Source organism: Oryctolagus cuniculus, chromosome X, assembly GCF_964237555.1.
Source record: "Oryctolagus cuniculus chromosome X, mOryCun1.1, whole genome shotgun sequence".
In the NCBI taxonomy this organism is placed as follows: Eukaryota; Metazoa; Chordata; class Mammalia; order Lagomorpha; family Leporidae; genus Oryctolagus; species Oryctolagus cuniculus.
Window position 1 is genome coordinate 90,211,870 of NC_091453.1, and position 71,643 is coordinate 90,283,512.

The 71,643-nt window shown below is 41.5% G+C and overlaps 3 protein-coding genes across 7 annotated transcripts; 2 read left to right on the forward strand and 1 right to left on the reverse strand.

Annotated features, from left to right (window-relative positions):
• The first annotated feature begins 8,839 nt into the window (after positions 1-8,839).
• Positions 8,840-30,442, forward strand: NXF3 (nuclear RNA export factor 3). Of its 2 annotated transcripts, XM_051827431.2 has the most exons (22): positions 8,840-8,932; positions 9,033-9,109; positions 10,933-11,107; positions 11,329-11,479; positions 12,079-12,162; positions 12,269-12,373; positions 12,499-12,579; positions 12,700-12,769; positions 12,927-13,015; positions 13,121-13,228; positions 13,390-13,499; positions 15,280-15,316; positions 15,674-15,739; positions 15,824-15,879; positions 16,024-16,131; positions 16,251-16,309; positions 16,418-16,533; positions 16,630-16,672; positions 17,234-17,306; positions 27,862-28,044; positions 28,915-28,975; positions 29,083-30,442. In XM_051827431.2, exons 2-22 carry the CDS (start codon positions 9,106-9,108, stop codon positions 29,134-29,136), a joined length of 1,833 nt encoding a protein of 610 aa, XP_051683391.1. In that variant the 5' UTR covers positions 8,840-8,932; positions 9,033-9,105; the 3' UTR covers positions 29,137-30,442. The 2 variants fall into 2 exon arrangements, with proteins under 2 accessions (XP_051683391.1, XP_008271340.1); XM_008273118.3 differs by lacking the exon at positions 8,840-8,932 and having other exon boundaries at positions 8,941-9,109.
• A 9,573-nt stretch (positions 30,443-40,015) lies between these two features.
• Positions 40,016-40,798, reverse strand: LOC138847556 (proline-rich protein 36-like). Its single transcript, XM_070066692.1, has one exon. The coding sequence runs from the start codon at positions 40,796-40,798 to the stop codon at positions 40,016-40,018; it is 783 nt and encodes a 260-aa protein (XP_069922793.1).
• BEX1 (brain expressed X-linked 1) lies at positions 40,169-41,749 on the forward strand. Of its 4 annotated transcripts, none has more exons than XM_008273115.4 (3): positions 40,169-40,307; positions 40,673-40,758; positions 41,128-41,749. In XM_008273115.4, the coding sequence occupies exon 3, from the start codon at positions 41,133-41,135 to the stop codon at positions 41,502-41,504; it is 372 nt and encodes a 123-aa protein (XP_008271337.1). In that variant the 5' UTR covers positions 40,169-40,307; positions 40,673-40,758; positions 41,128-41,132; the 3' UTR covers positions 41,505-41,749. The 4 variants fall into 4 exon arrangements, with proteins under 4 accessions (XP_008271337.1, XP_069922541.1, XP_008271338.1 ...); XM_008273116.4 differs by lacking the exon at positions 40,169-40,307 and adding an exon at positions 40,310-40,497; XM_008273117.4 differs by lacking the exon at positions 40,169-40,307 and adding an exon at positions 40,425-40,561.
• Positions 41,750-71,643: the final 29,894 nt, after the last annotated feature.

Consider the following 71,643-nt stretch of genomic DNA (forward strand, 5'->3'; position numbering starts at 1 on the left):
AACATATTCCTAACCAAGTTACATGAGCATGTAGAAGACCAAAAAGTTTGATGTACCCCCCTATACACAAAGATAATATAACAGAGGATGGAAGCCTTACTGACTGGAGTTGTCAGAGCTCAAAATGTACCCAATCATTTACTGATCTTCAAACTAAATAGAACCAAAGGATACCCTTAATAACACAGCTCTATAAACAGAATCAAGAACAAAACTGAGAAAACACATACACAAGTACACACAGGTGAACAAAACATCATCTGCTGTAGATGAGAAAAGAAAGTTCCGTTTTAGCCAAGCATATTACTAAACAAATGAAAAATCTGACATCAATTACAACCTTTGTAGAAAAAATTTATAAGCCAGAGTGCAAAGACAGATTATCCAAAATGTCTAGTTCTCAATGAAATATAACAAGATCTATAAAATAGGAATAGTAACTATAAGACTATTAGTCATCTAGGGCAGTCAGAACAAAATACCGTCTCACTGTGTGCTCATGTGATTTCGTTTTCTGCAGTCACGTCGAATTCTCTAGTGTCTTTTCTTAGAAGAGTACTAATTTTGAGACCCCCATCTTCATGACCACATCTAGCCTTAATTACCTCCCAAAGGCCCCATTTCTAAATATAATAAACTTAAGGGTTACAGCTTCAACATATGAATTTTGAGGGAACACAATCACTCATTTTTTTCTTTTTTTAATGCTCACTTTAAAAAGTAAGTTTAAAAATTGTCTTTGACCATCATAAATATTGGACAGAAAGTTCTCTGTCTTTAGAATTTTTCAGTAGCTCATAAGAGCTAAGCAGACCCAAATCCAATTTCCCACATTGGGGACTAGCATTGTGGTGCAGCAGGTTAAGTTGCCATCTGCACCATCAGCATCCCATATGAGCATTTGGTTAGAGCCCTGGCTGCTCCACTTCCAATCCAGGTCCTTGCTAATGCTCCTGGGAAATCAGTGGGAGATGGCCCAAGTATTTGGGCCCCTGCCACCTATGCAGGAGACTCAGATGGAGTTCCAGGCCCTGAGCTTCAGCTGAGTTCATCCCCAGCCACTGTGGCCATTTGTAGAGTGAACTAGCAGATGGAAGATTCTCACTCTCTTTCAAATAAATTTTTCCAAAGATTTATTTACTTATTTGAAAGTCAGAGTTCTACAGATAGAAGGAGAGGCAAAGAGAGAGAGAGGTCTTCCATTCACTGGTTCACTCCCCAAATGGCCGCAAAGGCCGGAGCTGTGCTGATCCGAAGCCAGCAGCCAGGAGCTTTTTCTGGGTCTCCCGCTTGGGTGCAGGGGCCCAAGGAGTTGGGCCATCTTCCACTGCTTTCCCGGGCCATAGCAGAGAGCTGGATCGGAAGTGGGACAGCTGGGACTAGAACCGGAGCACATTTGGGATGCTGGCACCAAAGGCAGAGGCTTTACCCACTAAGCTACAACACTAGCCCCTTAAAATAATTTTTAAAAGTTCCCTATACTGGAAAAGCAGATGTGCTGGTCAACTCCCTTGGTGTGCTCTTTGATAGTTGGCACCAGTGGAGCAATTCATTGTGTTTGTCTAACCCTTCTTCTTTAACTACTCAGTATGTTAATTTATCTATGAGAAAACTCTGAACCAGTGCTGGCATACTCACATCATTCACTATCTAGCCACATCATATCAGAATTTTCAGCCATCTGCTGGCTCCCTGTGAAGGAAATAGCCAAGAAATACTATCATTTCATTGACACTATCATCCATTCTTTGATTAACTAGTAATTAAATATATATTGAGCTCAAAACCTCTACTATCACACCATAGGTGTATCATTATCTCTAAAGTAGTAATAACAGAGTGAGAAGGGAAAAGAATATATGAGCAAATTCAAGGGAGATGAGATAACTTCATGATAATTCTTCAACCTACTTAACTTTCAAGAAATTGAGGAATTAAAAGAAATTCCTCCTTTAAGTCTGTCTTTTTACTGTGGTTTTCTCTTTTATTTCTCTCTCCATCCTTCTCCCCTCAAAAACACAATTTCAAAAAATGATTTCTATGTTTCTGTTAACACTGACTCTTTATTCCATGCCTCCTGTCCCCATGACTGCAATGAAATTGCTCTCACCAAGGCAATAAACTAACTTTTGTTGTTAGATGCAGCTATTTTGTATAATTATATTAACATACTGAGAATTAGTTTTGTGATCCTCCAAAACATGGATGTTTGTGCAGATCGTTCCCTTGACAGGTTTGCAAGTTCTGCAGCATGATGTCCAGAGGACAAATCCAAGGTGTCCCATGCCCTAACTGTGCCATCTTGAGAAAAGGTCCTTTTTATCTCTGTCCTTGGATTTTTTCACCTATAAAATGGGAATAATACCATATTTACCTCAGAATGGCACTGTATTAAATCAATCAGTATATAAAAATGATTAGCAACTAAGAAATTTTTAGTTGTATTTCTTTTCATTCATCTTTATTCCTTTTTTTTTTTTTTTTTTTTTTTGGACAGGCAGAGTGGACAGTGAGAGAGAGACAGACAGAAAGGTCTTCCTTTTCCGTTGGTTCACCCTCCAATGGCTGCTAAGGCTGTTGCGCTGTGGCCGGCGCACCGCGCTGATCTGAAACCAGGAGCCAGGTACTTCTCCTGGTCTCCCATGGGGTGCAGGGCCCAAGCACTTGGGCCATCCTCCACTGCACTCCCAGGCCATAACCGAGAGTTGTACTGGAAGAAGGGCAACCGGGGCAGAATCCGGTGCCCCGACTGGGACTAGAACCCGGTGTGCTCGCACTGCAGGTGGAGGATTAGCCTAGTGAGCCACGGCTCTGGCCTTTCCATTCATCTTTATTAGCTTTACTATTCCCCTGCAGATTTGAAAGATTAGATACAGACTGATGTTTATTCATAATCAGTGACATTTTGAGCATGTTGTTGAGTGTGTTAGTTTCCTAGGGATGTTCCAAGAAATCACCCCAAACTTCAGGTTTAAAATATCAGAAATTTATTTTCTCAGGGTTCTAGAGAACAGCAGTCTGAAATCAAGATGTTAACAGTGCCTCACTTCCTCTGAAGGTCATAGAGGGAGAACACGTTCTTCCTCCTTCCAGCATCTGGAGGCTCCTGTTTTACTTGGTTTCTGGCAGTGTCACTCAAATCTCTGCCTCAGGGTCACATAGCCTTCTTCCAGTGTGTGTCAAATCTCCCTCTCCCTGATCTTAAAGGACAGAAGTCACTGGATTTGGGCATCAACCTGAATCCAGAAGGGTCTCATCTTGGTATCTTTAATTTCATCTGCAGGCAACTTATTTCCAAATAAATTCACATCCATAATTAAGGAATGTTGGGATTCAGAAATACCTTTTGGGTAGCAAAATTCAACCTACAACAGTACATGCAGGTTGCAAAACTACCTGTGATACGAGATACCGTCTTTTCTGTATAAATATATAAACATGTGTTATATAGAAGACTATATAACAGATGAAAACATTCGAATTTTTGAGTGCTTTGTTTGTGGTAGGTAGGCTATCTTATATAAAATAAAAAAGTAATGAAGAAATGATGTACTTTGATTCTTCATTTCCACCATCCTTAGATAGCTCATCCTTCAAAAAACATGGCCCCAAATCTTATCAAATGTGTGTGTGTGTGTGTGTATATATATATATATATATATATATGCCTCCTTTCCTGATGCTTCAAATTCAATTGATTTTTATAAGATGTTCATGTTCAAGTCATCTCTTTAGTGGGAAGTAGAACACACAGGAAGCTAAGCCTATTTATTTAAACATGAGGTTCACATATTTTCTATAGGTTTTCTTTTTTTTACACACAAGAACAGTGTGAAGTACTAATATGCTTCTTTAGCAGATGACTAATATTAAGCTCAAGAAGGACTCAGTACTCCCGGATTTCCTACATCTACTTAAAGGCATATGTGTGTGAATGTTCATGAAAGTGCATGAAATACACAAAACATGTTCTCGTTCACATATTCTTTTGCAAAATTGAGATATTAATCTATATATGTTTTCCAGCAAATCACCCTTTTCATTCAGCACGATAGCCTAGAGTATTAATTTGAATTTCTTCAGTTATTTTAGTTTGGTATGCCTTGAAACCTTAATAGGTATGTATATTATTTTACAAGAATTATTTCTTGATAGCATTTGCCTATTTATTGTTTAAGGATTTATTTACTTTAAATGCAGAGTTACAGAGAAAAGGGACAAAGAGAGAAATGGTGAGAAAGAGGGAGATCTTCCATCCTCTGGTTCATACTCCAAATGGTCTCATGGCCAGGGCTGGACCAGGCCTATTAAAGGACCCCATAACTCTCCCATATGGGTAGCACCACTGCTTTCCCAAATGCATTAACAAAGAGCTGGATCAGAAGTAGGATAAATAGGACTCAAACTGGTGTTCAAATGCAATGCTGGCATTGCAGGTTATGGCTTAACCTGCTGCACCACAACTTGGGCCTCACCTATTTCTTAACTCATGAGTAAGTGTTCATGTCACATCAAGAATATTAGGTAGAATATTGAGGAGTTAATATAAAAATAATTATTAGAAAAAAGTGATAACTTCTAAATAACAATAAAAAGAGGATAACTGAAAGAGACAAGCCTAGTGAAAGTCCTAGTGAAATTTTATATATATATGTGTGTATATTTAATATATATATATAACTTATATATGTGTAAAAGCTTTATAATAGTAGTTGATAATGCTTTATGATATTAATCACAATGATTATATGTTATTGATATTTATGTAAAAAATCATAGAAAAATGTTCATAAAACAAAAAATAATGGAGGTTCAAAGAGAAATAAGGAGAAATACACCATTAATCAATTATTTAAACACAAACTTCTGCAATCCAGAAATGATAAAATTGCTAAAAAAACTATTTATTATACAGAAGACCTCAACAACATAATGCAAAATGACTGAGTACTCAGAAGATTAGCAAACTAGGCAACTAGTCTCAGACAGAAATGAGAATTTATTGGAAATTAAAGGAAAGGACATTCTTGTTATGAAGTAACAAAGAATTTGGCAGAACTCGGTCCTGTCCAGAGTGCTTGCCCCACAGGCCTGGGGCTGTAGGCTGGCTCAAGGGGGAGGGACCTTGGTGGGAAGAGGAGGTGGGCTGCTTTTGAGGATGGTTTGGAGGTATGATTTCTATCCACTTTCCTAATAGCACCAGCATTACCTGGCACCCAGTGTTCCTTCCAGGGGCTATATTTGGCTCTGTGCCTCAGTTGCCAAGCAACAGCTTCTTCTGAGCTCAGAGCATGATTCAGGGGAACTGGTCTGGACAGTTGTGTCCATAGCAACCTGGAGAGGGATGGCAGGGGGTGGGGAGACAGTCTAGGAAGGGCTGCAGGAGTGGGGGCCTGGGGTTTTGGATGGCCTGCTCTGCACTGTGGACGTGTCAGCCGACACTGACAAGAGAACAGGAAGTGCAGAAAGTCAATGAAGACAATATAGGTGTACACTCAGCAGCAGGTGAAGCTCATGTTTAGTCTTTTAAGGTAAACAGGACTTTTCCAGAGTAGAGAAATACCTCCCTGAATTGTTTCAGGAGTCACACTGTAGAAAAGCATCTGTTTTCTCATTTGAAAATTGTGTGACTGGTATTAATAAAGGAGAACCAAAGGCAAAATAGAGAGAGATGTTGTAAGTCTGGTTGTATCCAGCATTATGGCTGTAGAAATCTCACATGGGGACCCAGCAAGAGTGGTCAGAAAGACAGGGATCTGAGCTTGATAGTATTTGACAAGGTCTTCTGGAATTTTCCACACATTGGATCCCTCTATTTCTGTCACTTTGGGCATCTCTAAGCCCCAAGATAGGAAGCCCATGTCCTCTCTGAAATGGAGAGAAAGCTGCTCTTGAGAATGTGAGTGTGTGAGAATTGTGTGTGTGAGTGTGTGTGTGATAGTGTGAGTGTGTGTGTGTGTGTGTGTGTTGGGGAGATGATAGAGTTTGAGATCCAGCAACACAGACACACACAAGGTTGTGTTTCAGCCACAGAAACACAGACATGCAATACAAGTGCACACACACACACATCTATGTCCAAACAACTATTTTATTTTTAAAAAAGATTTATTTTATTTTTTGAAAGGCAGAGTTACAGAGTGGCTGAAGCAGAGACAGAGACAGAGAGAGGTCTTCCATCCGCTGGTTCACTCTCCAAATGACTGTATCAGCCAGAACTACACCGATCCAAAGCCAGGAACCAGGACCTTACTCCGGGTCTCCCATGTGGGTGCAGGGGCCTAAAGACTTGGGCCATCCTCCATTGCTTTCCCAGGCCACAGCAGAGAACTGGATCAGAAGTGGAGCAGCCGGAACTTGAACTGGCACCAATATGGGATGTTGGCACTGCAGGCGGTGGCTTTACCCACTATGCCATGGTGCTGGCCCCAAGCAACTATTTTAATCTGCTCCCATCAACCCCAATCTCTGTATTTTGTACATATTTCAAATACTGTAAATATAAGTGTAGTTATATTATAGTATAACTATAGTATATAGTTTCCTTTTTGGGCCCTATCCTTGGTCTCCTGAAGCCATTCTTAAGGCAGATTCTTGCCGGCGCCGCAGCTCACTAGGCTAATCCTCCACCTTGCGGCACCGGCACACGGGGTTCTAGTCCTGGTCGGGACGCCGGATTCTGTCCCAGTTGCCCCTCTTCCAGGCCAGCTCTCTGCTGTGGCCAGGGAGTGCAGTGGAGGATGGCCCAAGTGCTTGGGCCCTGCACCCCATGGGAGACCAGGATAAGCACCTGGCTCCTGCCATCGGATCAGCGCGGTGCGCCAGCTGCAGTGCGCCGGCTGTGGCGGCCATTGGAGGGTGAACCAATGGCAAAGGAAGACCTTTCTGTCTGTCTCTCTCTCTCTCACTGTCCACTCTGCCTGTCAAAAAATAAAAAAAAAATTAAAAAAAGTAAAGACAGATTCTTGCTGAATCAACCACTCTCCCATTAATCATCCTTGACAACCGACCCAGTTCCTCAGCCCCCATCCATCATATCTGATCACCACTGCCCACCTTGAGCAAGACTGCTGTTAAGTCAGTTTAACAAGAATCCCTCCACCCTTGACATCTCCTCTTAGTAATTTTCCATCCACTGACACCCTCCGTCTGCTCCTTGGCTGAATTTCCACAGTTATCCTTGTTGTATTCAGAATTGAACTCTTTACCCTAGTAGCATAGCACTGAATGGAACCTGTCTTTCCTGCCTTTAACGCGTATCTGACTCTGTTTCTCTCTGACATGTGCCAATTTCTCAATCAATCCATTAACGATTTTTTTCTTCACATTATTATCTTGAAAATTTTTCTGATTTATATGACATTTCAAAGAATAAGGGATCATGTATTTATGAACTGAAATTATCTTGTAACTCCTCACTATCCTGATTCTCAATCTGAAGTAGAGGGGGCCTATGACTGTAGATTGGTAAATATTTTCCAAATCTGTTTATACATGGAGTATTAAGTTGGACTTATTCATTCACAAATGCATGTTTACATTCATACATTCCTCAAAATTGTAATTACATAATAATGCTAATATTTAGCCTGTTTTCTTGTTTAATATTATTCATATCAATTATTAATCATGTTTCATTTGAGTGAATTTCATAGTTTTAAAAGATTTATATGTTTGAAATGTAGAGTGACAGAAAAAAAGAGGAAATGCGGGAGGGGAGAAGGAAGAGGGAGAGAATCAATGCCCACAAAAACCAGTGCTAGAGCCGGTGCCGTGGCTCACTAGGCTAATCCTTCACCTTGCGGTGCTGGCACACCGGGTTCTAGTCCCGGTCGGGGCACCGGATTCTGTCCCGGTTGCCCCTCTTCTAGGCCAGCTCTCTGCTGTGGCCCGGGAGTGCAGTGGAGGATGGCCCAAGTACTTGGGCCCTGCACCCCATGGGAGACCAGGAGAAGCACCTGGCTCCTGCCATCGGATCAGCACGGTGCGGGGATCAGCACGGTGCACTGGTCACGGCGGCCATTGGAGGGTGAACCAACAGCAAAGGAAGACCTTTCTGTCTGTCTCTCTCTCTCACTGTCCACTCTGCCTGTCAAAAAATTAAAAAATAAAAAAAATAAAAAAAACAGTGCTAGGCCAATCTGAAACTACGAACTTGTTTCCTAGGTCTCTGACATACAGCTCAATCTAGGTGTCCGACATGGGTGATAGGAACTCAAGTATTTGTGGCATTCCCCCTGCTGCCTCCTAGGGGTGCATCAGCAAAAGTTCAAATCAGAAGAAGTGCTAAGACTTGAAGCCAGGCATTCAGAATTTTGTTTGCTATTTCCTTTACATTTTCCAGGTCTCCATTTTCTATTCTGTTTCTGGAATGGGTTAGAATTAATTTCATTTTTGGAACATTCTTCTACCTTGCCCTAAATTAAAAAAATTCCACTTATTGCAAGACTTTAGTAAAGTGTGCATGAGGAAATTGCCCACAGTCCATCATTCTCAGTTCTATTCTGTTTCTTCAGGTGGCATCTGATTGACTCCAGACAAGCTCTTGCACCCCTTTAGGCCTCAGAAACTTCAGAAGTTTGTTGATCCTGAGATTTGAGTCTCCCTGAGGAATATATGGAGAAAAAAATGTAACAAGTATTGTACCTGGACTACAGTAGAAACTCTGTGTTCTCTGGGCTGGCAGCATAAAGAAATACAATGTAATGTAACCAACACAGAGCCTGGGACACAGAGGTCCCTATATTGGTTGCAACAAGTATGTGGGTCCCAAGCTTTCTGACTCTAATTGGCTTCTTTTGCAGGTGTGGCTCAGTTGCAAAGGGATCTGTGATAGGATGGTAGCAAACTCGGACCAGTAAGAACAGAACGTTATGTTTTCTCTGCCCTGCCTGGGACTCTCCTCTCTATGCCCTTGGAGATGGAATTTCCTGTAAGGACTCCATCTTGTTTGTGTGGAACTGACAAAGTGGTTTGGCGCCTACACTCAGCAGTTCCTCAGCAGTGCTTCTCACTCTTCTCCAAACCTTTAGCTCCAGAGCACCCAGTCTCCTCAACAGAGCCTGTGGGGACATCAGTGACAGGTAACTGCCTTCAGGACATGCAATGGGTGAGTTGGTCAACAAGAGCCCTTAGTCTCAGGTCTCTATAGGACAGGTGGGATTTTGGGGTCTCCTATCCACAGGAAACACAGCTTACTTCTCTTTAGTGGGGGATGGCAAAGTCCCATTCTGATTGTTTTCCACTCTTTAGATGACAAAGGGAAAATGGACCTTGAGACTACTTGTCATGATTCCTTATGGAAAACCTCCCCTCTTATGGTATGGCTGAAGTGGAATTGTCCACCAGTTGAGGGGAAAGTTCTGGATCATGTGCTCTCCTCAGGCCCAGGGTTTGAGGTATGGGGAGGTTACCTGGGGCAAGGGTTGGTAGAAATTAACATTCTTATTCATAATTGAGATGAGAGAAGGACAGCAAAGCCACTAATATTCTTGAATCTTCATACCAGTCATTCAGGGTAGATTGTATTACCCTCACAGAAGTTCCTTGAGACATGCTTTATGACCCAGCAAATGACCTATTCTGGAATGTTCCGTGTGAAGTTTTCTGTGTCACTTAAGTAAATTTGTTACTCATGTGTTTGTCTCCTCCATGTAGCTGAATTTTTATTGTCAGTTTTACCTGTTACTCTGAATTGTGTTAATGTTTTCCACAGTGACTGTGAATTCATATATTTCTCCATTTATTTCAGTTTCTGTTTTGTATATTCTGACTTTATATTAAAGCATATATACTTTTCTTAATATCTTTATGAGTAAAACTTTTATCTTTATGAAATCTCCCTCTTTCCGCAAATATTTTTTTTTGACAGCCAGAGTGGACAGTGAGAGAGAGAGACAGAGAGAAAGGTCTTCCTTTGCCGTTGGTTCACCCTCCAATGGCCGCCAGGGCTGGCGTGCTGCGGCCAGCGCACCATGCTGATCCGATGGCAGGAGCCAGGTACTTCTCCTGGTCTCCCATGGTGTGCAGGGCCCTAGCACTTGGGCCATCCTCCACTGCCTTCCCAGGCCACAGCAGAGAGCTGGCCTGGAAGAGGGGCAACCGGGACAGAATCTGGCGCCCCGACCGGGAATAGAACCCGGTGTGCTGGCGCCGCAAGGTGGAGGATTAGCCTAGTGAGCCGCGGTGCCGGCCTCCGCAAATATTTTTAAAGTGTATTTTTTTTTCTCTTAATAATATGATTATACAAGCCATCAGTTAGTTATTATGTAAATAGTATATGTTTTGGTATTTCGTTTTAAAACATTTTAAAAAGATTTATTTATTTGAAAGGAAAAATTGTAGAGATGGGGGGTCAGAGAGATGGACATTCCATCTACTAGTTCACTCCCCCAGGTGGCTGCAACTGCCAGGGCTGGACCAGACCAAAACTAGGAGCAAGGAGCTTCTTCCAGGTCTCCCATCTGAATGGCAGGGGCTCAAGCACTTGAGTCATTTTCTGCTGCTTCTCTCAGGTCATTAGCAGGGAGCTGGATCAGATATGGAGCCTCTAGGATATGAACCAGCACCCATATGGGATACCAACTCCACAGGCTATGGCTTAACCCGCTACACCACAGCACCAGCCCCACATTTTAAAATATTTTTAACTGAAACATGATAATTGTAAATATTTGTGGGATTCCTGCTTTTTGATATTTTAGTACATGTATACAATGGGTAATGATCAGATTTGAGTTATTGTTATATTCATCACCTCTTTGTGCTGGAAATATTTAAAGTCCTCTCTCTTCTAGCTGTTTTGAAATATATAATTAGTTGTTGTCAATCATAGTTAACGCTACTGTGCCATAGAACAGTGGAAGTTACCTCTGCTATCCAACTGCACTCCTGCATCAATTGGTACTTGGTATATGTTGTTCTCAATTTAAGGACACAATCGCCAAATTAATTCCCAACGAAGAAGACCAGGATGCTTGCATTTTTACCACAGAAGATTGCTTAATTGCCCTGAGATGGTTCGTTCTGGCATGTATCTTTCATCCCAGCAGCAGCAAGAAGGAAATCCAGCAACAAGTGATGCCCAGGTGGATTCACAAATAAGATAGTAAGTGACCAGTCAACATGGTTGGAATGTACCAGTCAGTGAAATGGATAAACCTGTAGTTAAATATGTCATTCGTCTCTCCAACTTGGCAGAGTGTGGGCTGATGAGACCATATTAATGATTGAACACATTTTATTGTATCCCTGGTATCAGCGTGACACATGTGTATAAAAGACTTTCTGAGCATATATGACTACTTGCTTTTCTCCACTTTCCCACAGCGCTCCCTATGCCATTTCATCCTATCGTCGGAGAGGTAGTTTTCGTAAACAATACCAAACTCGTGGTAAGATGGAGAAAGAACAAAATCTTCCAGAGAGAAGAATGGAGGGGACACAGGGTGGGATTTCGAGCAACTGGTTCAAGATCACAGTGAGTGCACTGGCAAAATGGATCTAATATTCAGAAAAGGGAAAGCAGGAGGAGTTGTGTGAAACTTGGGTAGAAATACTAGGGGCATGCCTGGGTCCAGAGAAGTTGGTAATCTGTCATTTCATGATTATGAATTAACATCATACACATTTTGAGAGATGATTTAAAGGTAACAGGTGGACTACAGGGATAATGGAAGGAGATAATGCAGAGATAATGTAAAAGCAAAAGAGGATGCCTCATTTTTATTTAAACTGCGTGTATCTGTGTGTGGGGCGGAGATTGATTCTCTGGGGTCCTTATGAAAAGAACATGCCAGATCTCGCTTAGGTAAGATCTCTTGAGACTTTACAAAATAAATTCATGTTAAATATCTGAAGTTGATTATTTGAAGGAAGTTAATAGAGTGGAAAGAAAGGGTATTTAAGAACTATCCATGTGTGATATCATGAAAGTTAGAAATAATGAATGTTATCGGGGTTTTTTTTTATGTTGTCTTATCTTAGCATTTATCAAAAAGCCTGCAAACAGACTTTTGGGTCTCATTTTAAACTTTAATTCCATTATGTCAGTCTCCTATCCCATTCTTTTGCTCCTAGATTCCATTTGGCATAAAATATAATGAGCAGTGGCTATTGGACTTGATTCAGAGACAGTGCAGTATCCCATTCAGGCCGGTTGAGGTAAGAGAAGACAGTGAGGTAGATGAGAAGCAACAGGACAGAAGAAGGGCCAGATGAGCAAGGACTCTGGCCTCATGTTATATTTCTCTCATCCCTTTCTCTGTAGTTTCACTATGATAAAATGCAAGCCCACTTCTTTGTTGAGAATTCCTGTATTGCCTCTGCTTTGAAGAATATCAGTGGCAAGATTTGGGACGAGAATCACGAAGGGGTAATGTGGCAAGGGCATGAGCTGGGCTGGCTAAGGGCAAGAAGTCAGGGCTGGGGTCAGGCCTTGCTTGATCTTGAGGCTCAGAGTTCCTGGTGCACATTCAGCCCCTCATATTTTCTCTGCAGATATCAATCTTCGTCACTCCCTCTGAGGTACCCCGCTCTGTGCAGGAGGAGTTGAAATTGGAAAAAGTGGAACAGATTAAGGTAATGAGGATTCAAGACAAGTTATACACACACAACCAGACCCGTCTGTCCCTTCTCCTCCTAGTATCCCTGTCACCACTTCACTCTCAGAGCTTCTGAATATCATTTCTACCTCTGCAGCTGACTACAAACATACAAGGTGATGCCTCCCAGCAACCTGCTGACATCAAGAACCTCAGCTCTGACCCAGGTATGGCTAACAGCAGTAGTTCCAGGTTAGATGAGCACAGAGTGGTCTGCTTAGGAGGGAGACATAGGGATTATAACTTAGACAGGGTTTGATGTCACCAGTGTACCATCTGGGCCCCTCTCAGTCTTTTGACTTTCTCTTCTTATCCTTCCTGGAGACTTGATGGCCCATAATATTGAAATGGCATCAAATCCTAGAATGTGCGAGGCTTCCTCCCTGCAAATCCATGAAGAGAACATGCCCAAGGTGAGGCCTTGGTTTGAGGGTGAGGTGGGAGAAATTAGCTGGAAGGCAGATTTGTCTTAGAAAACCTGTCTTGACGTCCTCTTTAAAACTCTTTATTCATCATAGGTTTTGACTTTGGACCCGAGTCACAATCCAACCTATCTGCTGGTTGGCCGGCCTGGCACTGCACAAAAGGCTACAAACATCAATAATGTGAATATCTCCAAAACTGAGGTGAGGTGTGATACTCATGTTGCTCTGTGAGCAGAAAGAAGGGCTCATCAGAGTGGTGGCAGGAGACAACAGGGAAATGGATTTGTAGGCAAGGGAGGGACCATGGATGTAGGTCCACTGCTTGTCTTTCCCACCCATGTTGTTCCTTCCCATAATTACAGGTGAAGTCTTTGGGGAAGACGGACAAGGAGAAAGGGCTGGATCCAGAAAAAATGCGTATGGACAGAAACCCCCAGGGTGCCACCTGCCCGGATAAGTCCAGCAACATAAAGTCAGTTGAACCCTCTGTCACCCCCTGGTTGTTTGAGCAGCCCCTGACAGTGCCACTTGCAGGAGGCAGGCCAGGTCCTCTGGGAAGACCATGAGTTAGTCTCTCTCTCTCTCTCTCTCTCTCTCTCTCTCTCTCTCTCTCTCCCCCCCTCCCTCCCTCCCTCCTCTTCTTCTGACCTGCTCTCCTTTCCATCTGGTCGGGTGTGTTTCTCCTGTCTGTACATCTGGCTGCCTCCAGCACACCCTCCCGTAGTTGTGTTCCGGGAAGCAGGGCTCCCTGTCCTCACCAGGGACAGAGATGCTGGAGACATGGACTCTGGTGGGTCCTCCAACCCAGGGCCTCGTGCTGACTCAGGCTTCCTGTCCTTGGACTGAGACGGGGCTGGCTTCCCTCCCCTGTCCTGAGAGGGGCCCTCCTTCCCCTGCTCCAGAGAGGTCCTCCCTGCCTGTTCCAGGCTGACACAGGAGCTTTCATGCCTGACACTAAAGGCTGAGGCTCCAGGTGGCTGGCAGCAGGACGTCTGTTCCTCTGGTGCAGTGCCGGAAACCGGGCTGTCCTTCAGGATGAACTCAGGTTCCTTGAGTCAAAGGGTCAGATGCTGGCCAGCTGCAGTAAGAAAGGACTTCTCAGGGCACAGGTTGGAGGTCAAGGGCAGTGGAGGGTGAAGTTGAGAAGGACAGGCCTGTCCAGAGCACCACTCCTCCCTTCTTCCTCACCACGTCCTCCAGGGGATCCCTAGGAGCCCATGATGGGTCCCCTTCCTAGGGTAAGGCACCAACGACTCAAGTACAGCTGCATGGGGATCTGGAGGAGAGAACACGGTGATCCTGAGAAGGTTCCAGGACCCTCTACCCTGTGCTGACCTGGGCCCTGACCCCTCACTGCTTGTGAGGAAGGTCTTCTGTGGCTACTCTATTAGCCACGCTCAGCTCAGACTGGCCTCATACAGGTGACAAAGGCTCAACCTGCCTCCAGGGCCTCCAGCCCAAAAGGTGCCTGTTTTCTTGCCTATCTTGGGCCTTCAGGTCCACCCAGCATTAGCTGAAGAGAAGGGCTACAGCAGGGAAGCCACTCTCTGCTCTCTTCCTCCCTGACCCCCACTACCATGGTCAAGTCTCTTCCTCTTCTCTTTGCTTCCTCTCCCTCCCTTGTCTCTACTCTCCTACATCTCCCCCACCTCTCCCTGGCCTACCTTCCTTCCCTCCCTTTCTCTGATCGTCCCTATGCCTTCCTCTTCCTGCCACCAGAGCCCTGCCTCACTCCCTTCCCTGACCCAGCCGCCTCCTGGGCCATCCCTGGGGGATGAGCTGGTCTTGTCCAGTCCATGCTTGACAGAATGGTGGACACTCTGAGAAGTAGCAGAGACCTGGGCTCTCATTCCATTTTCTGCTCCCTGTGGAGCTTCCCAAAGTGACTTGGCAGAAAGTAAGAGAGGCTGGAGAAGGAGGAAGTCTGAGCTCCTAATGGGGCTTCTTGTGGACTGGAAGAAGGGGGTCAAGGCAGCATATGTGGGAGCTACCCAGGGGATAGGAAAGGGAGGAGAAGGAAAGGGAGAGGCAGAGGGGAGAGAGGGAGAGACAAAATGAATGAATGAATGAATGAATGAGGGGGGAACATCTCTTTCAGTCCACAGGGGAGTGGCCCAGGGCCTTGAAGGGGTGGAGTCAGTGGAGTATAGGTGAGACACTGGATTGTGTCTCTGGTATAGGTGTGCTTGCTACTACGAGGCAGGGCAGCTCTACAGTTTTTCTTTTGTCTGTTTTATTTTGGTTTCTGGCAGCTCTATCCTAGAATTGTTCCCCAAGTTATTAAGCCTGGTAAGTGTGTTCCTTGATTATTGACACCCCTAATTGGCACTGACACTGCCTCCAATTGCCCACAAAACCTTTAGCTCCAGCCACAATTAAGTTTCTGGATCTGATCTTTAAACCTGAAGGGAGTGGTGGGCGGGAGCAGGAATAAAGACTCATATGCAAACTTGACAAAGGCTGTAGTGTTTCTTCACACACGGAATCTGCATGACAACCCTGACTGAAGTCTTGCCCATGTAATTTCCAGCTCCTGTTCACCTCTGCCCTCTGATATCACCCTCTACTGGGTTCCTCATCCTTTTATCTAACCACCCAGAACCATCTCCCTGCTCTGCTTTGTTGACTTCCTCTTGCTTTCCCCAGGATGGCCCAAAGTCACCTGGAACCCTCTGTGGCACGGAAGCAAACAAGATGTTACCAACTAGCAAGGTGAGGGGGAAGGATAAGTGGGGTTTTAGGTAGTGAAAGAGGAAGGGTGAGACCTCTTGGTCCTGAGCACTCTTTTGATTCCAGGGAAGCTTCTTCGGATCTGAGATACTGAAGAACGTGATCCTGCAGTTTCTGCAGCAGTAAGTACTCCTGGTATCATGAGGAGGGGGAGGCCTGGGACAGGCTGGGCCACTCAAGGCCAGGTCTGTTTTATGCCATTTTTTTTCATATTTCATTTGAGGTCTGACCACAGAGGTAGCTTGTGCTCATTGCCCCCCCCACAGGTATTACTTGTTCTATGACTATGGAGATCGCTGTAGTCTTCTTGGTGCTTACCATGATGAGGCCTGCTTCTCCCTGACCGTTCCCTTCAACTCCATGGATCTGATCCCGTGAGTGCTGCAGTTTAGACTTCATCTGGGGCCATGTAGCTGCCAGGAAGGCACAGGTCAGCTCCTGCAAACAGCAACACTGCCTAGATCACTGCTTAGTGTTCCTTGTCACCCCCTAGGAGCAGTCTGTGTGAGTATTTGAAGAACAGCAGGAATATCAAGAATGTCACGGACCGCCGTAAGTGTGTGATAGGGGACATTGGGTAAGAGGGTATAGAGGGGACAGTTGCAGGTTCCCAGAGACAGAGTGTGGCAGTTAACGACCTTCTCTTCTCCTTGTACACAGACCTGCGAAGGCAACTGCTGCAACACACAAACCATGCCATTGTGGATGTCCTCCGTGTGTTACCCAAAACTCAGCATGACTTCAGCTCCTTCTTGGTGGACATGTGGTTCCAGACGGTGAGCATCTGCTTCCTCCATCAAGAGGGCCCCAGGAAGCTGGAGCTGGATGAGAGGTAAAGGGGGATCCTGAGTGTCCGAATTCTTCTCTTTCAGGAAACTATGCTCTGCTTTTCTGTCAACGGGGTGTTCAAGGAAGGTGAGTGTAGAGTCACCTCAGAGGCCCCACCACTCCCTTCTTCCAACTGGCCTGCCCCTCAGAACTCACCCAGCCTCCCACAATCTGTTCCCTTTCTTCCTGTTCTGTGTGTGTGTGTGTGTGTGTGTTTGTGTGTGTATTCTCCTGCCTGCATTCTGCTCAAAAGCCATCCTAGTCCACACTATGTCCATGCCTTACTTCCCTGCACAGCTCGAGCATCAGGGACACAGGCTGTGGAGCTTGATGACACCATGTCAGGTGCTTACACTGTGACCTTGGGCCAGTTCTCTCACCCCTCGTTTCTTCATATGCAAAATGGGGCTGTACTAGCCATTTCTTGGAATCAAGTGACATTGTCAGGTGGTTTGTCACACGGGCGCCCTATCCCCAGGAGTGCATTTTTCCTGTTGCCCTCCCTGTTCCTGCCATGCTGTCCTGACCCCAAGTGAGCAACTGTCTCAGGCTGAACCCTTTCAGCATAAGACCCTGACTGGGAATGCTATGTGAGCAGACAGAGCAGGTGCAACCCTACAGCGGTATTTTTGTTTGTTGTCTTTGAAGTGGAAGGAGATTCTCAGGGATGTGTTTGGGCTTTCACTCGGACCTTCATCACTATCCCTACCAGCAATTCCAGGTAAGTGCTGTGTTGTGGATGCTACATAGGAACGTCCTTTCTTGCCGGGACCTATCAATGTGGGAATGTGGCAGTGAAGTCCTAAGAGTATCCCCAATATAGTCAGAAACCAACAGTGTAGGCTAGTGGTTATTGACAGAAATAATCAGGCTCTATAAAAAGGTTAACATAAGGTTTATTCAGTGCAGAATATGAATGACCTAGGCCTAGGAGACACAAACTTATTCACTTTCAAGGAATCTTGGAAAGTGTTCCAAAGTTGTCAAACCTAAGTGAAATTTTATGTATTCCATGACAGTAAATTTTCCTTAATCATTATAGAGGGAACATACAGTGGGATGTAGGTAGGTGGGGAAAAATTTCTTATAGTTTGGTGATAACTATTTTTAGCATATAATTGGTTGCAAACAGCTTTAGAGACAGGGTATGTTGTAAGAAAGCTACTCCTTGATTTTAAAAAGGACATTTCTGGGAATAGATACAAAAGAAATGTATAGATAAAGAACAAAAGATTGTGCAATGTTGTTCCAGATAGTTAGCTTGAAAACAGACCCCATGATGTACATTACTTAAATCAAATTGACCTGGTCAACAAGATTAACAACTGAAAAGACACTCCTCAGATAAGTGTCAGCAGATGTTTCTCTTTAATAGCTTGTAAAATTCTTTTCTTCAAGGGGCAATCTGTTCTCATTTTCTCATAATGCTTACATATCTGTAGTTTGTGCATATCTTTACCAACAACAATGTGTTTGAATTCTTTATCTATCGTCATTTGGAACTTGTGATAGACCTTATTAAAGATTTCTAGTACTGTTATTAAGTCTTGATTCTGTAATTTTCATTTTTCTTATGCCCAAGCCATTTTCATTGGAATAACATCATGGGGAGAATGCAACTTTAGTCCAACGAGGGTCTGGTCTATTATATCTAAGTTGTTATAGTACTTATTGGAATAGGGTGTTTCTAATTTTCCAAATATCATATTATTACACCAACTACTGGTTTTATTGTGAATACATGAAGTTTTTGTTGTGAACAAAATCAGAAAGGTTGGCAGTATCATTTTGAAGTCTTTCCCATCACAAATGGTCCTTTCCCATGTGTCAAATACTATTATTGATTTGTTGATAATAAAGATCACGTCTGTGAAAAGTCTAGATTCCAATTAGTCTGGGGGAATTACCAATTGTTTTCTCTTTTTCACACACACACACACACACACACACAGAGAGAGAGAGAGAGAGAGAGAGTCAAAGAATCTTGTTTTGTAATATAGCCCTTTGGTTACCCATAAAAAGTATCCTGGTATTATTTATTATAGCTCCTATACCAGGTAACTGGACAATGGAGTATTATGTGGCATTACTTAGTATGAAAATATGAATCTTTACAATGTCTTGTATTACATTTTCTGTCTAAAATTTTCCATAAATTAGGGCTCCATATTTTTCTTAAGTTGCTGAAATGTGCTTCAGCACTAGACCATTGCCTCATTATTGCTGATTGCATTTGTAATAACATGGGTAAAAGTCTGTTGGAACAGCATGCAGGCTCATTCTCAAAACTGAATTTGTGACACGGTTTCTATACTTTGTTGATTCTTCCCTATACATTTAATTAGAGCAGTAGTATCCTTAAGTAACTTTCCATTCTTATTCACCTCCCTAAAAGAGCATTCCTTCTATTTGCCTTATTACTGACAGGGAGAGTTTTTCTAATGAGTATCTGTCTTCATTGACTGAAAGTTCAACTTCTTTAAGTATCTCTAGTTCTGTGCCTATCTACACCAAAATGGTCCCTCTTCACCTTTTAAAGGGGAAGTTCTGGTTTATCCATCAGGAGTGTTGTTTTCATGGTGTAATACCAGCATTTGTGTGATTTTAGTAAGTTATCTCCATCCAGAATCTTCGAGATCACAAATCAGGGTCAAATGAGTAGCTTTAACTCCAAGATATGCAATAGTTTGCATGGCCCATAAGGCTTCCCAAACTCTCCCTGATCTGAAATCTTAATTAATTAATCTTAATTAATTCTCATAAATTGATCTGCGAGAGAGGTTTCAATATTTTTGCAGTTAAAGAAGAGTACCCTTTCACATTTGCAAGAGAGGTCATTGTTGCTATGATAATCTACACATGAGGCAGCTTTCTCCCATCATATACCAGTAACTTTTGGAGTTTTTCATCATCAACATAATTGCTAACACAATGTTCTAGTTGATTTTATCTTTCTAAAATTTCTCCTGTTGGTTGTTGAGCAATCAATCTTATAAAATGTTAAATCATAGAATGGATTTATGATAAAGACATCCTGGGAAAGAGTTTCCTCAGAATAAATTTGTAGTCTCTTGATTCCATCTGAAGGCTTTTATTGTATCTGCTTCTAAGTCAACCCAAATGACACAAGTCTCACCCACTGGAAAGTGGTTGAAGTCTGCAAATTCCTATTGATAATTGATAATGTGGAGTAAGATTGATGTATCTGGCAAGCAGAGTATTAGCCAAAGGGAATATTCTAAGCAGGAGTATATGCTAAAGTTTAAATACAATTCTAACCCTTATCATAAGCAAGTAAGGACATGTACCGAAGATAATGTTAAATATCCCAAGGGAGTTCTTCCACAGGTAAATTAAGATTTTCAAGGTCAGTGGAGATGTAATGTAACAATACATATGTCAAAAGCAAAGTGAATTCTGGAGTCATCAGTCTCCTTTGGTCATTTTAATATAATTGAGGATGAATATTGGTGACAACTTCAGAAGTCCACATTACATTGATTTAGGGATCAACAGGTGCATGCTTGAGGTGTGAAATGTGTATCCAACAGTTGACTTCTTTCAGTTTGGCAGCACAATAGTTATTAAGAAGTACTTGGTAGTATCCCTTCTCATGAGGCTATAGAGAGTACTTTAATTTTTGTGAGACTTATACCAGTTAATTATAATTATGTTCTTCCAACTACATATTTGGTTCAAATTAATGGTGAAATATAAAGATAAAACTTCATTTATTACAAAGTTATTTTTCTTTATAAAACATTAAATAAATATATGGACACAGCACAAGCTAACATTAAATTTTTTTCAGTTTGATCTGTAAACACTTACATTTATTACCTTAAGGGTGATGTCAAGACTTCCACTTCAAAGAACTATGGATTAATTGTGGTTATATTTATTCTTGTTCTTAAAGCAATTTATATCAGACAAAATATATTGAAAAATAATTTTCACATATGCATAATTATCTCTGAGAGATGAGAAACAAATGAAATAACTAATTACTCTAGTTTACAGCCTGAACAGAATTCCCAAGCCACAGTTCATGAAAGTAAGTTTCAGGCAGAGCTCAGTAGTCTCCCTAAGCTTAGAATATTCCAGATAAATATAAAATTAATACTTGTAGTTCTACAGAAGCAATAAATTTGTAAATTGAAAATTGGAAAACATAATTTGCAATCACATTAAGCATATGATATACTAAAGAATATGCATAATAGTATGTGGAAGGCCTGTAAACTTAAAAGTTACAAAATATGACTTGCAGAAATTAAAAATACCTAAACAAATGAAGAAATATCGTGTTCAAAGACTAGAATATGTAGTATTTTTAAGATACTAGTTCTATCCATTTTGAGCTACATTGTAAACACAATCCCATGGTTTTTATTTAATAATTCCAGTGTAATTCTAGCATCTAAATGGAAATGCAAAAAAATGCCTGTAGAATGTCTAAACCAAATTTGAAAAGGAAATACAAATGTGGAGGATTTAGACAACCAAATTTCAAGGTCAATTAGCATTTATAATTAAAACAAGATGGTACTGGCATAAAAGTGGAAAAAGAGATCTATGTAAATTATTTTAATGGTACCACTGGTTCATTCCACAAAGTGCAGAGGACTGGGGATGGTTTGCAAAATACAAATGTTGGATTATAGGAAAGATTATACATATATATTAAACAATTTCTCTGGTAAAGTGAATCCAACAATCATCATGGAGCTTGGAAGGGATTCCTCATATTGAAATTATTTTTCCCCTGTAAAAGTGAATTGGACACTATGAGAAACAATGACTTTATCAGCCCTTGTCCTGACTGTCGAGGAACAACTTACTATTTTATTCCTTTTAGTATTTTTTTTGTTCTACTTAATAGCATTGGTTGAACTCTTTAATTAACACACAATTATTATTAGGTGTTTAAATTTAACTTAAAAGTGATCCCTGTTAAATATAAGAGTGGGAATAAGAGAAGGAGGAGATGTACTGTTTGGCACATGCTCACTCAGACTTACCCCTAATGGTAGAGCTAGAAATGTGCCAGGAGATTCCAATTCAATCCCATCAAAGTGGCATGTACTAATGCCATCTCACTAGTCAAAGTGATCAATTTCAGTTCATAATTGATCATAATGATAGGATTAAGTGTCAAAGGGATCACATAAACAAGACTAGTGTCTGCTAATGCTAACTGATACAATTAAAAAGGAGAGAACGATCCAACATGGGAAGCGAGATACACAGCAGACTCATAGAATGGCAGATGTCCTAAACAGCACTCTGGCCTCAGAATCAGCCCTTAAGGCATTCAGATCCAGCTAAAAAGCCCATTAGAGTTTCTCAGGCATGGAAAGCCAAGACACGCTGGCAAAAAAAAAAAAAAAAAAAAAAAAAAAAAAAAAAAACACCTAAATGAAAGGTCTCTGTGAGTGAGATCCCAGCGGAAAGAACAGACCATCAAAGAAGGAGGTACCTTGCTCTGAAGGGAGGAGAGAACTTCCACTTTGACTATGGCCTTGCCTAAATAAGATCGGAGTTTGTGAACTCAAGAGGCTTCCATAGCCTTGGCAGCTCATGACAAGAGCCTCGGGTGATTACTGACGTCATAAATAAGATTGTCAATTGTTAAATCAACAATGGGAGTCACTGTGCATCTACTCCTCACGCAGGATCTTTGTCCTTAATGTGTTGTACTATGAGAATTAGCGGTAAAACTACTACTCAAACATTACTTTATACTTTGTGTATCTGTGTGGGTGCAAACTGTGGAAATCTTTACTTAGTATATACTGAGTTGATCTTCTGTATATAAAGATAATTGAAAATGATTCTTGATGAAGAATGGGATGGGAGAGGGAGTGGGAGATAGCATGGTTGCAGGTGGGAGGGAGGTTACTGGGGGGAAAAGCCACTATAATCCAAAATTTGTACTTTGGAAATTTATATTTATTAAATAAAAGTTGAAAAAAAAGGAATTATTTTTCCAACAAAATTTTGCTGTTAAAGCTATAGTCTTATGATAATGGAATGCAACCCTGCGTAGGTATTTGTGTAAAGTCCAATTGCAAAATCTGAAAACATACCATAGGTGAAGGGAAATTAACTTGAGATCCATGTAAGGGATTGCTAGGGTTATTTTTGTAGCACATTAAACATTTAAAATAAATTTTTTGAGCTGTGGGAAGAAGCAGTTTCCAAAGTATTTAATTGCCCAGGATATCATCTTATTGGGGGCCCATTGTGTCATATCATGAGTAAATTGTACTAGAAACATTTGTACTCCAAGAAGAAATATAGGTTTTCCATTTAGTCTCAGCTACAGGTTTTTATTATAATCTGTTGCCAGAACTGCTGTTCATAGGTGTGTGTGTGTGTGTGTGTGTGTGTGTGCAGGTGCACGCTAGTCTGTTGGTATTGTAAAAGAAAGAAGGAGTTTTATTAGTATGAAAAGAACATTCTCTTGAAACACAAGCCCCAAAGCAGCATTCTTGGCCACATAATCTGCAAAATTATTTCCTCAATGTTGGCTTTGGAATTTTCAGGAATTTTTATAACAGTGGACTGTTTTGGCATTTGTACTGCTTCTAACAATTCTGATACCTGTTGCACATTACATGTAGGTTGTCTTGAGGAAATAAGGAAACCTCAATGTTTTCATAACATGACATAGTCACGGGCTACCCCAAAGGCATATATGCTATCAGTATATGTATGGCAGTTTTGTCTTCAGCTAATTGGTGTGCTTTAGTTAACACCATTAGTTCAGCATATTTAGTTCTATCGATTTGGGCATTTTCTATAATATGTATTAGAGAGGTAGTGAAGTATTCAGACTGACAAGTCTCCCTTTCACACCCTAAATATGATCCACCGATAAATCATATCAGATTAGCATTTTTAATTTAAACATTTATTTATTTATTTGAGAGTTAGAGTTACAGAGAGAGAGGAGAGAGAGAGAGAGAGAGAGAGAGAGAGAGAGAGAGAGATCTTCCATATGCTGGTTAACTCTCCAAATGGCTGCAATAGCCAGAACTGGGCCAATCCGAAGCCAGGAGTCAGAAGCTTCTTCCTTGTCTCCCATGTGGGTGCAGGGGCCCAAGGACTTGCACCATCTTCCACTTCTTTCTCAGGCTCATTAGCAGGGAGCTGGATCAGAAGTGGAGAGGCTGGGACTCAAACAGTCACCCATATGGGATGTCAGCACTGCAGGTGGTGGCTTTACCCTCTATGCCACAACATTGGTCCCATCAAAACTGTAATTTATCCTTCTACATTTTATGTCCCTTTAAGGGCAATTGTAGCAAACATAAAGTGTCCTTTTGACAGGCTAAAATGGGTCTGAACAGAGTAGTAGATCATCCACATATAAAGCTGGATTTGTAAGGAAATTTTCTATCACATAAGTGTACCTTTAATATTTGAGAAAAGTAAGTAGAGCTTCAGTGTATCCTTGTGCCATGGCTGCCCAAATGTACTGGTGGTCTTTCCAAGTGAAATAAAATAAATAGTGACTATCTTGAGCAACAGGTATATTGAAGAATGTGCTGCAAGACTCAGTGATGGAGAACAGCATTCAGAGGGACATTGGAGTACTGTATGTGGTTTTGGGACCACTGGGTGTCTAAGGAGTCTGATTTCATTGATGACTCAGATTTTGTACAAATCTCCAGCTCTCCCCATGAGGTTTATTTTTCTTTATTATGAGATGAGAGAGAGAGAGAGAGAGAGAGAGAGAGAGAGAGACTCGTATCTACTTGTTTCCTTCACAAATGCCTGTAATGGCTGAAGCTGGAGCTGAAATTCAGGAAATGCAATCCAGGTATTCCATGGAGATGTCAGGAACCTAATTACCTGAGCCATCATTGCTGCCTCCCAGGGTCTGCATTGGTGGGAAACTGGCATTAGGAGCCAGAGCTGGAAATAAAAATTTGGCACCCTGATGTGTGATGCAGGTATCTTAACTGCTGGGCTAAATATCTTCTCCTTAACAAGAAGAATAAATGTGCTACATGGACTGGTGTTTGGTATAATGTTAACTTATTTATGTATTCTTGAATTATAGGTTTTATTCTTAATATAGCCTCAAGTCTAAGAGGATATTATCTGATGTTAAGAAAAACTTTGAGTTACCTATAGTCATCTCTATGAGTGTGGCAGATTTAATTTTGTCTATGTCTGTAATAGAAAGGGCCATACGGTGTGTAGTATGAGGGATCCTAGTATCATTTAAACTTAAGAACATTTCTCTTTTTATAAAATGAAATATAGGTTTCATGAATTTCTAAAACATCTCTATTTATTGGGTGAAGAGAGGACCTATCTAAGTTTATTGCAATCACTTTTTATGTTCTCAGGTTTTTAAAAATAGTGTTTCCAGTTTTAGATGTTTGAGTTGAAAGGTTTTATGATTTTCTCTCACCAGGGAACTTAGCTACTTTCATTACAAGCACATGATTTTGGAGAATTCCTTCCTTCCTTCCTTTCTTCCTTCCTTCCTCTCCCTGACTCTCTCTCTCTCTCTCTCTCTCTCTCTCTCTCTCTCTCTCTCCTTCTCTCTCGGATAATTTCTGAGCTAGAATTTATCAGTGGGAAGATATGCCCAGGGTACATTCTTTTTGTTAGGGTAGTTCATTCGACAACAAACTTTTCTGTGAAGCCAAAATTGAGAAGGGTGTCATTTCAGTGATTTTCAGGGGGAAGTTTCAGGTGTCATTTAAAGGTCATTTCAAAGCAAATTATAAGAATCAGGAATAGTTTCATTGGGATTTATCTTGCACTATTGTCTGTTAGACCAGTCTATGACTCAAGAACATGCTTTGAACAGCACTGTACATAATGGATCACCAAACTCCCTGCAAGCATTCCAGGCATCAACATCTATCTTCTCAAAATCATCTACTGATTTCTTCCAATATGTTGACTAAGCCATTCTTCAGATTTACTCCCTGACGTCAACAATTGAATTAACTGATATAGGTCAAGAGTACCCAGGGTCATAAGTTCTGAGAGTAATCTGAAATCCTTTGGCAAATCCTAGCAGGTCTTGTATTGGACTAGGGAACCTGAGACTAAGGCTTTTAATTCTGTTTTTGTCCAAGAAGCATGGATAGTACTTGGTTCCCCATGTCCATTGGGTTTGGTTCTAAAAGAAGTAATTACAGCATTTGTCACTTCATCTAGGTTTTCTTTATTTTAATTAATTGGCGGTGAGAGTTCAGATGGAGGAGAAAGAAGAAAGTAGGGATCCAGAGTATGAGGTAATTCCAAGAGAAGGATAGAGATGAGCTATAGGTTGATAAAGTGGGCATGAAAATTCAAAGGTGGTTGATTTTTGTGTTACAACTTCAGTTACCTTTTAGAGTTCTGAGACACTTTCCCAAATTTTTTATCCAGTTCTTACAATGAGGTTAATTTATGATTTCCTCTATTTGATGCCTCAAGATAACAGTCAAAACAACTTTCACATTTTTTATCTTTTGTTCAATATGTTAGTCTTTATAGCTCTGACCTAAGAAAGCCTAACTTTGAAATATCAAATGTTCCCCCATTTTAGAATGATCTTTTGTAAGACTGTCCCATTTACTGAAATACTTGCAGGTAAATGCACTATAGTTACTAAACATAAAGCCAGTTCATGTGCCAGAAGGAGGTTGACCTTCTTGTTTCTTGGTTTTTGAAATCTGATTGCCCAATTTTGGAGGAGAGTTACTGGACTCTCCTGAACTATTAATCATTTGTGGTGGATGAGAATGTGCTATTTGGGGTATTTTTCTTTACCTATCTCATGTGTCTCGGTTTTCTTCCCACAGAAGGCTCAAAATGCCTGGTGATTAGCCTCTATATTTGTTTCTTGGATGAGCGTATTTTAATTATCTGGTTGGAGTTCCCTGGAGGGCCACTGAAGATCATAGGAGGATAACCTGGAAACTCCGACTAGATCCTTTGTCATCCAGGGGTACTTTTTGTCTGGGAGGAGCTGATGAACTCAGCCTTTCAGTTTTTGCTGGAAAAGCTAGTAAAGTCCAATATTTCTTCTAGCTTAATTACAGTCAACTGAAAGGAACAAGAAGATACTTCTTTGATGCATGATTTAAGATTATGAGAAAAAAAGTTTCCTTACAATTTCTGAACAAAAAAAGACAAAAATAACCAAGAATCTAAGGGGAAATCAACCAAAGAAGAGAGGTCTGGAGGCCCAGAAGGACTTACCTATTCCTCCCAAGGGTGAAGTTCAGGATCAGTGTGGCATAAGGAACCTGAGCTGGCATAAAGTGCCAATTCAAGTGTGACTCCTCTGGTGGTCCCAGGTCTTCTCTAGGGCACCAACAATTGTCGATGGAAATAACAATAGGCTATGTAAAAAGGCTAACATAAGGTTATTCATGCAGATTATGAGTGACCTAGATCCAGGAGACACAAACAGAACAGCCTGTATGACGTCGTGGAAAGTGTTCCAAAGTGACCAGATTTTAGTTAGAATGTATGCATTTTATAACAGTAAATTTTCCTTTATCATTAAACAGTAAGCATAAGTTGAGTTGGTCTGCAAAGGTAGACTTAGGTAAGTGGAAGAAAATTTCTCATAGGTCAGAGGCTGTTGCTTTTGTAGCATGCTTTGTAACAAACATCTTTAGGGCATTGTGTGTTGAAACAAAGGCTACTGATTAATTTTAAGAAGGACATTTTGGGGAATAGATATGAAAAGGAATGTACAGATAAAGAAAGGATCTTAGTGTTCTAGATGGCTAAGATGAAAACAGACCCTTTACTCAACTCACATTGACCTAGTGGTAACTCCTCACATAGGTCTCTGTAGATGTTTCTCTTTAATGCTTTGCCAGTTTTTTTTTTAATGGGCAGTTTGTTCTCATGGTTAAGAGCATGAGCTCTGGAACTAGTATGGATTCTTTCCTGGTGTAGAATTCACTTGATGTTTGACTTTCGTCAAACATGCCTCCATATCTCAGGATCTTCCTCTGAAAATGATGACTACACTGTCCACTTTTTTTTGACTATTGTAAAGGGTGAATGTGAATGTAAATGCACCCCTGGGTTATGGGTGAATCTACAAATCTAGTGAAACATGTAGACAATCTTTCCAAAGGTGGGCTTTTGTTGGAGGGTTAGAGAGTACCCACGAAGGAATCTGGGAGGCAATCACAGTATTGATATGGAAAGAATCTGGTTACTGAGCAGTGGGGGCAGCATTGCTGGGGGTGTGGGAATGTCTATTTGTTCAGTTATCTGAGAGCTCATTTGTCTTCCAGCCTGTGCATCATGAATGACAAGCTGTTTATGCAGAACACCAGAACCCGAGAGCCTCAGAGTGCCTTCTCCATCTCAGTGCCCACACCCTGCTCCAGCTCCATGCCTACTCTCTCTCAGGCACAGCAAGAAATGGTGCAGGCTTTGTCCATTCAGTATGGAGTGAACCTCGAGTGGTCTCAGAAGTGAGTGTTAGGTGTGAACTGCCATAGATATGAGCTGAGAGGAATGGAGGAATGAATAATGGAACTTTGCAGCTAATTGGTTTTGCTTCTTTACCTCATTCATTACCACACTGAAAATTTCTCTTAGTACATATTGAACTACCTTGTTGTTTTGAACAAGTGTGTGTTACCTTCATGAATTCCATGGCCCAGTTCCTTTACTGGGAAACTGTCGCTCCCCCTCTTCGTGGAGGAACGACACAGGACCCTGCGCTGTTCTTTCGTCTGCTCGGCCCTCCCCGGGTTTGCTGCTGGTTCTTCCCGGGTTGGCTACTATCCCTTCCACCTCCGTGGAAGGGCAGTTCCCCCTGGCCACATTCCCCACTTCCGCAGGGGAGCGGCACACCGCCGGCCGGCTTTCTCGGGGGCTGCACAGGTGTTCCCCTTAGATGTTCCCCTTAGATGTTTCCGGTGCATGCCGTCTCTCTCCTCCTTTATAGTCCTCCTCTGCCAATCCCAACTCGGCTGCCCACATGCCGAGTACGCTGCTCTCCTCCAATCGGTAGCAAGTCCTACAGTTTATTGGTTGAACTGGAGGCAGCTGTGCGGAAGCTGTTTACTTCTCTCCCAGCGCCATATTGTGGGAGAGCAGATGCATAGAATAAGTCCCAATTCCAGTAACTTAGTCTAGTCCGAATTGCTCCCCACAGGAAACATTTGTTTTTCGGGATTTTTCTCTATAACACAGTGTGCCACAGGGTTCATTCTGCTGCATGTGTTGCAGTAAACAAGGAGGCATGTCAACATCACATAGATTAAGAAATGGTACTGTGTTGTCAGAGTATCTCCACTGGATTCTAATGGATGTCATGTGTCTTTTCTGCACTCCAGATGTCTTCATGACAACAACTGGGATTATGCCAGAGCTGCTCAGTTTCTCACTCTGCCCAAGGTGAGGTCTGGCAATTACAGTCAAGAGAGAAAAGTCAGGGTGGCCTGAGGATGGTGCCAAGGCCTTGGCTCTGTTAATTTTCCATCTCTCCTCTTTACTTCTTCCAGGTCAAGGGCAAGATGCCAGGGGAGCCTCTCAAACAGGCTGATCCAAGATCATGAGAGTAAAGCCCTGAGAAGTACCCAGTGTAATCATCATGGTCAGCAGCAGCAATAGCAGCATCTTCATCATCTTTGTTTTTTTTTTCTAGTATAAATATTTCCCCATGATTGAACTTAGAGGCCTCGAGGGGGCCAGGAAGTCAAAGTCTATCTTGTAGGGCTGAGCCACATCCATTCAAAGGGCCAGTTGTTTTGTGTATGTGGGTACTTTCAAAAAGTTTGTGAAAAAGTTCATGTTATGAAAAAATCATGCATGGATTTCAAGCTTTTTTTCACACCCAAACAAACATCTCTCTAAAAAAGATTTAGTTACTTATTTGAAAGGCAGAGTGACAGAGTGAGCAAACAAGCGAGCAAGTGAGCAAGAGGTCTTCCATCTGCTGATTCATTCTTCAAATACCTCCAACCACTTGGATTGGGCCAGGCCAACGTCAGAGCCCAGAACTCCCTCTGGGTCTCCCACATGGGTGGTAGGGGTCCAAGCACCTGGACCATCTTCCACTGTCTTCTGAAGGCACATTAGCAGGGAGGTGGATGGGAAGTGGAGCAGCTGGAACTCAAACCAGCACTCTGATATGGGAGACCAATATCACAAACCACAGCTAAACAATACCTATTCTGCTGCTAAACTTATATTTTAATTCCATATTTCTACATATTTTAAACTGCCTTCATATTTGTCCCTCCTCCCTAGGATATTTGTTTCTATTCATAATAAAGTGTGTTTTGCCTGTTATGTTAAGTCCCTGCAAAAAATCCATTGGATACAGGCTTTATCTCTGTTCTACAGAGGAAAAAAGACTGCTGGGAAACAGTGGAGTACAGACTCAAATCCAGTACAGGAAATAGTATTCTTTTCTTATCCACACAAATATATTAAATTTGAAAACAACCCACTTGGGGAAAAAAATAAGCAGTACTAAAGAACATATGGAAACCTGTGAAGAAAATATTGCCCATAAATGTGACTGACATATAATTAATATGATTAATATATAAAATGACATATAATTACATCTGAAATATATAAAATCAGTAGAGAGAAGGGAAATTGATATCAACTTAAGTTGTTATTAAAAGCAACAGTAATGCCTGGGAAGTGTATGAAAAGTTATTTAGCCATAAAAACTACTAACTTAACTACAAATGTGATAAAATGTTAATTTAGAAAAGAAAGCTAAAGCTTGCTAATTTTAGAAAAAATGCATTTAATTTATATCTTCCTGAACAGGTGTGTGCAAGTATGTGTCTCTATTTTGATGTATTAATTTCTTAAATCTGTCATAATAAAGTAACTCAAACTGGATGGCTTAAGGCTGCATAAGTTTATTTTCTCAAAGTTCTAGAAGTCAGAAATAAAAAATCAAGGAATATACAATGGAACCATGTTCCTTGCAAATCTCTGAGGGAGAATCCTCCTGGGCTTTTCCAGATTCTGGTGTTCTTTGCCTTGTGGCTGCATAGCTCATATTTCTGCCTCCCTTTTCACATCATCTTACATTCGCCTCTGCGTTTTTCCTTTTCTCATTCAAGGTCATCCTTTATCAGATGTAGCGCTCACTCTAGCTCACAGTGTCATCTCAAGATACTTACCTTACTACCTGAAAATACTTTATCCTAAATAAGATCATATTCTCCGGTTCCAGGAGGACATATATTTTGGAGACTGTTTTTCAGCTCCCTACTTTGTACCCCTGAAAATGTTCATCCATTGCATGTGAAAAATACACTCTCTCCATCCCACCAACTTCTGAAGTTAATGAATTCCAATATCAACTCTAAGTCAAATATACTATCTTAATATTTTCAACTAAAAAAAGTCTCAAATTGCATCATCTACATTATCTACATCAGTTATTGGTGAGACTATTGAGTATGATCCACGTGGGACCAAAACTTCTCTTCAGCTGAGGACTTTTAAAGCCACAACACCTCTACTTCCTAAATTATTAATGGGACAGGCATGGGATACACATTCCAATTATGAAAGGGAGAACATGAAAATATTAAAAGGGTCCCATGCAAGTTTAAAATGTAATCCATTAGATTTCGAGACCTGGTAATTATCTTCTGTGATTCAATGCCTTGTTCTCTGAGCCAATAGAAATGTCACTGCTCTCTCTGGTCTCTGTATCTCTGGTTCTGGTCTTTTAGTCATTCTTCCTTTCCCTTGAAGGATGACACATGTTAGCAGCCATATAGCTCTTTCATTCTTTTTACTGCAAGTAAAATTCCAGACATCTCACAGCCTTCCTTACTTTTGTCTTTCTTTTGTTGCCCTGAGGTCAAGCTGGCAGTGTTTTTGGTGGTGCCATCAGACAAGAGGGCTTTCCACATATCCCTCCTAGATAAACCCATCTCTGTTCTTGGATTCTGCTCCACATCCTCACCTGAATTTGGTGCTGTACATGTTCTAGATTTTGGCCATTCTAATAGGTGTATGGTAGTACCACATTGTTGTTTTAATTTGCATTTTCTTGATGACATATAAAGTGGAGTAGCTTTTCATGTGCTTACTTGCCATTGTGTATCATCTTTGGTGAGGTGTATATTTAGATTTTTGGTTCATTTTCAATGGGACTACTTCTTTCTTATTGTTGAGTTCCTTATATATTTTGGATAATAGTCCTCTACCAAATATGTCTTTTTCAAATATTTTCTCCCAGTATTTGGGTTTCCATTTCATGTTGTTGACTGACTTTCATATAACTGAAATTTTTAATTTTAATGAAGTCTAGCTTATCAACTCTTTCTTTCATATATCATGTCTTTGGTGTCACATCTAACAAAGTTAACATCACAGCCGAGGTCATCTAGATTGTACCCTAAGCTGTGTTCAAGTTTTGTAGTTTTTAAGTTAACATTTAGAGCTGTGTTCGGCCGGCGCCGCGGCTCACTAGGCTAATCCTCCGCCTAGCGGCGCCGGCACACCGGGTTCTAGTCCCGGTCGGGGCGCCGGATTCTGTCCCGGTTGCCCCTCTTCCAGGCCAGTCCTCTGCTGTGGCCAGGGAGTGCAGTGGAGGATGGCCCAGGTGCTTGGGCCCTGCACCCCATGGGAGACCAGGAAAAGCACCTGGCTCCTGGCTCCTGCCATCGGATCAGCGCGGTGCGCCGGCCGCAGCGCGCCAGCCGCGGCAGCCATTGGAGGGTGAACCAACGGCAAAAGGAAGACCTTTCTCTCTGTCTCTCTCTCTCACTGTCCACTCTGCCTGTCCAAAAAAAAAAAAAATAGAGCTGTGTTCAATTTTGAGTTCAGTTTTAGGAAGAATGTAAATCTTTAAAAATTCCTTCCTTCCTTCCTTCCTTCCTTCCTTCCTTCCTTCCTTCTTTCCTGTAGATATATGTTAGGTTCATTTTCTCTATAATGTCGATTACTCTGCTGTTTCCTTGCAGATTTTCTGTCTGGTTAATCTGTCTGTTGCTGAAAATGGCGTATTGAAATTCCCCCCATTACTATTGTATTTGAGTCTATGTCTCCCTTTAGATCCCTTAACATTTCTTTTAAAATGACAGATGCTCTATAATTAGGTGCATATACATTTATTATAGTTACATCTTCCTGTTGAATTGATCCGTTAATCATTACATAGTGCTCTTCTTTGTCTCTTTTAACAATTTTTGTGTTAAAGTCTATTTTGTCTGATATTAGGATGGCCACATTAGCTCTTTTTTGGTTTCTGTTAGCATGGAATATCTATTTTCATCCTTCTACTTTCAATCTACATGCATCTTTGTTGGTGAGATGTGTTTCTTGTAGGCGGCAAATAGATGGGTTTTGTTTTTTAATCTATTCAGCCAGTCTGTTTTTTTTTTTTTTTTTACTGGAGAGTTAAGGCCATTTACATTCAATGTACCTTGATAAGTAACGACTTTGCCCTGTCATTTTTCCATAAATATTCCTATTTTTTACTTTGTACTTTTACTTGGAGCTTTCCTTTCTTTACCTTCTTCCCTAGTGATGACCATGTTTCTGTGTTTCCGTGTGCAGCACGTCCTTAAGCATTTCCACAGGGCTGAACAGGTGGTGACAAATTCTTTCAGCTCCTATTTGTCATGGAAGGTCTTTATTTCACCTTCATTCATAAATGAGAGTTTTGCAGAGCACAGTATTCTGAGTTGACAATTTTTCTCTCTTAAGACTTGGACTATATCTCGCCATTCTCTCCTAGCCTGTAGGGTTTGTGATGAGATGTCCACTGTAAGTCTATTTGGAGATCCTCTGAAAGTAATCTGGTGTGTCTCTTGTGCACATTTTAGAATTTTTTCTTTACATTTTACTGTGAAGAGTTTGATTACAAAGTGTCATGGTGAAGATCTTTTCTGGTCATGTCTATTAAGAGTTCTAAGTGCTTTTTGTACTGGCTGTCCCTTTATTTCTCCAAATTAGGGATGTTTTCTGTTACTGTTTCACTAAAAAGGCCTTCTAATCCTTTCTCTCTTTCCATGCCTTCCGGAACTCCTAGAACCCGTATGTTGGGTCATTTAGTAGTATTCTATAGATTCCCAACAGTGTTTAATTTCTTCTTCTTGTTTTTTTTCTGACTATGTAATTTCCTGTGCTTTTTCTTCCAAGTCAGATGTTCTTTCTTTCTTCTGCTTCACTGATTCTGTTCTTAAGGCCCTCCACTGTATTTTTTTATTTGTTCTATTGGATTCTTAATTTCCAAGATTTCAATTTGATTTCTCTTTAAGAGAAATTTCGTGGGAGTTTTGTTTCATGTCATGTATGCATTTCATTAGTTCCTGAATTTGCTTCTTATACTTCTAAGTAATCCTATGATCAATTTTTTAATTCCATTTCCGGTATTTCTTCAATCTCATCTTCACAATCTAGCATTGAAGTATTGTGTTCCAGCTGGCGCCGCAGCTCACTAGGCTAATCCTCCACCTTGCGGCGCCGGCACATGGGTTTCTAGTCCTGGTCGGGGCGCCGGATTCTGTCCCGGTTGCCCCTCTTCCAGGCCAGCTGTCTGCTGTGGCCAGGGAGTGCAGTGGAGGATGGCCCAAGTGCTAGGGCCCTGCACCCCATGGGAGACCAGGAGAAGTACCTGGCTCCTGCCATTGGATCAGCACAGCTGCGGCAGTCATTGGAGGGTGAACCAACAGCAAAAGGAAGACCTTTCTCTCTGTCTCTCTCTCTCACTGTCCACTCTGCCTGTCAAAAAAAAAAAAAGTATTGTGTTCCTTTGGGAGTGTAATTTTGTCTTCCTTGCTCTTGTTTCTTGGATGGGTGTGTTTGTTATTTGGCATTTGTGGGGATACTCGTTAGTTTTTCTTTGATTTTTCCATATGGTGGATTTTATGTTTGGAATATGTCTGATCAGATTAGTGGAGTGTCTTCTTTCAGGAATACCTAGAGGCATGTGGTGGGAGTTGCCACGGAGCTCTGTTCAGTGCTCCAGTTTGAAGGGCATGTCTGAGGTGATACACCCAGGTTTGGCATGGTAAATCTTTTTTTTTTTTTTTTAATCAGAGGGGACGTTTCTTCTTGTCTGTTGGCATAGACTCAGCTGAGCTCCTCTCCTCAAAGGAGACCAGTGCCTGGATGCTTGCCCCATTGAGCATATTATTTGTCCACTCTGCCACAAGGATCACACAAAGGATTTATGCAGTCCTCAGTGTAAGCTCAGATTCCACAGCAATATCTCTTGCTATGTAACTAGGGAGCCCTGATCATGTGGAGCCTCCCACAGTAACTGGCCAATGTCCAAGCCACACACTGAGTCTTCCCACACAGCGCAGGGTTTTCACAGTCCCAGCACCTACCCTGTGGTGGAATGAGAAGGCCATGCCAAGAAGGCTGTTGGCAAGCGAGCATCAGTTACTCAGGAATGGCTTTGAAAACCACCTGGCAATGGAGCCTGCCTGGCAACAGGCTGTGATTGGATGGTTTTGGAAACCACATGGCAAACGGAGCTTGCCTGGCAGCAGGCTGTGATTGGTTAGGGCATAAACCGCCCCTTGACCGGATTGGCTGTCTTGGCTGTATAAGCTGTTGTACCAACTGAAATAAATGAGTCTGCAGCCTGCTCACCTCTGGCCTGCTTTTACCTGACTCCCGGGGTCTGTGTGGTGACTCCGCGCCTCTTGCCCCCACCACAATCCTCCACTCAGAAGAAATCCACCTCAACATCTGGCGCGCCAACGTGACTGAAAGAGAGAGAGCGTGTCAGACTCAGCGAGTTCCCTCCTGGATTTGGGCAAGTAGGCCCCTCGGTGTTTTGTGTGCTGTTCACTTCTGTGAGGGTGAGCACAGAACCCCCTCCTATGCCCCCTTCCTTGTCTTTGTACTTGGTCTAAGTGACCCCAGGTTAGGCACACACCGCCCAGAAGCGTACGCTGCTTCTCGGCTCCTCTTTTTACTTTCGGTTCGCCCAGTGAATTCACATGAGGGACTGATCATCCCAGAATTCGGAACCAAGTCATCTTCCCTCACTCAAGGGAGGTGACACTCCGGAGACACCATGTGGGCATACAACCTTGACCTAACGAATCAAGGAAGTCCCCCACTAAGCACAGGACATACTTATGATCTGATACACCACTGTCTGTTCATCTAAGGTAAGGAACCTCCTGCAGAATGCCATCAGCCTCTGAGGTGCTAGGAATTTGCTTTGTTATGGCAGCAGTGCTGTGGGTGTCTTTCCTTTGGCTAGAGTTGGCGTGGCACACCGCTCTTAAGTGCTCAGACACGGGAAAGATACCCGCCCCCTCAGAAACCCACGCAGATTACCAAACATAGTGAATCTGTGAGTGATCAGAGCCTGACACTCCAGGTCCCTGTCTCACAGACAACAACTTAGGGAGAGAGAGCTCTGACAGTGAAAATGACAATGTAGCAAACAAGGTAGCAAACAAAGTAGCAAACAATGTAACAAACAATGCAGCAAACAAGGTAACAAACAAGGTAGCAAACAAGGTAGCAATGCCTAGTCACCCCCCCCCCCCACACACACACACATGGGATGAACTTAGAGGACCTCGAGACAATAACTGATGCAAGGTAATCCCATCGGCACACAGTGAGGATCCCAACATTTGTGGCAGTCCTCGGGCATCCCAGGCTCTCAGGGCAGCTTCTAGACCCCATCCCACCCTCATGTTTGCCGTAAATGTAGGAGTGGACACAAAATTCAGGCCCTGGATTCCAACGCCTGTAAAAAACTTTCTGCTAACCAAGGGTCAAGGATATGCTTGTGTCTTTCCAGAGAATGCAGGACAGCCCATTTGGGTACCAGCCAGAAACATCAAGCCTGCAACTGACAGCCGACCAGAACCAGCTGAACAAGACTGAGAGTCCACCTTGTTAGTGGACGCACCTGCCCTATCATCCTACCCTGAGAAACTGCCCATAGCCACATCCATTACTGTTTTATACCCCACTAGCTCTGGTCAGCCACTCTAATGCCCCACAGCCTCTTTGCAGTCATGCCATTCCTGCTTACCATTGTTCCTCATTCCTATCCCATTTGAACAAGCACTTCTGTGGTCTCTCGTTTTGAGTGCTGGTTAGTCAACAAAGGGTAAGATACCCTGGGGAACAACCTAAGACAGTCATAGCTGCGTGCGGAGACCACATGGAAACGGGGTCAACAATGGTATGGCCAAGAATCATGCCTCCCGTTGCTCAAAAATAAATGAAAAGGGGGAAATGTGGTGGAATGAGAAGGCCATGCCAAGATGGCCACTGGCAAGCGAGCATCAGTTACTCAGGAATGGCTTTGAAACCCACCTGGCAATGGAGCCTGCCTGGCAACAGGCTGTGATTGGATGGTTTTGGAAACCACATGGCAAACGGAGCCTGCCTGGCAGCAGGCTGTGATTGGTTAGGGCATAAACCGCTCCTTGACCGGATTGGCTGTCTTGGCTAGTTAAGCTGTTGTACCAACTGAAATAAACGAGTCTGCGGGCTGCTTGCCTCCGGCCTGCTTTCACCCGACTCCCGGGGTCTGTGTGATGACTCCGCGCCTCTTGCCCCCACCACGATCCTCCTCTCAGAACCAATCCACAGCAACAGAGGGGAAGTTTCTTCTTGTCTGTTGGCATAGACTCAGCTGAGCTCCTCTTCTCAAAGGAGACCAGTGCCTGGATGCTTGCCCCATTGAGCATATTATTTGTCCACTCTGCCACAAGGATCACACAAAGGATCTATGCAGCCCTCAGTATAAGCTTAGATTCCACAGCAATATCTCTTGCTATGTAACTAGGGAGCCCTGATCATGTGGAGCCTCTCACAGCGACTGGCCAATGTCCCAGCCACATCCTGAGTCTTCCCACACAGCCTCAGTGTTTTCACAGTCCCAGCACCTACTCCCAGTCTATTCTCCCCACCAGACTCAGGAGTCTTCATTGACTGGTTGCTGGGCATGGACACAAGCTGGCACAGTTGTTAAATGGCACCTGCTCTCTGTCAGTTTGCTACAGGCTGCCTTTGCAGGATGATCAAGGAGAGAGAAAACATGTCCTCCCTTTGTTTTTTCTCCTCTGGTTTGGCGGGTCACTATCCCCCACTGGGCTCCAAGGTGGATTCCCTCCAGGCTCTTCCTGCAGCTTTTTGACCAGTGGCTTTGGCTGCTGCAGTCTGGTCTCAACTTGTTCTCCAATGCAGGTGCGAAGGCTTTCTGCTGGTGGGGTGCTAAGTTGTGCACATCTTTGTGCTCCATGTAGGTCCACTGTGTTCCTCCAATTTACATTATGTAGAGTTTCCTCTGCTGTTTTCTCCCTAATTCTTCCCTGAGACTGCTCTCTTTCCACTTTTTTTTAAACTACCTTCTGCTAGACTTGAGCAGCAAGCTTCCTCCGTACTCTGCCCTAAACTTTTTGAGTGAGTAAGGAATCACAGTCTATTTATTTATTTATTTAACAGAGTTAGACCATGAGAGAGAGACAGAGAGAAAGGTCTTCCTTTTCCCGTTGGTTCACCCCCAAAGTGGCCGCTACGGCCAGCACGTTGCGGCCGGCACACTGTGCCGATCCAAAGCCAGGAACCAGGTGCTTCTTCCTGGTCTCCCATGCGGGTGCAGGCGCCCAAGCATCTGGGCCATCCTCCACTGCCCTCCCAGGCCACAGCAGAGAGATGGACTGGAAGAGGATCAACTGGGACTAGAACCCGGTGCCCATATGGGATGCCAGTGGCACAGGTGGAGGATTAACCAAGTGAGCCACGGTGCCAGCCCCATGCATTTTTGGAGAATCTACAAAGAAGTCTGATCCCTCTCCCCACAAAAATGTAAATGTGCCACCACCTCAAATATAGATGGTTGATTTTCAGTAAGATCTGTGGAGTTCCACAGACTTCCAAGTTGAGAATGACAAGTTTACTCAGGAGGGTCAGTGGGGAGCATGTCTTGGGCTCTGGCATTAATGATGGGGTATCAGAATAGGTATGCACTGGCAGATAGTGACCCTGTAGCAAGATTAGGCTGTCCTTTGGTGATGGGGTCTAGGATGAAGATCCCAGCAGTCTGCACTTTCAAAGCTAGGTAAGTGATAAAAGAAGCATTCCAGAGAGGCATCTACCTGGGCTGGTTGAGCAAGAGGAGCAGGCAGGCAGGTTTGGCAGACTGTCTGCCCCAGCAATCACTTCTGTACTTTTCTTGGACTCTACCACCACAGGGGTGTACGAAGGTCCCATTCTGGTTTCCAGTATGATAACAGATCTCTCATCTCTGCTAGCAAGTGAGACACTACCTAGCAATTTGAGCAAGAAATAGATGGAAGGAAGCAAAGGCATTTACCGAGGTCACCATCTTGTTCACTTGTGTATCTATATTTTTGGAGCATGCAACAGAGTGAGGACCTGAGTGTAGAAAATGAAAAGCTCTAGAATATGGTGGTGTGAAATACTGTAACCTTCCCAACCTCTTGTCAGGGCAGGGATTATATGACTACCTCTGAATTATCAAACTGCCTCAGCCTTAGCTCTTCCCTTGGCTTAGGTCTGGAAAATCAAGAATAATAGTCATTAATTTTCTGTAGATAATGTCAGTTGTGAACAAATTCTTTTCCACATTTATTGAACGTTTATTAGAATAGAATAAAATAGAAATGTTTAACAGAAACTTGGACTTTGTTCCTGAAGGAAAAATGCTAGATTATTTACATAAAATGGCCAAGATCATACAAGTGTACTTCTCACTGAAGATTTACTTTGCAGATTATTTTGAAAATACCAACTGCATCCACAAAAATACCCTTTTTCAGAAGCCAGCGATGTGGTGCAGCAGGTTAAGCCACTGCGGTGCCAGCATCCCATACCAGAACACCTATTCCAGACACAGCTGCTCCACTTCCCAACTAGCTCCTTGCTAATGAGCCTGGAAAAGCAGAGGAGAATGGCCCAAGTGTTAGGTCCTTTGCCATACAGGCCGGAGACCTGGACGGAGTTCCTGTCTCCTGGCTTCCAACGGAGTTGGGGACATTTGGGGAGTGAAGCAGCTGATGTTAGGATCTTTGTCTCTTCTTCTATCACTCTGCCTTTCAAACAAAATTATTTTAAAAAATTTCTTTTCTCCCCCAATTTTCAAACAAGTTAGAATGTTCTAAAAATTATGTGTGTGCAGAGTCCAGAGAAAACGTTTTCTGCGTGGTGCAGGTGAACAGAAACAATGAATTTCTTTCATTTTTTTAAAATCTACTTTCTGAGATTGAAGCTGTTCTTTCAAAACCAAAATTTCACAATTTTCAATTTCTTGAAACATGCTGGTTTTTACAAATGAAATGAGGAGAAATTGTAAGCAAGCAGAGAAGACTAAAGCCAAGGCCAAGGAAGGTAGATGTGGACAGAGAGGAAAAGGGGGTGGTGGTGGTTTCAGACCTTCCCTAGTAACCGGAGCGAGGCACACTCCAACCGCAGGGCGGTGATGCCACTTGCGGGCCCTCAGATTGGAGAGGCCGGAGATGAGTGACAGGGCGGTGCGTGGCGCCGGGGCACAGAGCACCGAGGGACGGAAGGGGCGGCCGTGGGCGCGGAGGGGGGATCCTGTGGACCGCCCGCCGTCCGGCAGGGGGTAGCGAGGGGGGGCGAGCGCGGCGGTGACGCGCGGCCGTCACGTGACCCCGAGCTGCAGAGGGACGCAGCCTCGGGTGCAGTCGTCACTCGCGTCTGGCTACCAGCTCCCCGCTGCCCTGCGCTCGGCGGGCTGGCATCGGGCCCGGGCAGAGCGGAGCAGGTGAGGGCCCCGGCGGCCAGGGCGGCAGCGGCGGGCGAGGAGAACAGCGCAGCGGGCCCCGCCGCTTTCTGTTTATACAGTGGCCCCCAGGAGTAGGGGTGCAGGGGCGGCTGGGGTGCTGGAGGGGAGAGCAGCAGAGCAGGCAGGAGCCAGAGGAAGTCCCCCCGACCCGGGACGCTGCGGGAAAACGGTGAACACCGGAGGGGGCGGGGCGGCTCTGCGGAGGGACGCGGCCGCTGAGGGCCTGGACGGAGGTGCGGGGCCAGGGCGGCGGGAAGGGGCCGGCAGGGGGCGGGGAGGGGGGGCGTAGCGGTGCCGAGAGCTCGCCTGCAGCCGCCCCCTCTCCCCGACCCCGCCGTCTGCAGGTCTGCAGGTCTGAGGCGCTGAGTGTCGCGGCGGCGCGCCGGCGGCGAGAATCGGGAGGAGGAGGAGACCGCAAGGATAGGCCCAGGTCGGTGGGACAGACCGGGGTGGGGGCGGCGGGGGCCCATTCAGTCTGATACACCCCCCCCTCCAGCTCCCCTACCCCATCCCCTGTTCTCCATTTTGATGCCTGCAGAGTTCTGGAAATGCATCTGTAGGGAAAATGGTGGGCCTGAGGTGGGGGGCGGAGGAGAGGACCTAGAGGGAGGGTAGGGACTTAGAGTGGCAGCCCCCTAGAGGGCGCATGGTCTCTCAAGTGCGGAAAAACGAAATTACAAAAACAAAACCACGTTGATATTCAGGAATCTGGATAGTGAAGATTAAATATTAAGTTCTCTGTCCTCGGTGCTGAACCATCCACCCAAAATCCATTCCATTCTCGACTTTTGTCTCCTAGGAGCTATGGAGTCCAAAGAAGAGCAAACATTCACCAACATGGAGAATGCTCAGAAGGAAAAGGAAGAAAAGCGGCAAATTACTAATAAAGAGGAGCCCATGGCCCTCCCTTTGGAAGCTGAAGAATACTTGGTGCCTAGAGGAAACCGTAGACGGTTCCGCACTAGGCAGCCCATTGTGCATTACAGATGGGATATGATGCATAGGCTTGGAGAGCCACAGGCCAGGGTGAGAGAAGAAAATATGGAAAGGTTTGGGGAGGAGTTGAGACAGCTGATGCAGAAGCTGCAGGAAAAGCAGTTGAGTCACAGTTTGCGGGCTGTCAGTACTGACCCCCCTCACCATGACCACCATGATGAGTTCTGCCTTATGCCCTGAATCCTGATGCTTTCCCTCAAGTTCACAGAGAGCCCCTGATTCCCAAGTTTACACGTTTGTGATGTACTGTTGGTGTAAACCTTTTGATGTCACCCATTCTCTTTGGTCTCCTCTTATCAGCTTCTAATTGAATGTTGTATTTTTGATCCAGTTGGTAAGACTTTCGTTTGCAGAAGAATTTTGCCTATTGCATGGAAAGATGTTCATTATATATTGTGAAATTAATAAAGCAGTTTAAAAAGCTATCTCTGTCATTATTTTTTAAATCTTCTATTTAATATGTGAAAAGTGCTGAAATTAAACACAGGATGTGTCAAAAAAAACACAAAATATCAGTACAGGGACTTCTGTAAGATGGGCTGATGTGTTTTATGTAGTCTGAGAAAGACTGAAACACTTTTTAATGAACTTATGAAAGCAGTAGGGCCACTTAATAAATATTGACTGAATTTAGATAGCAGATGAACAAACTGAGGAATTTTTTTAAAAGATTTATTTATTTATTTGAAAGTCAGAGTTACACAGAGAGAGGAGAGGCAGAGAGAGAGAGGTGTTCCATCTGATGGTTCACTCCCCAGATGGCCACAACGGCCGGAGCTGCGCCGATTCAAAGCCAGGAGCCAGGAGCTTCTTCCGGGTCTCCCACGTGGGTGCAGGAGCCCAAGGACTTGGGCCACCTACTGCTTTCCCAGGCCATAGCAGAGAATTGGATCAGAAGTGGAGCAGCCGGGACTAGAACCGGAGCCCATATGGGATGCCAGCACTTCAGGCCAGGGCGTTAACCTGCTGCGCCACAGCGCCAGCCCCGTAACTGAGGAATTTTTATAAGTTGGGATGACATCTGCTTCACACAAGTGTATGATTATTATAAAATTATAATATATAATATTATAAAAATACCCCAATTATCAGATTTTTTCCTTCAAATATTTAGGAAAATTGGTTTCACCAGTCCAGCATAACTCTTAATCCCCTCAGGACTGCAATGTCTATCATGCTGTGGTTTCTGCCTGACCAGGGGCAGATCCTAACAAAAGTAAAAATTATGACTGAGTCAGGAACTCTGAGTTCTTGTCAGTTCAGTTCCTGAATAACTAAATAACCTTGAATATATATAACTTCACTTCCCTAGGAAAGATTACTTTCAATTCTTAAAGGAATCTTGGATTCATTTATTAATGTTTCTAAAGGTATGCAACTCTGCCACTTGTTTGAGAATTATTGGGGCCTTCCTTAAAGATGAAGATGTGGATTCCTGCATAGGTTGAGGATCTCATCTAAATCTGAATAGGGTTGCAGAAATTGAATTATTAGTGAGCTTTCATGGTTCTTCTGATGCACATTAATTTTTAAAGAGCTACTAGGATGTATTTACTATGATCTCAGTACTTAAACAGAAGCCATAATAACTAGAAGAAATAAAGGAGAATATCTGAATACAGTTAAAAGAAGCATTAAGGATGAGAACATTAAAAAGATTCTAAGGTTTATTGCACAAAATTTTAAAGTATGTACCCTAAAGAGTTAGCAATGGGTATTGCTTCTGGGATATTGAGTGATTTTTCTTATTTTTATTCAACCATATTTTTAGTAAAAAGCTTTTACTTAATAATTATACCTTTCATAAGTACAATTTTTGGATTATAGTGGTTCTTCCCCCCATATTCACCCTACCACCCCCAAACCATCCCACCTTCTACTCTCTCTCCCATCCCAGTCTTCATTAAGATTCATTTTTAATTATCTTTATATACAGAAGACCAACTCTATACTAAGTAAAGATTTCAACGGTTTGCACCCACACAGACACACAAAGTATAAAGTATTGTTTGAAGACTAGTTTTAAAGTTAATTCTCATAGTACAGTTCATTAAGGACAGAGGTCCTACATGGGGAGCAAGGGCACAGTGACTCCTGTTGTTGATTTAACAATGTCAGTGCTCACCCAAGGCTCTTGTCATGAGCTGCCAAAGCTATGAAAGCCTCTTGATTCTACAAACTCTGACATTATTTACATTGGGCCATAATCAAAGTAGAAGTTCTCTCTCCCTTCAGAGAAACCTACCTCCTTCTTTCCACCGGGATCTCATTCACAGAGATCTTTCATGTAGGTCATTTATTTGCCAGTGTCTTGGCTTTCCATGTCTGAAACAACCATATTTTTCTTAAAGAAATTGATTACTTGTGCAGAAACTAAATACAAGCCAACAGATTCAGATTTTAAAGAATCCTTCCATGAGCTTCTAAACGCAATGTAGGCACTTTAAAATGTTTAATGTAGGGGCAGGCGCTGTGGCACAGTGGGTTAGACTGCTGTCTGTGGTGCTGGCATCCCATATGGGCACTGGTTTTAGTCCTGGCTGCTCCACTTCCAATTCAGATCCCTGCTAATGCACCTGGGAAAGCAGCAGAAGATGGCCCAAGTGCTTGGACCCCTGCACCCATAGGAGGTGCAGCCTTGCCCAGTCCTGGCCATTGCGGCCATTTGGGGTGTGAACCAGCAGATGGAAGTTCTCTGTCTCCCCCCTTGCCCCGTATGTGTGTAACTCTGCCTTTCAAATAAATAAATCTTACAAAAAGTTCAATGCATTTCACGTTACCCTAGGATATGGCATTCAGACCCTGCTGTAATTACCTTCCTATAGAATAGGCAAAATCACTGAATCCTGTTTCTACTCAACACAATACAGCCGAAGTGATGGGATGCTGCAAAAAATTGTCACTTCCAACTCGCTAGCACACACACTTTCCCCTCCCTGTCACTGTTTTCTGCTAGCTTTGATGAAACTAGCTGCTGTGTTAGAGGCCCATAAAACAAGAAACTGAGAATGTCTTCCAGACAATAGCTAGTGGAATTAGGCCCTCAGTCCAATAGCTTTTGGGGGAACTGGTTCCTGAAAAAATCACAAAAGTGAGTTTGGAAAGATACTTCTCTGGTGTAGTTTCCAGATAAGACCGTGGCCCTGGCAAACATCTTGAGTGCAGTTTTGTAAAAGACCTTGAGGCCCAGATAAACCACACTCAGACTTCTGACTCAGTGAGTCTTTGGGGTAATAAGTGTGTATTGTTTCAAGCTGCTGAGTTTTGTGGTAATTTGTAACACAGCTATAGATAACTAATATAATATATATATATTTAAAAGATAATAACATTTTAAAAACATAACCACAGCACTGTTATCATACATTAAAATGGACATGTCCAGACAGTATTCAAATTCCCCTTAGTTTCATAATTTTAAACTCAAACTATATAAATGAATACAAAATAAATTAGGTGCCTGAGAAATACTACTAGCCTTGTTAGGTTGCAAATGACAGGAACAACTCAAAGCAAAACTGTATGCAAAGAAACTGACCAAAGTGTGCATGTTTTAAAAGAGAATTTCAGATACAACATAGGCCTGGGGCCACAAACTCTAAAAGCCTAGCACATTCTAAGAGAAAATGTAGTTTGTTCTATGCAATGAACATTGAGGGTAAGCTGAGGGTCAAGGAGGGGCATCACACTACAACTGAGTAACCCAAAACAGTCATTTGGTATTCTTATCCCTTCATTTTGCAGAACTCTCGGCAACACAATTATATTTAATCAGACTTGTCAAAATAGGCTGTTTAGAAGAAAAAAAAAACTAGAAAAAGTGGCTTCTAGGCTAACACATTTGGAAATGCAGGCATAAATCATAAGATTACCAATAATCCTTGTGGTTGAGTAAATACCTTCAATGAGCAGTTACATCATTTCTGGACCCTTAAAAGAACCATGGGACTGAGACAACAGGATGAACCATCTATCATAAGCAACCATGGCATTATACAGTTTCATTGAATAAGGCATGGAATATGTCACCAAGGAGCCACTTTTTTCAGAAGTGCAAAACTTAGGGGGTGAATAGAAATACCTCTGTGGGTTCTGAAGTTCTCAAATACTAGAAATATAAGAATTATAAATTGGAAAACCTGAGAGCCAATGGATATAATTTTCCATCTCTGTGAATAAGGCAAGAAATTCTCTGTGAATATGATACTGAAAAGGTTGAGAATATTCTAATAAACATCATACAGAAGTAAACTCATGGAGATAGGGCCATAAAGTGCTTCGGGAAAGAAAATGATAATAATATGCCCACAGAAGCAGAGTCTTAGAGATCCTTTAAGTGGCTTGAGGTTTAAACAGATGTAGAAATCCAGGAAAAAATTTTAAAATGTATTAGGGAAGGAAAAAGTGAGAGATAAGAAGTGGCATAACAGAGAAAGATGTGAAAACAGAACATAAAACAATGAGCTAAGGGCAATTCTTATCATCATATTCAGCTGTATTCAGAACAGATGTTAATGAGTGCATACTCAATGTACTAAAATAGATTTTGAAAAGAAGAATAAAGAGCAGTTTCAGTTGATGGGGAATTTATAGTAAGGTGTTCTAACAGAAATGGAAAATAAAATTGTCTTCTGATGTCAAAGTAGTAAAATCCACCACACATATTATAAATCATTTTAATCTGCTGGAGCCAGTGTAAAAGTCTGGGTTCTAATAAAATATTTATAGCACCAGAGGAAAAAGTGGATGACCAAATATAAAGATAAGTTTTTAAACACTTTACAACCATCCTCAAACAGAAATATCAGATGCTTTAACAGTGACAAAGGAAGCTGTATACTGATACATTTTTATATTATTTAACTTATTGGAAAGGCAGATAAAGAGAGTGCTCCCATCCACTGTTTCACTTCCCAAATGCCCAAAAACATCCAGGCTTGGGCCAGGCTGAAGCCAGGAGCCAAAGATTCAATCCAGGTCTTGCACATGGGTGGCAGAAACCCCAGTACCTGGCCGGCACAGTGGCTCACTTGGCTAATCCTCCACCTGCGGCGCCGGCACCCTAGGTTCTAGTCCCGGTTGTAGCGCCGGATTCTGTTCCGGTTGCTCCTCTTCCAGGCCAGCTCTCTGCTGTGGCCCAGGAAGGCAGTGGAGGATGGCCCAAGTGCTTGGGCCCTGCACCCACACGGGAGACCAGGAGGCCTGGCTCCTCGGTCGGTGCAGTGCGCCATAGCTGCCATAGGGAAGACCTTTCTCTCTGTCTCTCTCTCTCTCTCTCTCTCTCTAGAGAGAGAGTTATATACAAAGTATATGTACAGAGTTATATACATAACTCTGTCTGTCAGAAAGAATGAAAGAAAGAAAGAAAGAAAGAAAGAAAGAAAGAAAGAAAGAAAGAAAGAAAGAAAGAAACCCCAGTACTTGATCCATCACCTGCTGCTTGTCATTGTCTGCATTAGCAGGAAGCTGGATCAAAACTGGAGCTGGGACTCAAATCTAGGCATTCTAATATGGAATGTGGAATTCCCAAATGCCTTCCCTCCTGATAAATGTTTAACAGTTGAGTATTCAGTAAAGTACTTGCAGTGTTAGCCTATTTTCACTGTGTAGATACCCTTACTACACATGATTTCCAGCTACCAACATGATGCCATGTATTTCAGGGTTGAAAAGAGATGCAGGCAATTAGCTGTTGAGAGTCCATCACTGTGTTAAAGACTTCCCTCATGATGGTGATTAAACTAAGGACAGCACCATGCAAGAAAAATATAAAATAAAAGTAAGGAAAGGAAGCATTTGTTGCAAAGGAGATGTAGGATGAGTATAAAGGAGGATAAGATGAAAGAAAAAGAGTCCAAGGTGGACAGAGGCCCATTGTCTGCAGTACATTTATAAGTAAATGAGACTGGGAGGGGGGGGACTGGATGATTGTATAGACATGGATACTCCTAGGTGATTTAAAGCAGTGTTTGCAGAGGCACATGCTTTGTGGAGTAAGGCAGACCTTAATTCAAATATTAAGGTCTTGTAGCCTCCCTTAGCTCCATTTTTCTTCTCTATAAAATGTTATCAGGGGTTTAACAAGATCACTGTCATATACTAAACTCTCAGTAAATATTAGCTGTTTATATTATAAAGTATGTATAATGAGAAAAACATTTTGATTCAACATTAACAAAATTAACGAGTTTTTAAAAGCATTTCTTGATCCCAGAGGTAAAAACTTGGCATAAGAGGAATCACAGTTGGTAAGCTGCTCGATTTTTGAATCATTGATGAATGATTTAATCACTGGTAAGTTTGACAGGAAAATCCAGATTTTAGGTTTCCATGAAAAATCAGGAGATATGTCAACCTTAGGCTTGAAATTACTGATTGAAAGGAGTAAATGTGTGGTTTGATTATTTAGAAAGGCATATGTTTCAGTTTCCCTGTTTGTTTTTTACCCAGTTTTGCTTATTCACACCATCTAGTTACCGTCCTGGCCCTTATCAACTATATTCCACAAGTGGTTTGAAAAAAAAATGTTCAGAAACTGATTGGGATTCAGACCAAGCTGAGATTCAAACGTTTTTATGTTCTGAATCTGCAGTGTACAATGGGGTAACCATGACCATATGTAGTCACTGAGAACTTGAAATGTGACTAATAAAACTGGAGATGATCTAAAAGTGTAAAGCACACATGATTTCAAAGACATTTCACAGATAGAATGTGAAATATGCTATCAATAAGTTTGTATTGAATGAATATACTGTGTTAAACAGTTTATATTAAAATTAATTTCACTTTTTATACTTTAAAAAAGTGTTTACTACATATCTCAAAATTAGACTTATGGTTCATAATGTATTTATACTGAACATTACCATTGCAAATCATGTCTAAGTGATACCATGTTTTTAAATTTTTAAAAAAACATATTTTTAAAATTATGGTGATAAAAATGATACATATACATTTTAGAAAGCACAAAGAAGCCCTTTTTTTTTGACAGACAGAGTTAGTGAAAGAGAGAGAGAGAGAGAGAGAGAGAGAGAGAAAGGTCTTCCTTCCATTGGTTTACCCCCCAAATGGCCGCCATGGCCGGCGTGCTGTGCCCATCCGAAGCCGGGAGCCAGGTGCTTCTCCTGGTCTCCCATGCGGGTGCAGAGCCCAAGCACTTGGGCCATCCTCCACTGCCCTCCCAGGCCACAGCAGAGAGCTGGACTGGAAAAGGAGCAACCGGGACAGAATCCGGCACCCCGACTGGGACTAGAACCCTGGGGTGCCGGTGCTTCAGGCAGAGGATTAGCCTAGTAAGCCGCAGCACTGGCCAGCACAAAGAAGCTAAAAAGAATATTTAAATATTCCTGATCCTTCTAAACATTGTTAAATATTCCAGTTTCTTTTATTCTAGCTTTTTCTAAAGAAAATATTCACAAATAAAATCCTGTTCTATAAAAGTTAGATCTTTCTGTATATGCTATTTTGTATGCCCTTTTAATTTAATATTTTAAGATAAGCTTTTCCCAATATATTTAAGAATTATTTGAAATAAAGTTGTTAAATGGATTAACAAATTGAATACAATAATAACAGAACTGGTAGAAAACATAGATACTTTGTTCAAGCATGCTAAAGGCATTTTTTTTTTTGGACAGGCAGAGTGGACAGTGAGAGAGAGAGAGAGAGAGAGACAGAGAGAAAGGTCTTCCTTTTGCCATTGGTTCACCGCCCAATGGCCGCCGCGGCCGGCGCACCGCGCTGATCTGATGGCAGGAGCCAGGTACTTCTCCTGGTCTCCCATGCAGGTGCAGGGCCCAAGCACTTGGGCCATCCTCCACTGCACTCCCTGGCCACAGCAGAGAGCTGGCCTGGAAGAGGGGCAACCGGGACAGAATCTGGCGCCCGGACCGGGACTAGAACCCGGTGTGCCCGTGCCGCAAGGCTAAAGGCATTTTTTAAAGATTTATGTATTTGAAAGTCAGAGTTACACAGAGAGAGCAGAGAGAGAGAGAGAGAGAGGTCTTTCATCCATTGGTTCACTCCCCAGATGGCCACAACGGCCGGAGCTGTGCTTATCTGAAGCCAGGAGCCAGGAGATTCTTCCGGGTCTTCCACGTGGGTGCAGGGGCCCAAGGACTTGGGCCATCTTCTACTGTTTTCCCAGGCCAAAGCAGAGAGCTGGATCAGAAAAGGAGCAGCCGGGACTAGAACCGGCACCCATATGGGATGCCTGAGCTTCAGGCTAGGGCTTTAACCCACTGCGCCACAGCTCTGGCCCCTAAAGGCATTTCTTAGTATAGAACTCAAGGTGATAATAAAGCAAAACAATAATTAACCTTATTATATAAAAAATAAATTTTTATATAGTATAAGTACTATGTAAAAAGAGGTTAAGAGGTTAATAAAATACTAAAAATAATTTAGGAGAGATAAAAGTTTAATATAATATTTACATAGTGAATTGGTTTAAATCCAATAAAGGAGAATTCAGAAATACCAAAATGGACAAAAAAAGTAAAATGTGAAAAAATTAGTATTGACTAATAGACATGTGGAAAAAATGGTTAATTTCATAAGTGTCTTAACTTCACTTGCTAGACTGGGTGGTTTAAACCAGTTTATCCCAGTTCCAGAATATAGGAGTCAGGGTGCCAGTATGGGCAAGTTCTGGTGAGGGTTTTCTTACAGGTTTGCAGAAGGCTTCTTTCTTGTTCTATCTTCAAAAACAAGGAAAGAGAGCCCATATCTCCTCCCCGCACCCCCCCGTTTTTAAGAAAAGGATTTATTTATTTGAAAGGCAGAGTTAAAGAGAGAGAGAGAAAGAGAAAGAGAGAGAGAGAGAGAGAGAGAGAGAGAGAGAGAGAGAGAGAGAGATCCTCCACCTGATAGTTCACTTCCTACATGGCCGCAACAGCTAAGGCTGGGCCAGGCTGAAGCCAGGAGACTGGGACTCCATCTGGGTCTCTGACATGGGTGACAAGGCACAAGCACTTGGGCCATCTTCCACTACTTTCCCAAACACATTAGTAGGGAGCTGGATTGGAAGTGGAGCAGTTGGTACTTGAACTGGTGCTCATATGGGATGCTGGCATCACAGGCAGCAGCTTAACCTACTGTGCCACAACTCTATACCCCTCTTCCTCTTTTTATAAGGGCATTAATCCCACCACGAGGGCCCTACCCTCATGACCTAATCTAACCCTAATTCCAAAGGCCCTGCTTCCAAAATAGGGGATTGGGGTTTCAACATATGAATTTTGGGGAGGGGATCAGATACATATATCAATCTATCATCAGTAACCAAAGAAATGCAAATGAGAATAAAGACCGCTTTGAAGTATTCAAGTTTGCAAATAATTTAAATAATGACAACATTTATTGACCATTTATACCATTAGTACTTTATATGTCTTATCCATCTTCCCTAACAACATAATTTGCCTACAGATTCTATTATAAGGAGATTAAACCACACATGCAGACACATCACTATTAACTTCTGAAGCTGGAACTTGAACATGGACTGACTTCTGAATCCATGCCATGATTTAAGTCTACAGGTGAGGTTTCAGAAAAGTGGGCACCTTCATACACTACTTTTGAGGATATGAATGTTCTGGAAATAGCTTGGAAATATGAATGTTATGTTTTAAAGAAGCTCATAGAAAATGCATATTATAAAGAAAAACTATGCTTGGATCTCAAATATTTTGCACCAAGACAAATTTATTTAATTCCATTTCCACGAACTTTTTGAAGTATCTTTGTACATATTAAAAGCCTTAAAACAAAGCCTTTAACCTGGAAGATTTATGTCTAGCGTTATGAGTAGCAGATAAGTAGCCTGAGATTTTCAAACATGGGCTGTGAAAATATCCAAGTATGCAAGCATATAAAAAATGCAATAATAGGATGTTTACTTCAGCATTTTTGATATACCAAAAACTAGATGAGACTTTGATGTTCATAAATAAAAGGAAATACAAATATGAGGTGATTTTTAAAAGTCCACGGAAAATGGAATTAAACAATGTTTATTTTGTTGCAAAAATGATATCCATGCATAGTTTTTTGTAATATGCATTTTCATGAATTTTTGAAGATGCCTCATATGCATGAATTTCAAAACTATAAATAAATGTTTATTTATTTTCATCTACTTGAAAGGCTGAGGGAGAAAGATGGGGGGGGGGGGAAGAGACAGACCTTTCATTTGCTGGTTCACTCCCCAGATGCCTGCAACATCCAGGACCAGGCCAGCCCAAAGTAAGGAACTCAGTCCAGGGGCCGGCGCCGCCGTGGCGCACTAGGTTAATCCTCCGCCTGAGGCGCTGGCATCCCATATGGGCACCAGTTCTAGTCCCGGTTGCTCCTCTTCCAGTCCAGCTCTCGGCTGTGGCACCTGGGATAGCAGTGGAGGATGGCCCAAGTCCTTGGGCCCCTGCACCTGCATGGGAGACCAGGAGGAGGCTCCTGGCTCCTGGCTTCAGATCGGCGCAGCTCTGGCCATAGTGGCCATTTGGGGAGTGAACCAACGGAAGGAAGACCTTTCTCTCTGTTTCTCTCTCTCACTGTCTGTAACTCTACCTCTCAAATAAATAATAATTAAAAAAAGGAAACTCAGTCCAGTAATTCTACAGGGGTGGCAGGGATTCAAGTACTTGAATCATCATCTGCTGCTCTGGCATTAGCAGGAAGTTGGATAGGATGTGGAGCAGCCAGGACTTGAACTGGCACTCTGATATTGGATGTGGACATCCTAAGCAGTGGTTTAACCTGCTGTGCCACAACTCCTGTCCCTCAAAAATTTTGTACCAAAATAAAGTTATCTTTAAATTCCATTTTTCATGAATCTTTTTTAGTAGCTTTGTACATTAAGATGCATCAATACTTTGGGAAATTATGCAGCCATTATGAATAATAGAGTATTTCTGAACAAAATGAAATGGAAACTCTCTAGGAAATACTGCCTATCAGTTATATTAGATAGGGAGTCTTACATGTGTTTGAAGAATAATCTCTAAAACTGGCTTAAACATGAAAGGAGATTTTGATCTCACATAGCAAGAGGAGTAGACAGGTAGTATAGGCTTCAGATCTGATTCACTTAGCAGCTAAATGATGCCATCCAGGACCCAAGTCCCTTCCATCTGTGGTCAGCTTCTGCCCATGTCTAATGTCAACTTCATCCTAAGGCTGGGGGTTTCCCTAGTGAAAGCAACATAGAGTCTTATGGTGATTGAAGCTCCATTCCTCTTTGTTTTTGTCACTCAAAATAGAGGGGAAAGGTTTCTCAACTATGAAATAAGGAGGTCTGTGACAGAAACCTGGGGTGGGAAAACTCTCCATTCCAACAGGCACCAGAGACAGTGGAGGATTCAGCGGTTTATTATGCCAGCAGGTTCAGCTAGAATCATTTCCTGAGAACTGAGCAACAGTCCCAAGTTTCTTACAGAATTTATAGGTTCATCAGCATCATACTTTAGCTGTTACAGCATTGGTGGGTTTAAATTGCAGCCTACGTGACTTAGGACCACATTTCCAATGGTCGGTGGGCCCGGTATGTTTGTAAAAGTGATACCAGGGGCAGATTTATTAGGATAGATTTATGACCTGAGTTTACAGAAGCAGAACTTGTCTTTCGTCCCTAGACAAGATAACAGTGGGCAGCTACTTCACTAGTTAACTGCGAGCAGCCACTTTTCAACGTGTGTGTTGGGAGGAGGGGTCTGCTTTTCTTTCTTTGTCTCTCGTTGCAGCCATATTTCCTCTACAGGTCATTCCTTTCATCTGCCTCAGCCAATTTAAGATGCTTGGCTACTCTCACCCTGTAATGGTCCTCAGATAAATTCCGTACACCGACAGGTTTAGAATCATTAGGGTCTGTTTCCTGAAGGCAGTTGTGAGATGGGATGGAGTGAACATCCAGATGTTTGGAATTCTATTAGGAAGGAAGGAAGAAATTGATATTGGGTAAGCATATACCATACCACAGCCTCAAATAGGAATGACCCTGCACATTCTGGACCTCCATGAGGCCCTGGATGGAAGCAAAAAGACAGCAAGAGGACACTCTTAGTGATTTTTGGAAGCAAAGGAAACAGTGTGTAAATAACTGAGGTAGTCCCAGAAGTGCATAAAGCCAAAGGATGAGAAAGAAGAAGAGGAAGAAAAAGAGGAAGAAGAGAAAAGAGAAGGGAAAAGAAAAGAAGGGAAGGGAAGGGAAATGAAGGGAAAAGAAAGGAAAGGAAAAGAGAATAATGTGTACGACGTAGTAAAAGTTCCCCAACTGACAGAACTGTGAGATTTCTGGAGCTGGGGTTAAATACAAAAAACAAGGAGCAGTCGTTGTGGTGCAGTACGTTAAGCTGCTGCTTGGGACACCCACAACCAATATCAGAGCACCAGTTCAGGTCCCTGCTCTACTTCCAATCAAGCTTCCTACTAATGTGACTGGGAAGGCAATTGATAATGGTTCAAGTACTTTGGCACACAGAATTTCCTGTGTGCCTCAAAAAGGCAAGACTCTGGGTTGGCACTGTGACAAAGTTGGTTAAGCAGCCGTCTGCAGCACCAGCATGCCACATGGGCTTTGATTCAAGTTCTGGCTGCTTCATTTCCGATCCAGCTCCCTGCTAATGCACCTTGGAAAGCAGTGGAAGATGGCCCAAGTCCTTGGACCCCTGCACCAATGTGGTAGACCCAGAAGAAGCTCCTGGCTCCTGGCTTAGAGCTGGCCCAGACCTGGTCATTATGGTCATTTGGGATGTGGAAGATCTCTCTCCTCTCTCGGTTTCTCCCTCTCTCTCTGTAATTCTGACTTTAAATACATAAATAAATATTTAAGAAAAAAAGCAGGACTCATGTTAAAGAAAGAGATCTAACATTGGGGTCCTAATTTTGGTTACTAGTGTTTATTGCACAGTAAATGTTGAATAAATATACAGTAAATGGAAGAATGAATGGATTGTTTTTTGAGATACCAGTCAAGAAAACACATTAAAATATAACTTTGCACAGTCTTTTTCCATCTCTGTGTAGCTCAAACAGAAGTAACGCTCACTTAATAATGCTGTACCAAAAGCTTGTATTATTTAAACATGTACATTGCTCTGCTATTGTTTACATTGTTGTTTTTGGTTTGTTTTAGACTGTTCAAATTTTGGTTTCCAGTCCAGCATGTAAACCACTTGGAAGTGATCACTCCCATGCTCACAACAACAACAACAACAACAGATGTAATAAACTAAACCTCAAAAAGAATCAGATCACAGGCAAACTACTGTGCCCTAAAATGGGAGAGACAGGCAGGTACATATAGAGAATCACAGATGACAGTAGCAGAAGCCTAGGAGCAGAAACACACTGGAGCAGGTACCAGAGCAGGGAAACTTAAATTGTAAATCACACATTGTTAGAGGCTCAAGTGGACAAGATTAAGAGTTAAAAACTCCAAGTGGGCCCAGGTTTTTCACTCTTCCCTGCTCCACTATTGTGGGTTTTACTCCCAGAAACACTACAAGGTTCTCACAGTGAAACAAAAAAAAACAAAACAAAACAAAAAACAAAAAAAAAAAAAAAAAAAAAAAAAAAACAAACCTCCTCCTTATAGCAAGAGGAGGATAAATATAACCATTCTGATAAACACCCAGATAATTCTAATCTTAACAAGGTCTGCTCTCCAGGGACATAAACTGAATTGGAGGAAGGGAAATAACCAACCTTAAACCTCTCTAACTTTCTAGATGAGGGAAGGGAAATGCCCAACTCTATTCCTCTCTAGCTTTCCTGACTCACTTAGTTTCCAAGGGAGGATTGAGACACACTGGTGAGGGGCACAGTTCAGGCCTGTCTGAAAGACTCTGAAGCTTAATCATAGGACAACAAACACTTTGGAAAGTCATCAAGTGTCATTTTAACAGCATTATGCCTTGTCAAAATGTAAAGGTACAGAACCTTTGTAAATTTCTACACCCAGAGTCCCACTGCACATGAAAACAGGTTGGTTATAAAATATCAATTCATTAAATATTCCACTTTTGCTCCTTGTCTGGTAAGGAGTATTTTATAGGAGCAGACTTTTGGAAATTCAATAATAAAATTTTAGGAAAAAGTGTTAAGTCTTAACTTTGCAAACCAAGAAGAGTGCAAATCTAACCGCAAAGCTCTTGACTTCTAGTGTGTTTCACAGTTCTAGATGCCTTCCTCTACTCTAGAATGACAACCACCAGTAAAGTGGCTTTTTCCAATTAGCATCAATCAAAAAAGGTTTTAACATAAATATTGCTATAGATGTGTCATGTTATAATATTCTAGACTTGAATTATGGAAATAAGTCTGCACACCAAGCAATACATATTTAAGGAATATGACTCGTAAATTTGGTCATGACAGTTGAAGTTGGCTTTGGCTTTGAAGTATTTTTAAATTGACAGAAAATATTAAACTTCTAATGAAATAAATAAAAATTTTAATAATTAATAGCTATAATCAACCTCAAAATTTCCTTTTATTTTTCACTTGCCACTAAATTTAAAAGGAGAGTCACTCTCAGTAGTGTTCCAAAGGTAGTGAACACACTTCTACGATGTGAAGAGTTGTTATGCATCTGAATGCAGTGTGAGATTTTCTGTGTCCAGCAGGAAACCCAGCAGTCCATTTTGATCTCATGTTTTACCAGGAAAGTGATGCAAACCACCATTCTCCTGGGCCTCTTGTACGATTCCTTTTTTGTGAATATATAGAGGCAAAGCTCATCTATGTTAATTAACAGGGAGAATAGTAGTTAACTTTGCCTGTAGGCAGTGATGATATTGACTAGGACACACAAGGGAGTGCTCTGGGTTGCCAGTAATATTCTATATCTGAATAAGGGTTGCAGTTATATGGTGGCAGCATTAATCTGCTTTCTGTTGCTGCAAAAAATACTTGAGGTTGGGTAATTTTTAAAAAAAGATCTATTTATGTATTTGAAAGGCAGAGTTACAGAGAAGGAGGGAGGGAGGGAGACAGGGAGGGAGGGAGAGAGAGAGAATGAATCTTCCATCCACTGGTTCACTCCCCAATTGGCTGCAACAGGCAGGGCTGGGTCAATTGGGTTGACCGAAGTCAGAAGCCTGGAGCTTCTTCCAGGTCTCCCAGGAGCCTGGAGCTTCTTCATGTGTACATGGGCCCAAGGACTTGAGCCATCTTCCACTGCTTCCCCAGGCACGTTAGCAAGGAGTGGATAGGAAGTGGAGCTGTCGGGATTCGAACCAGTGGCCATATGGGATGCTGGTGCTTCAGGTGGCAGCTTTACCCACTATGCCACAGTGCCAGCCCTTAGGCTGGGTAATTTATAGAAAAAAAAGTTTAAGTCATTTTTGAAGTCTGAATGTCTGCGATTGGGTGGTCCCATCTGTTTGACCTCTGGTTACATTCCAACATGGCAGATGGCATCATATTGGGAACAAATGTGAGAGGAAGCATGTGAGAGGTCACATGCTAAGACAGGAGGCAAGAGAGATTGAGGGATCAGGCTGGCTTGTTTTTCCCCAACAGCTTGCTTGTGCAGTAACTATCTGGAGGCCTCTGAGAATTACCTTCATCCTTTCTGAGGGCAGTTCCTCCACTGACCTAACCACCTTCCACCAGGCCCTGCCTCTTAAAAGTTCTATCACTTCTCAAGATCATCACACTGGGGACTAAGCTTCCAGAACATAAACTTTTGGGAATGGGAAGGGACATGTTCAAACCATATGCACACAGATATAGCACTATGAAGCCATTAAAAGGAATGAGGTGCTTCTATGTATGTATATAATTTATGTAGCAATCTGAGAGACAAGATGTTAATAAAGGAAGTAATATTTTTCATTGTATTTAAAACTTAAGAAAAACAATCTCATACATTTTTGTTTCTGCTTCATTTGAAAGACAAAGCTTAAATGACTTACCCTGACATTGTTAAGATGGAATGGCCTCACAGGGGAAGAAAAAAAATGCTTTCCTTAAAGGAATCTTTTCAAGTTTTGAATTGGATATGTTACATTAACTGTTACATATTTTAAAGCATTGATAATTTTCACAATCACCATTGTGTTAGGACTTGTGTTATATTTTGCAAAATGTTTCAAGTTGAAATAAATGCAACAAAAATCTTTAATGACCACCAATTTTTAATATATGAAAATCTTGAATTAACTAGCAATGAGGAATATTCTTTAAAGAATATTAGTATTACAACAACAATTTGCAAAATGTCTATGAATGATTCTAAGCTGTCCCCTTATTTAAGAAGCTATGGAGCAAACTGGTAAGTTTCAGAAGCCCCAACATAGTAAGTTCATTGTTGCAAAGAGGGAAGGGAATTACTCCACACACGGAAGGAAAAAAGAGAAAGAAGGGAAAACAGTCAGATATGTGTCCTGCTGCAGGTGGATGCCAAAGATTCATAGCAGGTTTGGGCCAACAGTGTCTACAAGCTGGGATAATAGAGCTGGAGAGGGCCGGCGCCGCGGCTCACTAGGCTAATCCTCCGCCTTGCGGCGCTGGCACACCGGGTTCTAGTCCCGGTCCGGGCGCCGGATTCTGTCCCGGTTGCCCCTCTTCCAGGCCAGCTCTCTGCTGTGGTCAGGGAGTGCAGTGGAGGATGGCCCAAGTGCTTGGGCCCTGCACCCCATGGGAGACCAGGAAAAGCACCTGGCTCCTGCCATCGGATCAGTGCGGTATGCCGGCCGCAGTGCGCTGGCCGCGGCGGCCATTGGAGGGTGAACCAATGGCAAAGGAAGACCTTTCTCTCTGTCTCTCTCTCTCACTGTCCACTCTGCCTGAAAAAAAAATAGAGCTGGAGAATGGAAGAAGGGGCAAGTTGGGAGGACATAAAGATAACCTCTCTCTTGGCATGCTCAGAAACACCCATGAGATACTCTGTAAAACATATGCCTTCCAGGAGGTACCTTTCTCTGAAGGGAGGCGAGAACTTCCATTTTGATTATGGCCTTGTCTAAATAAGATCTGCGTTGGTGAACTCAAGAGACTTCCATAGCCTTGGCAGCTCATGACAAGAGCCTTGGGTGATTACTGATGTCATAAATAAGAGTGTCAATTGTTAAATCAACAACAGGAGTCATTGTGCACTTACTCCCCATATAGGATCTCTGTCCTTAATGTGCTGTACTATGAGAATTAGCGGTATAACTAGTACTCAAATAGTACTTTATACTTTGTGTGTCTGTGTGGGTGGGTGCAAACTGTTGAAATCTTTACTTAGTATATACCAAATTGATCTTCTGTATATAAAGATAATTGAAAATGAATCTTAATGAAGAATGGGATGGGAGAGGGAGTAGGAGATGGGATGGTTTACGGGTGGGAGGAGGTTATGGGGGGAAGAACCACTTTAATCCAAAAGTTGTACTTCTGAAATTTATATTTACTAAATAAAAGTTTTCTATTAAAAAAATTTGCCTTCCAAAGCAGCCCTTGGTACGTCTGTCACTTGAATAAACAGAGAAAGAAAAGAAACAATTTAAGTTTATCAACCTTCTCCAAAAAGAACTTAAATAATAACCACAAAGAGACATCTGCATACTGGTAATATTTCTCAAGTCCTAAAGCTCTGAGGGAGGAGTCTTTAAATAATTCATTGAAAATACAAAAAATTCATGGAAAACTGTATATGAACTTCAATATTTTTGCACAAAAATAAACATCTTTCAACTCCATTTTTTAACAAACGTTTTGAGGCCCTCTTGTAAATGCCACAATATTTACTTACTTTCTATACATGATGAAATATTCAGGTTCAGAGAATAATATACACACTGAAGGTTTCCTGAGGAGGTGTCCGATGGAGACTGGAGCCAACCTGAAAGGCCTTCCACTGGCAAGTTCTGGGATCAGTTGAAAATCAAAATGTATAATGATAATAACAAAGAAAGAAAAAACTGAAATTCCTGAGTCATACTGATATAAATAAATCAATGATAAATAAATAAGGAGAAAACACTCTATCATGTTCTCAAAAGCCAACTTATAATTTCAGATGGAACACTTGAATTGGAAAAGCAGTGCAGAACACCACCATGGTAATAAGCCATTCAGATAAAATCATAAATGGCCGTTCAGTCTGCACTGAATGCCACAGTAGTAATTGAGTCACCATGGTAACTGTGCTGGCTGTGGAAAACACAGAACAAACAACTGATAACTCTATCTTGTTTTTAATGTATGCCAGGAACTGAATAAGACTGACACTATGATGTTAAACTCAAGAGTTCTTGACAGTAAATATTCTTGGAATTTCAGAAACATACACATACATATATTCCCACTTGCATAAATGCTCTGTCACTCTCTCTCACCACTCAAGATTCCAGGAACTCACTGAAGTGTATAGCTGGGTGTTAAGAGGAAAAATCCCACAATACAGCAGATTCAATTCCAATCACACATATAAAGCTGAAACTACTAAACTATGTTCTTCTGGTGACTGATTTTTTTTTCTGGAAATGATCTATAGAATTGTTTCTGGAACATTTTCATCCATAGTTTCAATATATCATCTATGTTCTCTGAAAGTTAACACAGTTAAACAAATGTTAAGCATCAAGTATTTTTTCCACCCTGTGTTTTCAACCAAAAGTATGCCTCATTATTGTGAAGTATTTTGTCACTTACAGTTCAGAAAAAATACAATAATTAGCTCTTATATTTTTAAAATGCCACCTTTAGTAGCATCAAAAAGGAGGAAATATTCAGGAATAGTTCATAGAAATACAAAGTCTGTGCACTTAACACTACAAAACAGTGCTGAAAGGACTAAAGAAGACCTAAATAAATGGAAGACTTACTGTGTCCATGGGTCAGAAGACACAATTATTGTTAAGATGTCAATTCTCCATGATCTTCTCTACAGAGTCACTGTCCTAACACGAATCCTAATAGGCATTTTTGAAAGAAGTTGAAATGATGATTCTAAAGTTCATGTGAAAATGAACTTTGGGCCGGCGCCGCGGCTCACTAGGCTAATCCTCCTCCTAGCGGCGCCGGCACACCGGGTTCTAGTCCCGGTCGGGGCGCCGGATTCTGTCCCGGTTGCCCCTCTTCCAGGCCAGCTCTCTGCTGTGGCCAGGGAGTGCAGTGGAGGATGGCCCAAGTGCTTGGGCCCTGCACCCCATGGGAGACCAGGAAAAGCACCTGGCTCCTGCCATCGGATCAGCGCGGTGTGCCGGCCGCGGCGGCCATTGGAGGGTGAACCAACGGCAAAGGAAGACTTTTCTCTCTGTCTCTCTCTCACTGTCCACTCTGCCTGTCAAAAAAAAAATGAACTTTGAAAAGAGCGAAGTTAGAAAACAAACACATCCTAATTTCAAAACTCCTGATAAATGTACAGTAATCAAGACAGTGTGGTATTAGAATGAAAGTACAAAAATAAAAGTAGATCAAAGAAACTGAATAAAGACTCCAGAAATAAACCCACACATGTATACAAAATTGATCTTTAAGAAAGATACAAAGGCAATCCAATGAAGAAGGATCTTTGTTTTTCAACAAGTTATGCTAGGAAATGTGGATATCAATATTCACAAAATAACTATACTTCACATAGCCTACCATATATAAAAGTGAACTTAACTAGAAAAATCACTGTTCCGAGGATAACAATACAACATATCAAAACTTATGGGATACAGAAAAAGCAGTGTTAAGAGGAAAGTTTACAGCAACAGGTGCCTACATCAAGAATTGGACAGGCACCAAATAAATGAGCTTTCGATGCATCTCAAGGATCTAGAAAAACTGCAGCAAACCAGACCCAAATCTAGTAGGAGAAGAGAAATACTTAAAATCAGAGAAGAAATCAACAGGATTGAATACAAAAAAAAAAATTACAAAAGATAAGCCAAACAAAGAACTGGTTTTTTGAAAAAAAAAATTGACATGCCATTGGCCCAACTAACTAAAAGAAGAAGAGAAAAGACCCAAATCAATAAAATCAGAGATGAAAAAGGGAATGTAACAACAGACACCACAGAAATAAAAAGAATCATCAGAAATTACTACAAAGAGTTGTATGCCAGCAAACAGGGAAATCTATCAGAAATGGATAGATTCCTGGACACATACAACCTACCTAAATTGAACCATGAAGACATAGAAAACCTAAACAGACCCATAACTGAGACAGAAATTGAAACAGTAATAAAATCCCTCCCAACAAAGCACAGCCCAGGACTGGATGGATTCACTGCTGAATTCTACCAGACATTTAAAGAAGAACTAACTCCAATTCTTCTCAAACTATTCAGAACAATTGAAAAAGAGGGAATCTTCCCAAATTCTTTCTATGAAGCCAGCATCACCTTAATCCCTAAGCCTGAAAAAGATGCAGCATTGAAAGAAAATTACAGACCAATATCCCTGATGAACACAGATGCAAAAATCCTCAATAAAATTCTGAACAATAGAATGCAACAAACACATCAGAAAGATCATCCACCCAGACCAAGTGGGATTTATCCCTGGTATGCAGGGATGATTCAATGTTCGCGAATTAATCAATGTGATACACCACAATAACAAACTGCGAAGAAAAATCATATGATTATCTCAATAGATGCCGAGAAAGCATTCGATAAAATACAACACCCTTTCATGATGAAAACTCTAAGCAAATTGGGTATAGAAGGAACATTCCTCAATACAACCAAAGCAATTTATGAAAAACCCATGGCCAGCATACTATTGAATGGGGAAAAGTTGGGAGCATTTCCACTGAGATCTGGTAGCAGACAGGGATGCCCACTCTCACCACTGCTATAAAATATAGCTCTGGAAGTTTTAGCCAGAGCTATTAGGCAAGAAAAAGAAATTAAAGGGATATAAATTTGGAAGGAAGAAGTCAAACTATCCCTCTTTGCAGATGATATGATTCTGTATTTAGGGGATTCAAAGAACTCTACTAAGAGAATATTGGAACTCATAGAAGAGTTTGGCAAAGTAGCAGGATATAAAATCAATACACAAAAATCAACAGCCTTTGTATACACAGGCAATGCCACGGCTGAGAAAGAACTTCTAAGATCAATCCCATTCACAACAGCTACAAAAAACAATCAAATACCTTGGAATAAACTTAACAAAGGACGTTAAAGATCTCTACGATGAGAATTACAAAATCTTAAAGAAAGAAATAGAAGAGGAGGCCGGTGCCACGGTTCACTAGGCTAATCCTCTACATGCGGCACCAGCACACCGGGTTCTAGTCCTGGTTGGGGCACCAGATTCTGTCCCAGTCACTCCTCTTCCTGTCCAGCTCTCTGCTATGACCTGGGAGTGCAGTGGAGGATGGCCCAAGTCCTTGGGCCCTGCACACGCATGGGAGACCAGGAGAAGCACCTGGCTCCTGGCTTCGGATCAGCGCAGTGTGCCGGCTGCAGCAGCCATTGGGGGGGTGAACCAACGGAAAAGGAAGACCTTTCTCTCTGTCTCTCTCTCTATCTCACTGTCCACTCCGCCTGTCAAAAAAAAAAAAATAAAAAAAAGAAATAGAAGAGGACACTAAAAATGGAAAAATCTTCCATGCTCATGGATTGGAAGAATCAACATCATCAAAATGTCCATTCTCCCAAAAGCAATTTATACATTCAATGCAATACCAAGCAAAATACCAGACATTCTTCTCAGATCAGGAAAAAATGATGCTGAAATTCATATGGAGACACAGGAGACCTCGAATAGCTAAAGCAATCTTGTACAACAAAAACAAAGCCGGAGGCATCACAAAACCAATTTCAGGACATACTACAGGGCAGTTGTAATCAAAACAGCATGGTACTGGTATAGAAACAGATGGATAGACCAATGGAACAGAATAGAAATACCAGAAATCAATCCAAACATCTATAGCCAACTTATATTTGATCAAGGATCTAAAACCAATTCCTGGAGCAAGGACAGTCTATTCAACAAATGGTGCTGGGAAAACTGGATTTCCACATGCAGAAGCATGAAGCAGAACCCCTACCTTACACCTTACACAAAAATCCACTCAACATGGATTAAAGATCTAAATCTACTACCCGACACCATCAAATTATTAGAGAACATTGGAGGAACCCTGAAAGATATAGGCACAGGCAAAGACTTCTTGGAAAAGACCCTAGAGGCACAGGCAGTCAAAGCCAAAATTAACAATGGGATTACATCAAATTGAGAAGTTTCTGTACTGCAAAAGAAACAGTCAGGAAAGTGAAGAGGCAACCAACAGAATGGGAAAAAATATTCGCAAACTATGCAACAGATAAAGGGTTAATAACCAGAATCTGCAAATAGATCAAGAAACTCCACAACAACAAAACAAACAACCCACTTAAGAGATGGGCCAAGGACCTCAATAGACATTTTTCAAAAGAGGAAATCCAAATGGCCAACAGACACATGAAAAAATGCTCAGGGTCACTAGGAATCACGGAAATGAAAATCAAAACCACAATGAGGTTTTACTTCACCCTGGTTAGAATGGCTCACATTCAGAACTCTACCAACAACAGATGCTGGCGAGGATGTGGGGAAAAAGGGATACTAACCTACTGTTGGTGGGAATGCAAACTGGTTAAGCCACTATGGAAGTCAGTCTGGAGATTCCTCAGAAACCTGAATATAACCCTACCATACAACCCAGCCATCCCACTCCTTGGAATTTACCCAGAGGAAATTAAATTGGCAAATAAAAGAGTCGTCTGCACCTCAATGTTTATTGCAGCTCAATTCACAATAGCTGAGACCTGGAATCAACCTAAATGTTCATCAACAGTAGACTGGATAAAGAAATTATGGGACATGTACTCTATATAATACTATACAGCAGTAAAAAAAAAGAAATCTAGTCATTTGCAACAAAATGGAGGAATCTGGAACACATCATGCTGAGTGAAATAAGCCAGTCCCAAAGGGACAAATATCATATGTTCTCCTTGATCAATGACAACTAACCAAGCACCAAGAAGGAAACCTGTTGAAGTGAAATGGACACTATGAGAAACAGTGACTTTATCAGTCCTGGTCCTGACTGTGGATGAACAACTTAATACTTTATCCCTTTTAGTATTTTTTTGTTCTACTTAATACTATTGGTTGAACTCTTAATTAACACACAATTATTCTTAGGTGTTTAAATTTAATTGAAAATTGATCCCAGTTAAATATAAGAGTGGGAATAAGAGAGGGAGAGAGGGAGGAGATGTACCGTTTGGGACATGCTCAATCGAACTTGATCCAAATGGTAAAGTTAGAAACGTGCCAGGGGATTCCATTTCAACCCCATCAAGGTGGCATGTACCAATGCCATCTCACTAGTCCAAGTGATCAGTTTCAGTTCACAATTGATTATAATGAAAGGATTAAGAGTCAAAGGGATCACATAAACAAGACTAGTGTCTGCAAATACTAACTGATACAATTAAAAAGGAGAGAACGATCCAACATGGGAAGCAGGATACACAGCAGACTCATAGAATAAATAAGATCGGAGTTGGCGAACTCAGGAGGCTTCCATAGCCTTGGCAACTCATGACAAGAGCCTAGGGGGATTACTGATGCCATAAACAAGAGTGTCAATTGTTAAGTCAACAACAGGAGTCACTGTGCACTTACTCCTCATGTAGGATCTCTGTCCTTAATGTGTTGTACAATGTAAATTAATGGTATTACTAGTACTCAAACAATACTTTATACTTTGTGTTTTTGTGTGGGTTCAAACTGTTGAAATCTTTACTTAATATATACTAAATTGATCTGTATATAAAGATAATTGAAAATGAATCTTGATGTGAATGGAATGGGAGAGGGAGCGGGAGATGGGAGAGATGCGGGTGGTTGGGAAGTTATGGGGGGGAAAAGCCGCTCTAATCCAAAAGCTGTACTTTGGAAATTTATATTTATTAAATAAAAGTTAAAAAACTGAAAAAAAGAAAAAAAGAAAAATCACTTTTCTTCAATAATGAATTGTTAAGCTCATGATCATAAAGTAAATTTAAATTATGTTATTTTTAAAATTTAAGAAAATAAGAAAAGAAGGAGGGAGGATAAGAAAGGGGTGTGGAGAGAGGGAAGTATCATTATCATAGATCTAAGTATAATATCAAAATTTATACAATTTCTAGCATAAAATAATACAGAAAATCCCTATAAGAGTGATTAGATTAAGATTTTGTAAATGAGACACCAAAACTACAATCTATAAGTAGACATCAACAAACTGGACTTTGTCAAAGTTAAAAATGTCGGCTCTTTCAAGATATTACTGGGAGAATGAAAAGACAAGCACTGACTGGGAGAAAATATTGGGATATCATATATCCAGTAAGGTACTTTGAAAATCTCACAAAACAGAACAATAAGAAAATAGATATTCCAATAAATAAATGAGAAAATGAACTCAAGAGACAATCCACTATAGAATATATGTAAGTGTATAATATAATATGTATAACAGACACATGAGAAAGCACTCAGCATCATCATAGGTACAGAAATATAATTACAAATAGGTGCTATTATGTACCTGGGGAATGCCAAAAATTAGACACTGACCATACCAAGAACTGGCATGGTTGTGGAGGACAAAACTCTCACACACTGCGAATGACAATAAAAAAATGTGCACTTTGGAAGCAGTTTGGCAGTTTCTTACAAAGTAAATCTTAAATCTACCCAATGTTCTACTCACTGAAGTCTTCAGAATTTGCCCTAGAGAAAGAAAAACATTTCCATAAAAAGACATACTCACACATGTTCATAGCAACTTTATTAACAAGACAGCAGCTTTGTTTCCACTTTGGAAACAACCCAAATATCCATCAACAAGTGAATGAATACAATTTGTGGTATAGCCATTTAAAGAAAAACCCACAAATTATATCTTCTGAATATATGTAAAACCTAATCTGCACTGAAACATGTGCCATGTTTCCTGGGAACAGGGCAATGTCAGGGCAAATGAGGTTGTGTATTACAGAAGTCAACATATATTCAGTTTAGGGACATAACAATAATGATCCATTTAGGCCTATATGATTATTCTAGAGGATATAACTTGGTATCATTAAATAGGGCAAACTATACGATAATTATTAATTTTGAAAATACCTAATTTTTGACTAACATTTGATAACTCCTGTCTTCTTAAAATTTAATTATAGAATGGCAAAACATGTGGCAACCGAGTATAATGCATATTATAATCTCAAATTGTTAAGAAGGTCTTTTAGCCAACTGCCTATTTCAATGCCTATCTGACAGATACATGGAAATCACTGCTTATTATTTAAGTAGTCAGAAACACAAATGTAAATTTATTGCAAATGCACATTAAATACCAAGTTCCTCCCCCAGGTGAACAATTTACTGCTTTATGATACAGTTAAGCATCTCTAAGATAAGCCTTAACAATTATTACAAGACTCTGGAACAGCTATTAACTTTGAAATGATTTTTCTAGTTTTATTTTATTTTAATCAACACATAATAATACAACATATTTGTGGGATACAATGTGATGCTTTGATACATGTATACATTGTTTTACAGTCAACATATTTATCAACTCAAACATTTATTGTTTCTTTGTGGTGAAACATTTAAAACCATGTTTTCACTGTTGAAATCTTTACTTAGTATATACTAAATTGATCTTCTGTACATAAAGATAATTGAAAATGAATCTTGATGTGAATGGGATGGGAGAAGGAGCGGGAGATGGGATGGTTGCGGGTGGGAGGGAAGTTATGGGGGGGGGGAGCCACTGTAATCCAAAAGCTGTACTTTGGAAATTTGTATTTATTAAATAAAAGTTTAGAAAAACATGTTTTCAAATTCTTCAAATGTACAGTACATTAATACTGATTAAGATCAGGTTACTGTGTAATAGAAAACATAATTTATTCCTCATATCTAACTGTAATACTGACAAAATTCCCCTTATCACCCTTCATCATACTCTCTGCAGCCCCTAGATATCATTATTCCACTCTCTCTTATGAAGTCAACATTAAAAAAAATAATTAAGCAATGTATTTTTTAAGAGAGAGAGAGAGATCAATCTTCCATCTATTGGTTCACTCCCCAAATGCCCACAACAGGTGGGGCTGGGCCAGCCCAAAACCAGGAGCCTGGAATTTATGCCAGGTCTTCCATATGAGTGCCAAGAGCCCAAATACTTGAGACATCATCTGCTGCTTCCCAGGGTGTGCATTAGCAGGAAGCTGGATAGGAAGCTGAGATAGGAGACTTGAATCGAGGGACTCCAATTTGAGATGCAGACATCCCAAGCGGTGCCTTAACCACTGAGCCAAATGCCAGCCCCTGGAGATCAACTGTTTTGGATTCCACATATCAGTGAGAATGTATGGTACTTGCTTTTCTGCATCTAGCTTGTTTCATTTAATGTCCTTCAGGTCCAACCATGTTGTCCCAAAATGACAAGATTTCACTTTTTGATAGATGAATTGCATTCCACATTTTCTTTCTCCATTCAATCACTGATTCACACTGAGGTTGATTCCATATCTTGATTATTGCGAATAATGATGCAATAACCATGGGAGTACAGTGAAATCAACATATTGATTTCATTTTCTTTGGGTATGCAGCCAATAATGAAATTTCCTGGCCATATGGTAGCTTTATTTTTAATTTTTTGAGGAAACTCCACACTGTTTTTCACAATGGCTGTATTAATTTATATTCCCACATCTTTGCCAGTGTCAGCACTTGTTGTATTTTGTCTTTTTTGATAATAGCTGTTCTAACTGGAATGAAATGATATTTCATTGCGGTTTTGATTTACATTTCCCTGGTGATTAGGGACATTCAGCATTTTTTTCCTATAATTGTTGGACATTTGTATGCTTTGTTTTCAGAAATGTCTATTCAGATCGTTTGTCCATTTTAATCAAATTATTTGGTTTTGTGCTATTGAGTTATTTGAGTTTCTTATATATTCTGCATATTAACTCATTATCAGAAGTATAGTATGCCGCTATTTTCTCCCATTTAGCAGGCTGTTTTTTATTTTTTCCTTAGCTGTGCAGAAGACGTTTAATTTGATTCAATATCATTTGTCAATTTGTGCTTTTGGGGGTCTTTTTAAAAAACTTATTCTGGGACAGCATTGTGGTGTAGCGGGTAAGGCACAATGTCGCCATCCCATATGAGCTCTGGTTTGAATCCTGGCTGCTCCACTTCCAATCCAGCTCCCTGCTAATGGCCTGGAAAAAGCAGTGAAAAATGGCCCACGTGCTTGGGCCCCTGAACCCACATGGCAGACCCAGATAAAACTCCTGGCTTCTAGCTTTGGCCTGGTCCATTCCCGGCCATTGTGGCCATCTTAAACCAGTGGATGGAAGAGCTCTCTCTGTCTCTCCCTCTCTCTCTCTCTCTGACTTTCAAATAAATAAATATTTAAATAAATTGATTGATTAAAAAACTTTTTTCCCAGTCCATTGTCATAAAGAGTTCCTACTATGTTGTCTTCCAGTAGTTTCATTGCTTCCGTTCATACATGTAAGTCTTTAATTGACTTTGCGTTACATTTTGTACATAGAGACAGCAGCCTCGTTTCATTCTTCTACACATAGATATCCAGTTTTCCCAGCATCATTTATTGAAGAGACTGTCCTTTCCCCGATGTGTACTCTTGTCATCTTTACTCTAGTTTTGTCCTTTGTATTCAAGATTAAGTTGACTATTTGGGGTTTTCTGTTCTAGATGAATTTCAGGATTTTTCCATTTTTGTGAATAATATCATTATATTTTGATGGGGACTGTGTTGAATGTGTAGATCATGTTGTGTAATATACACATTTTAATAATAGTAATTCTTGCAATCCATAAACACAGGAGGTCTTTCCATTTCCTTTGTACTCTTCCATTTATTTTATCAATGTTTCATAGCTTTTGTAGCTGAAAAAATAAATGCTTTAACTGAGATTTTCAATTAATGATTGGGGGTTGGCATTGTGGTGCAATGGGTTAAGCCACCACTTGTGATGCCAGCATCCCATATCTGAGTGATGATCTGAGTCCTGACTGCTCTACTTCTGATCCAGCTCCCTACTAATGCACCTGGGAGAGCATTGGAAGGTGGTCCAAGTACTTGGGCCCCTGCTACCCACATGAGAAACCTAGATGGAGTTTTGGGCTCTTAACTTCATCCTGGCTTAGCTCTGGCCATTGTGGCCATTTTGGAAGTGAACCAGTGAATGGAAGCTCCCTTGTTTTCTTCTTCCTCTTCCTCTTCTTCTTCTTCCCCTTCTTCTCCTTCTTCTTCACTCTTTCAAACAAATAAATCTTTTAAAAATTAACTCTTGGAAACTCTTGGAACTCTAGATTCTGTAAAAGTTCACTACAGAATGGATAAAAATGTGGTTACCAGGGAACCACATTATGATATTGCAATGCCTTCTTCAATACCCTTCTTGAGGCTGGTGCTGTGGTGTAACAGATTAAGCCACTATCTGGAGCACCAGTGTCCTATATGGGCACCAGTTCAAGTCCTGGCTGCTCCACTTCCGATCCAGCTCCCTACTAATATACCTAGGAGGGCAGCGGAGGATGGCCCAAGTGTGTGGGCTCCTGCACCCACATGGGAGACCTGGATGAAGCTCCTGGCTCCTGGCTTTGGCCTGGCCCAGCCCTGGCCTTTGCAGACATTTGGGGAATGAACCAGTTGATGGAAGATCTCTCTCCTCTCTCTCTCTCTCTCTCTCTCTCTCTCTCTCTGTCTCTCCATTATGTTGCTGTTAACTCTGACTTTCAAATAAATAAGAAATAAATCTTTTTAAAAATACCCTTCTTTGTGGTGTGGTTGGGATTTGCTGATATTTATTTATAAAATAAAAATGAGAAATTATTGCAAATTCATGTTAAACATGAAGTTTTTCCCTCAAGGAAAATTTATAGCTTTCAGACAGAGAGGACATCTCTAAAATGGGCCACCAACATGCACACATACACTTTTTTTTTTGTTTTACTGCTAGGAGCTCTATCAAGTTCTCATAGTATGGATATAAATCCTTTTTTTTTTTCCTGTTTCGCGCAGGGGAAAAGGAGAAATGATATTTGGAAATAAGTTAGTCTCTTTTTAACAAGGCCTTCCCTCAAAGAAAAACTATTTACTTGAACATAATCTGTGGTATTTTGTCAGAAACTGACTTCAAAGAAGGGAAATACCCAATTCCAACCTGCTGTAGCCTCCCATGTGAGAGGAGAAAAGAAATATCTAACAGCACCCCCTCTAGGGATTCTCTCCATCCTCAGCTGGGAATTGACTTGACAAACACTTATGAAATTCTCAATCCAGAGAAACAGGCTCATTGAAAGACTAAGCCCCAATAATAAGACTCTAGAATGCTTCTTCTACTCCCTCGCCCAAATCATCACCTCACTTTAGAATCCTGTTTACAGAAGATTTTTCTAACCAGTGAATAAGATCTGGCTTTCACCAAAAACTACAAGACACAATTCTAACAAAAAACACAGTTTGTAGAGACAAAACAATCAACAGATCCAGACTCAGAATGTGGCACGAATGTTTGAATTATCAGTCTAAGAATTTAAAACAACTATGATTAATATGCTAAGGGATCTAAAAGATAAAATAGACAATATGAAAGACTAGATGGGTAATGTAAACAGAGACATGGAAATCCTAAAAGGCAAAAAGAAATGCTAGACTCTCCTTGTCCACCTTTCAAAATAAATAAACAAAAATTTTAAATGTTGAGAGGAAATGAGCCAAAAACCAGTCAGGAGCCCAGCACTCCATCCATGTCTGCCATGTAGGTGGCAGGAGCCCAAATACTTGAGCCATGTTCCCTGCTTACCCAGGCGTGTTAGCAGGGAGCTGGACTGGAAGTGGAGCATCCAGGACTCACATTGGTGTTCACATGGGCTGCATGCATTACAGGCAGTAGCTTGACATACTGCACCACAATGCCAGCACCTATTATTGAAATTTATTAACTTGTAAAGATGATCATAATTATATAGACTGGTTACAAAGATCTTAAGTGGCTCAGATTCATTTCTGCATATATATCTCTAGCTTTTTTTTAAAAAAGATTCTATTTATTTATTTGAGAGGAAGAGTTACAGACAAAGAGGGAGAGACAGAAAGGTCTTCCATCTGCTGGTTCACTCCCCAAATGACCAAAATGGCTGGAACTGTGCCGATGCAAAGCCAGGAGCAAGAACTTCTTCCAGGTCTCCCACATGGGTGTAGGGGCCCAAGAACTTGGACCATCCTCCCCTGCTTTCCCAGGCCATAGCAGAGAGCTGTATTGGAAGT

What these genes read in the sequence shown, in the direction of transcription:
- LOC138847556 (XM_070066692.1), bottom strand. Translation starts at nt 40,798, where the DNA reads ATGGGCCCCCGCCGCCCCCACCCCGGTCTGTCCCACCGACCTGGGCCT.
- BEX1 (XM_008273115.4), top strand. Translation starts at nt 41,133, where the DNA reads ATGGAGTCCAAAGAAGAGCAAACATTCACCAACATGGAGAATGCTCAG.
- NXF3 (XM_051827431.2), top strand. An exon ending in GCAACTGGTTCAAGATCACA is followed by an intron (nt 11,480 to 12,078) that starts GTGAGTGCACTG and finishes TTTTGCTCCTAG; the next exon opens with ATTCCATTTGGCATAAAATA. An exon ending in TCCCCAAGTTATTAAGCCTG is followed by an intron (nt 15,317 to 15,673) that starts GTAAGTGTGTTC and finishes TGCTTTCCCCAG; the next exon opens with GATGGCCCAAAGTCACCTGG.